Below are 56973 nucleotides of genomic sequence, written 5' to 3'. Positions count from 1 at the left end.
TGTGTTGCTTTCAATATTAATATACTAACCTCTTTGCTTTACCCCATGGGCCTTTTCAGGGTGGTCTCCTCCTCTATGGTGTCTATCTGGCTGGACTGACCAGCAATGTCAGCCATCCTCCCGTCAACCAGTCTCCCGCCATCATCACAGCCGTCACCCTGGTCATCTTCTCCTCCGCCGTGGCCATTCCTGTGTCCATCTTCCTGCAGGCTTGGCCCAACTTGGTGTACAGCACGGTAGCGGGAGCCATCTTCATCTGTACACTCGCTACCAACTGCATGCTGTTTGTGCCTCAGGTTGGGAAACAGACACGACAAGGCACACAGACAAAATTCATAAAGAGTACAATATTTATTATTTTATTAAATATAAAACGTTAGTAGCTTGTAGATGTGGACAAACTGCATGGGATTTTCATTCGTTGGGCAAACACTTCAAACATGTAATTCCTTGTGATTGTGTTTGTTTGCATCTTCGGGTGAGAAAACATCTGTGAAGTTTCAGTCATGCAATAGTAGGATACAATGTCTGGATCTGTGAGGATTAATCAGACAGGTAGTGAGACATGCAACAGACTGAATGGCAGAATGACAGCTGTGTATGACTTCCTTTGTTTAAAAAAAAAAAAAAGGCACTTCATTTCTATGAGTGATTGTGATGCTTGCGCTTGAAGTTTCCGTTAGGTTTTCCATGTCTATCAGCACAGTGTGACTCACACAGAGGGCGTCTATGAGTCAAGACTACGTAGGCTGTTGCAAACAGGTTTATGACTCTTTTAAGAGTCTGGCCGCGGGTTTATGTTATAACGCAGGGATGTATCTCCGGCGGAACAGGAGGGAAATATTTGAACAATGAGCAATGCACTACAGCACACCTGGTTAGATTCCGATGTCAAACGGTGCTGATAACATTAAGTCCAGGATTATAATGTAAAGCAGAACCACCGCTCAGAGTTACTGTGACACATTGATTAACTCATTCGTCTGAATTATCCCCCCAGCTGACCCAGTGGCGGCAGTTTGAACATGATCAGAACAACCCCAGTCAGATGGCCAAGTACTTCAGCAGCCCAAGTAAGAGCCAGCCGTCTGTCTACAGCCAGGATGAGATCTGCTACCTGCTGGGGGAGAACAGCTCCATGAAAAAACTCCTTAATGAGGTACTACCTGCATTTTTCGCAATTCTTTTTTCATATTTCACAATTTTGTTTAACTAGGTATAAAACTAGAATAATATCATGGTGTTTTGCGTTATATTTGACTTTTTATGATGTGTTGATTAATTGGCTGTCCTGGGTACTTTTAATGTGGTGCAGATTACTTCTGCCAACCAAGCAAACCAAAACTACTTGCTGCAGTTTTCATGCTAAAATATACAAATATCCGAGCAGACAGAGAAACACAAGTTCAATATAAGATGATGGGAACTATGCATACATAAAAGCACAATATAGAGTAGAAACAGGAGGCTCAGTTGGTAAAGTGGGTCATCTTCCAATCCAAAGTTTATTGTGTCAGAGTGTCCTTGGGCAAGACACTGAATGCTGCCAACGGTGGTTGTTTACCTTATCTGACAGCTGTTTCCGTGTGTGCGTGCACGCATGAGTAAATGTGATTGACAGTGTAAACTCAGGCTGCTGAAGCAGGAAAATCTTAGTGAAACCAATCTAGCATTTACATACTAAAAACATGCTCAACAATATCTTCCCAGCTTCCTCTCAATTTCTTTTAACGCGAATTAAAAAGACTATAATATATGCAAATTCCTCTTTCAGGTAAATCCTTCATGTGGCATTTCTGTTAAAAAAATATTCATTCTGTTGTTTTCCACTACTTTTTCAGAAAAACGCAGTAATCGATAGTCTGCAGGAGCAGGTGAACAACGCCAAGGAGAAACTATTACGACTCATGTCAGCGAGCCACCCCCCTGACGCCCAGGACATGGATTCCTCCACCACTAACTTTAACTCCTCATTGACGCAGACCACAGAGCTCCAGTCTGAAAGACCCTCTTCTTCTTCTGTCTCTCTGAGAGACCCAGTCTTCAGACTTTCACCCGCTCAACTTTCACCTTACCTGCCTTCTACTCCTGCTTCTATACCTGCTGCTGCACTGTCTCCCGAGCCGGCTCCTGACTTTTCGGCCTCGGTTTCCTCCCCTCTGCTCAATGTTCTCCAAGTGAGTGAAACCCAGACAGGTGCATCCACCACCGGTTCTCCCGACAGAGACACGACAGAGCCCACGTCCCCTCCTTTTCCTGGGTTAGCGCGGACAGCAGAGGAGACCGTTCAGTTTGTCACTTCTCTACAGTCCTGTGAAAAGGTGGAAGTATTCAGCGCTCACGCTGGCCTAACATTTCAACTTGAACCAACCGCCCCACCCTCTGGCTTTATTAGCAGCCAACAGCTGCAGGAGATCCTCCAGGGGCTGAGTGTGGATGCAGTCACAGAGACCGCCCTTCGATCTCCCGGTCAGGCGTCCAGAGCATCTTCTCAGCTGAAGCCCTCCACGCTCTCTCCTCTCACCCTGCGGACGCCCTGTTCCCCCCCTGCCCCCGATCTCTTCCTTTACCCCAGCATCTCGCCCTACGCAATGAGGAAGCGCCGGCCGCCCTTTCACTCCCCCAGAAGGGGTTTGGCACCTCCATGCTTCTATGCAGGGTCAGACATTTCCAGGTGTGGACAGACAAGAAACACCTGCGAACATCAAATTCCCGGAAAGCACCCGGAGGGTCCCGCTTCAGTTGATACGCTTCACAGCAGCGACCTTCATGCGGTAACGGCGGAGGAGGATTCGGAAAACAAGTTGGAAACAAGCGGAAAATGTCAAGGATGCATTTCAAGGTCTCACAAATGTTCAGTCTTACAATGTGCAGAACAACACCGCATGGCCTCGCCAGATGTGGAAGTGAGCGGTGACAATGGCCGGCAGCGTAAACACATGAGGGACTCCTGTGGGTACTGGGACTCGGACTCGAGCAGCTCAACAGATTATTGCTACTACCACCGCCCGTACTGTGACTCATGTCTGCAGCGAGGCTCGCTCATGTGCTCCGACAGCTCCTCAGACTCCTCCGACAGCGACTACGACGACTACACCGGCCTCTACCGCCCCTCACGCCCTGTGGTATTCAAAGAAGACCTCAAACCCACCTTTGTATGAACTCACAATTAAAGCACTTTACCTAATTATCCGTTTCAACCTCTTGTATTTATGTTTGGAGAAACGTTGTACAAGATTGACTTTGCTGGTGAAGCAGACACAAAAACCCTTGTACTGTATATGAAGCTAATGTACTTCTTGAATGAGAGATAATTTGTAGCTTTCAACAGGAATGAGAGCCATATTGTTGAATTTTGTATTCTGAGGCAGAGACGTTTTTTTTTCTTATTTGGGAAAGAACTTTTTCTCTCAAAAGCAAATAGTGTTGTTTTTTCCCCCCCTTTTCAATTGTATTAATGTAATTATTTTTACATTTCTATTTTTGGATGACGGACTTTGTCATTCAAAACCCAGTCAAACTAAATTAATTTAGAAAAAAAACAAACATTTAAAACCTGAGAATCAAAATACATTTTCACATGTTGATAGAAAGTCCTCTGTGTTATATATTGTGCAAATGCTGTATTTATTTTCATATTTATTTGTTCATGATTTGTTTTACAGAATTTTTTTTTTTTTTTTTTTTTTTTTCATGTGTTCCATTTTAATAACATTCCTTTGAATGTTAATTTCTTAGAATGTTCAATTATGAGCTGAACTACAGTGACAACAACACAGGTCCACGTTTTTTTCATCATGTTGAGTCCATTCGGTTCAGCAAACTGGCACTACTGCAACCATGCAATGTAACTGCTTGTGTAAGAGTGTATCACTTCTCCCCATTTAAGTGTAGTGCAATAAATCTGGAGTCTGGAGGCCTGTTCAACTTGCTCACCAAGCTGACAAGCTGCTTTCTTTAACGGGGAGCAGATCTGTTACTGGTCACTTTAGTCATGTTTACTGAAGGAACTCTACCCGTCCGTCTGACAGCATCAAAAAGTGAAAAAAATAAAATAAAATTTGTGGTCTTTGTTCACAGGATTGACAGCTCTGCAGCTCTAAAACTTAGCTTACCTTTAAGTGCTGTTTCTTTCTGTCACTCTAAGTACATCTTTAATTAAGTTAAGAATTGCTAACCACCATGTTGAAGATTATCTTCTCACAGACGTCTCGCTAACTAGTGTCACAGCACCAACAATATAATGTAAATGTGTGCACATTCAGAGGTTAATTGAATGAGATTCAAAAGTTACCGGTTATTTCCACAAGTTGCAATAACTCCTAATATAACTGCATTAGATTTTCAAAAACTAACTTCTAATTGAGTTACTTGTCAGTGTTGCTACTCCACAACATGAAGTGTTTATCTGTGCAGAAGAAACTTCGCATCACTCGTTCAGGAGGTTTTTTTTTTTTTACTTCCTCTCACCGCCACAGCAAGAGCAATCAAATGGCAAGTGTGTAAATCATGGGCTTTATGCAGCCCTGGATTAACCCTGCTAATAGGCCACGTACGAAAAATGAGCCTTTGTTAAGCCACATTCTCACATTTCATGCAATCATTGTTAATGAATCAGTATTTCTATGCTGCATTAATTCTCTGCCCCAGAGTACATGTAGTCAAACCATCATTAAAGCTTTCATTTAAACATAAGACCCATTTGTAAGACCGTTATAATGAAATATACAGAAGCCACTGTAAAGCACTTTAATGTTTTAGCTATTAATTGTTCTTATCATGAAAGCACAAATCATTTCGGTCAGGATATTGTCCCCCAAAATAACTGTCTTAACCTCGTTGTAAAGCCTGAAGGTTAAGCTGCTGTAAACTCTGCTCAGTTGATGATCTCCCCCTGATTCTGTGTGCATCAAGTCTAATTCTGTATTTCATTCATGACTGTTTAACAAATGATAATATATCAACACTGAACAAAACATCAGCCATCCTCTACAAAGTGACTTTAAATGTGACCAAAAGGTTCATAAGACTGAGTCATGATATTGTTTCAACACCAACAAACGCTCCATCCATACTCATGTTTTTACATCCTTTTTATATACTTACCATTCTTTGACTGTAACTCTTGTACACTATCTCCTCTCCTCTCTCTCTCTCTCTCTCTCTCTCTCTCTCTCTCTCTCGCTCTCTCTCGCTCTGTATGTCTTCCTTTAATGGGAAAATGTGTGTTTGCCGGGGGAGGTGTTGCTCGGACGGCAAAACAGTGTCTTGTATTACTTTCGCTCAGCTGCCTGCATTTGAGATGCCGGTGCTCTTTATTCTGCATATGAACCATTGAAGAACAGCCTGGGAGGAATTCCCTTTGATACAGAGGATGAGAAAGTATAAATAAACCACACAAAAGATAAGCTACTGGCTCACCTATCACTGTGAAAGAGGAAAGACGTTCCAGCCAAGTTCAAATACAAGACCACCATTTGGTTGAAGCCGAGCAAAGGCAAACTGAGGATTAAAGAAATCACATAACATCCTCGGTAATGCATTCTATATACATGAAGAATATAATGTTTCGAGAGCTCCCAGAAGCTAATATGACATCACTCAACCCACATTTGTGCATCGACCTTACAAATACTATTTTCTATTTATGGAAGAAAAAAGTCTTATCATAGTTCTAATGAAGGCTTTACAACATTTATTTTATCAATGTGTTACCTTTATGTGATGACAATGATATTTGTAATTTATTTGCAGATTTTAAGGGGGCGGTTCTCTTTGTCGTGTGAACAATTCCAATTGTAAAATGGGACTTATCCCGACTGGTAATTTTGTGAGTTCTGAAATGCATACACCCATGTTTACATTGGTTCCAATGCCATTGCCTACTACTACTACTACTACCACTACTAATAATAATAATCTTTAACGTCTTTAACGTTAATGGGTCTATCTGCAATGTGGAGCTGCTGCTGTGATGACCAAATTTGCCCATGTGGGATTATCTTATCTAAGTCCAATAGGGCTGCATGGTGGTGTCGTTTAGTGAGTTCACCCCACAGAGAGAAGGTCCATGTTCAAATACTAGCTCGGTCTTTCTGTGTGGAGTTTGCATGTTCTCCCTGTGCGTGTGTGGATTTCCTTCGGGTACTCTCGTTTCCTCCCACAGTCAAAAAACATGCATGTGATGTTAATTGGCAACGCTAAATTGTCCCTACATGTGAATGTGAGTCTGTGTGGTTGTCTGTCTCTGTGTGTTTTCCCTGTGATGGACTGGAGACCTGTCCAGGGTGTCACTCTGCCCTCGCCCATATGAAGCTGAGATTCGAGTCCCCTCCCTGACCCTGCACAGATAGCGGTATAGAAGATGGATGGATAATAATAATAATAATAATAATAATAATAATAATAATAATAATAATAATAATAATAATAATAATTTGTACATAATGTAATGAGTTGAAGTGAATCAACGTGGGACATGTTGGAATTCTTGTGCTATGACATTAATGAAATGGATGTGTTGGAGCGCCGAGGTGAAATATAAAGTGCCGAAGAGCGATAGAGGATGGGCTTCTGTGACTAACATAGCAACAGTGCTGCAGGACCACCGGTGCTCTGTGACAGCTGGGTCCATTTGAACTGACAGGGCGACTTCGGCGTCTGATTGGGCCACAGAGCCATCAATCAATGAAGCAGACCCGCCCACTGTCCGAGTCGCGGCACGGGGAAAAGGGCTTTGAAGTCAAGAGGGCGGTGCCGAGCGAATTATGCCATGTGGTGCTCCGGGGCAGTGCTCTTATTGGACGGCAAGCACACGGTTAACGCCCATTTTTGAAGGATACCTCCTCTGATAGGCTAAATCCGCCACCCGAGATTCACGGGCTGCGCGTTCACAGCGGTGCAATTCTCCATTGCGAGTTGCGTCGATTGCGTGAACCTCCTTCCCGCAGAACGGAGCGGTTCCTGTAGCAGTGCAGGAAAAAGGCGTAGCTAACCTGCGCAGCGACAAAGACTGCGAGCCTGAAACCTATTGGGAAGGAATAAAAAAGAAATTCAGTATCGTCGCACTCTCGAACTCCAAGACCATCATTTTGCGAGGTCTCGGTAAAGATACCGAGCTGTGATTTTGAGTCGGCGTATCGTCAGCGTGTCGCGTGTGGCAGTTGGCAGATTTTCCGTTGGACGGTCTGTAGGCTCGGGTACAGCGAGGGAGCCGCCATGGCAGTCGGATCATTGAGCCTCCACATCGGGATATGAAGAGCAACTGCATGTGTCCCGAACCGTCAAGAAAACGCCGCAGTTATCTCTGATCCGCACCGGATCACCAACTTGAACGCGCTTCTTCTTCTTTCTTTTTTTTTTTGTCTTCTCTTCTTCTTCGTGGGATTGATTCCGCACCCAGAAAGAAATCTCTGTTCGTTCGAAGCAGAGGGGGGCACAGGGAGAGGCCGAATTCATGACTATTTTAGTCGGAGACGTGTCTTCAAGGGCCCGCTGAGAGAACAACCGGGGACATAAAGGAAGAAACGATGCTCTGACTGACCCTCGGTGGGAAAGAAAGGGTAGTTTTTTTATTATAAGGTGCAACAGCAGGACTGTGGGCTGAAAGGGGACCTATTTTCTGACTTCTCCCTGTGAATTATCGTGATCTTGAAATCCGCTGTCATCCCTTTTGGATGAGAAGGTTCGGCGGATCGATCAGCCCCGCCGTTTAAGCAAGTCACAGTCTCCCCGAGCCGAGTGAAACCAGGAGGGATTTGGATCATGTCGGGTCGGCCCAGGACCACATCCTTCGCGGAGAGCTGCAAGCCAGTGCCGCAGCCCTCCGCGTTCGGCAGCATGAAAGTCAGCAGTAAGTACAGTCCCGGTAATTCAAGAGCAGCCGGTCCGCATGCACCGGGGCCTCGCTCGATGTGTCAAGCTTATATTAGCACGATTAGCCTAGCCCTGTCATGGATCATGGTTGGACGGTGAGGTGCTGCTCGGTGTGACTCGGCTGCTGCACGCCAATGCGCTCTGACGCGCCGCCCCGGGGCCGGGCAGGCGTCCTGTTGGGGCTGGAGCAGGCCGCGCCGCGTCGGGCCGGGCCGGGCCGGGGCCACAGGAACATAGGGTTGGCACCGGCCCAGGTTTAGACGCCAAGCCGTCGCCATTTACCGCAGAAACCGCCTGTTTATTGTCCAGCAGACCTCGTAGCGGTATCGCTACAACAGCACCAATCATGTGCGTAATGGAGTTAAAGCGATAGGGCCGGTTTATTACGCAACTGTCAAAGCGGAAGGTGCGCCCATAGTCGACTCTGGAGAGGCTGGCTCACAGGTCTTATTTCTAAAGGGCCGTGTCGGAATTAGACGTCGCGACGGGCTGGAGGCAGTGTGACACGGAGTAGCCTCTTCATGAAGCCACCGTGGCACCGTGCCGGGGACTGGCTCTGGACGGGCTGCAGAGAGGAAGCCATGCGGACTGACGAGGCCTTTCTGCTGCCTGACTCCTGGGGGCTGGCAGTATGGGTCAATGTGCACGTCGCTTTCCTCCAGTTTCTGCACTAAATTAAATCCGCTGCGAATTTCAAAGCACGTTGGCCCTGTGCCAGAGATCCCAGACCCTTCTGCTCTAAATATTTCATGTTGCAAATGGAGCTTTTATCAGAAAACAGCAAGAGCTTAGGTTTACCTCACCTTCACTCTGCACCATTGCATGACCCACTTTTCTGTTTGAAATAAATTTTTGACTGCGGTGTCCTCAGTGTCGATGAATATTTTGTCCTGGATTGAGACATGTCCAGTACCCATTTCGACCCCGACCATTTCTTGCACTAGGTCAGATGTGTTTTAAATTAATCAAATGTGTCTGTTGAGGAATGTTGATGGTGCTTCAGCTGAGATGTGATCATGATGCATTTTAGTGGGGAGAGGCCTCAGGCTCTCATCTGGGCCTTGGCACTGGAAACCACTTAGAGGACTACCACACACACACACACACACACACACGAGCAGGAAGATGCACTCCCTTCCCAAACCTTGTACTTGTCTTGCCCCAGATAAAAGCATGGGTGTTGTATTCCTTTTTAAAATGGAAAAAAAGATAAAATGGCCTTTTGGTTGGCATAATCACTTTACTCCTAAGTTTGCTAAATGTAGGCGCTTGTGGACTCTTTCGCCTACTTATATTTTGGGCGTAAGCCACCGATTGTGCTGAAATTACGAGGCTGATCTATTCCACCCAGCATTACATGTTAAATTATTCACATTTTGACAGTATTTGCCTTTCTGAGTAAGGTGGCGACACCTCTTCCAGTCTTATCCAAACATGGCCGTCAACTTTTCCTTTCACATGTCCTCAGCTTGAGTAGTATTGCAACATAAAAGAAAAATATACCAACCACCAGCATGTGATTACCAGCTCACATTCTGCATTTGGCTCAATATAAAAAAAAATGTAACGTATCATTTATTAGCAGAGTCTTTGCATACATTAGTCATTGTCGGTTGTATCACAATTGTACTTTGATCTGAATTCATACCACATCATGTCACCTTGCTGGAATCAAACTTAACTTGTTTTTGCCTTCTTTACCAGTGTGTCATCTACGTTACTCTGACCTCCGTTATCCCTGTGCACACGTACACTCTTGGGCACGGTTTCGCTCACGTGTGTGAATGACTTGACTGATGATCCCAAGCAGCTGTAGTGTGTGTGTGTGTGTGTGTGTGTGTGTGTGTGTGTGTGATCCTGTAGAGAATACTCCTACCCCTCCTACACAGGCAGACGGAAACACACATGCATATACATACATGCTGAGACGCACACGCCCACATGAGTACTCCTTAGTTTTTAGTTTTTGGGGGGTGAGGCAGCTGGCCAAGAACAATAAGCGGCTTGTTTAGCATTTCAAAGCTGCAGCTCTCTTTTCCCTTTTTTCTCCTTTTCATATTCTGTCTCTTTCTCACATTGTGCAAGTGATGATGGGAACAAAATGGACTAATTAAACTCTTTTGATTCCAAATGAAACAGCAGGGCCTACAGACGAGACGAGCGGAGTTCTGAGGGAAAGAGGAATATGAAGACGATCAATGTCTGTCTGGTGACTGGGTGCAGTCATTATGGAGGCTGAGAGGCACCATGCTGGTATCTAAAATCTATACACCCACATTGGTCAAATAACTCAATCCAACTTTGCTCGGTCTGAGTAAGTGGTGACAGTCCTGTGACTGGATTTTCCTGTAATGTAGTGAATTGGCACACCAGCAGTGGAGCAATTGCAAGATCACTTCTACCTGAGCACATTGGGCCTCTAGGCCTTTGACTGAATATGCGGTCATCACTTCGACGATGTGAGGAATGAGATTCCCCAAACTGTCTTTGTAAAATCTGGGTGTGAAAGAGGTGGGGGGAAAAGGAAAAAAAAAAAAGAAGCAAAGCTTGCTTCTCTCTCATCAACACGTCTATGGGGGTCCTTGATCAAGATCCAGATCTTTCCAGAGGAGCTGCTCAGTCATTATCAAGTCAGGCATGGGCTTAATTGAACCGTTTTCAGATGTGAATTTGTTTCCTTTTGTGAATACTCTTTTTGCCGCAAGGAATCCTCTCATAATCTATTAAACTACAGAAGAATGTACCTCAATTGTTTGTCGTTTCAAGAGCAGTCATTGTATCAGAAGCAATATAAGTCTCCATTGAACAGTTGAACATATGCCAATTTAGCATTTTAAACACTAATAACATTATCAACTGTTGATTGGCTCAAGTCATCTTAGCAATCCTATTTGGGAGTGTGAATGCAAGCGCATGAAATAAAATAGCTCTGACAGAAGCTTCCTATCAGGTGTTTGTTTCTATTCTTCAGTGACTTCCCAGGATGGTTTGTTTCCAATGAACCAAGTATCATTATGACACTTAAAATCAAAATTGTTTTCCAAATCAAATGGTTGCCATTAACAGCTTCTGCAGACATTCTTGATGAACCTTCATGAGCAGCTTACCCCTGTTGCGAATGGCAGGCCACATTGGACTTGGAGCACTGGTGTCGTTACATCTGGGTGGGATTCTGGCTTAGAAGCATTCAATCAAAAGGCAGTAGACGCTACCCTCGCACCATTGGCTCCTCAGAGAAGCACATACACCAAATGTTTTACCCTATGGTTCCTCTCCGACTGAAACATATTACTGATGCAACAGCACATCAGCTGGGTCAACCTAACCTCTCATGACGGTCTAAACCAAGCTCACGGGTTCTTCCTAGTAGATGAACAATTAAATGTTTGTTGAAGTTTACTAAACAAGTATTTTAATATTTCAAGAAGTCACAATTTTAAAGTTTTACACACTTTAAACTTCATTGGCTATTTTGTTATGATTCTGATTGAAGGTAAAACATCTTTCAACAGCTAATGCTGCTTATTTGGGTGTTAATCATAAACACATTAGACACACCCCTGTGTTAGTTACCTTTTGTTCTGGTGTTCTTGGGAGGGGGGCTGAGAGACAGAAGCTTTATTTGGCAGTAAGACCTGGAGCTTGTACAAAGTCAAATATCATGCTTTAGAAACACACATATGTATATTTATTGTTGTAGATCATTTGTGAACTAAGCTACAATATACATAGTTCCCAACAAATAGTCTGACATCCATTTGAGAGTCGGATCTCTTAACCTTAATGTCTCATCATGGTAGAATATTTCGTCTCTCATATGTTAATGCTTACTATGCCAATGGTAAACTTTATTTCAGCACATTACCCTCTAATATATTTTATGTATGTGTTGAGGGCCTCATTATCATGCATACAAAGGACATTTTCACCACCATTGGGTTGAAATGTGGTTGGTTCTCCTGACTCATACTTGAAATGTAATATATTAGTGAATTGTTCATCTATAGAAAAAAAACATATTTGTTCAGTTTGGTGCCATTGACTAATCAGCCAATAATGTTCTTCTATTATCGCTCTACACTGGAGTTGTTGTGTCCCCTCTGTGTTTGCATGTTGGCCATATTCAGTCCTGGCTTGAGCCAGTCTGGTGACCTGAATTGACTATTGACGCCTCTGGCTAAAAGTTACAGCTGTCACACCAGTGTCACTTTGCAGCAGTAATACAGCTTGTGTGCAAGAAATAATGGTCTGTGTTAACATTGGTTGTATTCTGGTGGCAAGCTGGTTGACAAAGTAATCATAGTAGCATGTGTGTCCATGTGGAATGGGCAACATTCTTGCCATTCTTTGTAATTGTTCTGATTCGTATTTGTTTTGTTGGAAAATTAAGGCGTATGTTCTATATTTTGAGGGACATTCATTGACTTTCACTTCAGGAAGTGGTTCTCATGAGAGTATAAAGATACTTCCAGCTGTAAAATAAGTAAGTCTTGCTTTCACATGTTGGTCGTGATTTTCATTTCCTTCCCTTATATGAAGAAGAATAAATAGTGTGAAGATTGAGAGTTCCTGCAAAGGATTGTGGATTTTTACAGATCAGTGTGTCAAAGATCAGGCCTCACATTGTTCTTCTAGTAAGATGCAAAATGCAAAAACATGCTGTTTTAAAATGCAGTGATTGCTTTGTCATTCCTTAGTCTTATCAGTGTGAGCTCTCACTGTGTGCTGTGAGTGTGTGTGTGCGTGTGTGTGTGTGTGTGTGTGTGTGTGTGTGTGTAGTCTACGTGTCTGTGACTATGAACAGACTTTTCTCACGGTTTGAGGAAGTGCAGAGGCGTCATAGAAATGGCCCTGCTGGAATATGTAGGCCGTCATATTCCTCTTTTCTCTCACATACGCACAGCCTTGGAAAGTCTATTTCTGAATCTCTCTTCAGTTTCTCCTTCCAGACTTGGTCCTATAAAACCAGACTTCTCACCTATACTCTCTTTTCTATCCTCAACTTTTTCATTGCGATCACTCATGGTAGCAAACCTGAACAAAAATGTGAAATGTATGCATATGGATCCTGGCTGGGGACCGTCTTTGTGTGAGATGATGAGTCTATGCAGGAGCTATTCACCTTGGAATCAATAATGCTGCCTGGAAAACAAGCTCATACTGCCAGCGAGTTTAAAAATGGCTAATGCCATCAATGCTCCACACCCAAAGTGGTGGTTTCCGAAGTTAAATTATTGATTTTATGGTTTTGAAATAATTCAAGCCCTGCAAGGTCAATCAGAAATTTGTTTAGTATTTGCATGCAGACGACTCATCAATAGATAAATTGCCAGATGTCACCATGACATGGTCACATCCACCGGTTGTCAGTGAAATCCTGTGGCTCGCCATCGTCTATGGTGAGGTGGTGCGCACTGCATGCTACACGAACGGATGCTAAGTGACACCACAACCTACAACAGATTAGTTTTTTCAGCATTATTTCGTTCACACTAGGCGAGTGATAAATGTGCACACTGCTGACCGCCTCAGAAATGTACCGATTATCGTTTTATTCAGGGTTGGGAGTGTGGGAGAGAGCGCTATTTTGGGAAATTAGTATAGTAGGAAATCTGCCACTGCACGGCTTGTCTGGTATCTTAGGGGTTAACTTCACAAGCTTACAAAGATTGAAGCCATTGTGGCATGTGACACACTCTTGCCTGGTCGCCCTTTTAACTGCCAGCTAATGTAGACTTTACTCGTTGACGTGACTATTGATAGGAGAAGGGAGAGGTGGATGGAAAGAACCCATTTCGCTCACATCTTAAACACGCCTTTTGCTTTGACGCGAACGAGTTGACACATCTGAGAGAAATGTCATTTTATCGGCCCTGGTCATCGAGGGCCAGTTTGGACCTTTTGCTGGCCAAAGTCAGCACACATGGTCAATCAGCTAGAGCCAGATAGTTAAGGATCAAATTTTAAGTTCCAATATAAACCAAGTTTGTAGAGAGAGAAACTGCCTTCGAAGAAACCTTGTGAGAAACCAGGGTGGTGGTCAGCTACTCTGAAGGGTGGCAGATAAGCGGTGATAGAACACGAGGAAAAGAACACGATCTACAGGAAAAGAACACGATTTAAAACAAGAAACAGTAGAGTGCAAGCTGATAGTGGTGTGAACCAAAAAATCTGAAGTATTTAGCTCCACAGCCACAGCTCTCTAGAGGAAACTTCAGACAGAGGACAAAAGGGAAAGACAAACAGACAAAGAGTTAATTATACAACTGTGGCATATAGAGCATGTCCATGGGAAGTGTGTAGAGGCCTTTAAGCAATCTGAACCTGTAGAGAATGCTTCAAGGGGACATTAGCCATTATGCTATGTAAGTACTGCTCAGTATGAAATTAGCGCCTGAAGAAAAAGTCCTGATTTTTTGAAGCTTTTCCTCTCATTTTACTTTTGGAACGTCTCCATGCTACTCTAACATCTTGGAAAAATAAAACGGCCTCTGTTCTAATGACCTACATCTTCCATAAAGACAAAAAAAAAAAATTATGCAATTTTGGCAAAATACTCAGTGTTATGCTAAAGAGAAGCTCTCCTCTCCTTCGTTATCCTTAAACGTTTGTCGGTGGGTAGAGGCATCCACCCTTTGCCTAAACTTGGTCTGGATTTCTGTGAAACTCTTCCTACTTTGTCTGTCAGACAGAACAAGCTAATTAAAGATCGAGGTTAAGACTCTGGGAAGAGGAGAAAAAAAAAGGAATGGTCTTCATTTTCTAGCTGAATGAATGAAACTATAATCAAAAGCGGATTGCAGACATAAAATGTTCTGTCATGCTCCACCTGCTAATTTCTTCTCCATACCTGTAAACACGGCTCCTGAATATCGCTGCGTTGTCTGAAACACCTTCATGCGTAACATCCCATTTCTCTCTCTTTCTTTTTAGGAGATAAAGATGGCAGCAAGGTAACGACAGTCGTGGCCACCCCGGGCCAAGGGCCCGACCGGCCACAGGAAGTGAGCTACACGGACACTAAGGTCATCGGCAATGGCTCCTTTGGCGTCGTCTACCAAGCTAAACTCTGCGACTCTGGAGAACTGGTGGCCATCAAGAAGGTCCTGCAAGACAAGAGGTTTAAGGTAAAACTCACTCCTTGACTCAATGTATCATTTTAGATTATTCAACAATAAACGGCAAACAAAAGCAAAGAGAGGGGCGCCATGTGGAAATGACGATGCCTCCAAACATGCCCCGGTACTCTTTGTGGGACTGTGAATGAAGTGATCCTTCACACGAACAGGGAGATCACAGAAGCTGCGGGGAAAAAAAAAAAGAGAAAACAAAAGGGAAACTTCTTAGTGGTTTGCATCCAACACATTTTTACTTCAATGAGTGGATTTTCTTGCAGAAAGTGTGTCTGTGTGTCAGTAGTGGGAGGGCCCTTTTTCACAGAAACAAACTCGGGACATCTGTCAGGTTGAGTCTGTTTGGCACCTTGGAAGTGTCTTTCTGAGTACAGCGCTGCAGGATTCCTTCCTGGAGGCTTTGAATAGATTTGACTGACGGCTCGTTGCTTTTTCGTTTGGACGACAATGTCTCTGCTCCCTCGGTCGGGCCCCTCAGTGAGTGTGTTTTGGCGGACTTGGATATCATGAGGACATGGCGTATATGTGGGTCATTGAGATTTTGTTTTAAAAAGACGGTCGCATGATCAACACCAGTAGACTAGTTACTGCATGTTGATTATGTTAATTTCTTCTGACCCAATTTCTTGTTGTGCCCATGTTAGGAAGTCATTACGCCGTTACCTGACTAATACACCTTTAAAAGAACAGCATTTCCATTCTTTCTCCCACCAAATCATCAAAATATCCGGCTTTCAGATGAAAGTTCAGTATCTTAACATATTTAGTTAATCTCACAAGATCCAGCAATAAAATATTTATAAATCAAACAAAAGTTAAACCCGGAAAAAGTGTGTTTATTTATGCATTCAAAATTCTGGCCTTTTTTATGCATGAAACCTTCCATCAGTGGGGCATGGCTGTGGTGGTGGTGTTATTGCTCAAGTTGCTTCAGTCTGTAATGTTGCTATGGACAATATTTCAGGTAGGAATCAGATCGTGTCCATTGGCTGGTCAGTCAACACATTAATATCAAGGCCTGTAAAAATGTTCTGAGTTGTTTTGGCAGTGTGAGTGAGTGGAAAGTCCTGCTAAAAAAAGGAAATCAACATCTCTGCGGTACAGTGTATTGCTGTGTTGACACCAGATAAAAGAGACGCCACATCAGTAGATGACATTACACCTCAAATTATCTCTGCATGGACACTTGACACTGGGGCTGAATTATCTTCATCCTCCTTGCGCGTTGGACCACAGAGCCGTTATCCAGTTTTGCTTCCCAGCCCAGAAGTATCTTGGCACAAGGTGTCTCACACTTGTTATCTGTGTGTAATCTGGATTAGATCTACTCCTTGTGAAGTTCCCTGAAGTTTTTAATTTGAATTTTCCCAACAATCTGCAGTTATCTGCTTGTGCACCAATACCTTCCACACTTTGCCCTGCTGGCCTACTTTCTATGAGTCTGCTTTGATCGAGCACCTCGTGACCAGCCAAGTCTTTCTGCAGAGAGTTTCAGGAGTTTATTCTTATGGTAGATATTATTGATAAGTGAATTCTGGCAAATCAGTGATTTTTCCCATGATTGCAATACTGTGAAATGAACCTGATCGATAGATTCCCGGTATTTGTACTGGTAAATAGTGATTTACTTACTTTTTTCATGGAAAATACTAATATTCCAAGATACTGTTTGTTCCTGTTTTATAAGCTGGGAGTTAGTTTTTTTTAAATGTTACATGTAAACACTTTAATTTACATGTAATGAGTCTATAGTGTACATAATGATCATTTCTTGGAGGAACTGGCAAATGAAGTGAACTTTATATAGATATTGTAACTTACTGAGATGCACCAAGATTTTAATTAAGTTGCATTTATTAACAATGCAAGGCTAGAATATTAGCAGCAGATTCTCTTTTTAATAGGTTAGTATAACTCTGAATAGTAATAAGGGATCCACAAGGGGAAAACGTCGAGCTCCAAAACCTGTCTTTCTGTACTTTCTGTAATTCGGTATTAGTTCGACCCAAACTGCTTCATTCGTTCAACAAACTCAATGTTACCCTAAACTAAATCTGTCACAAGGTTCAGATGATATAGATACATTAGACATGGTTATTCCCCCCCCTTTTCTTTTTTTGCTCATTATTTTATGTCAACTTGAATAGTCTCAGGAGAGTCTGAACATTTTAGCACAAGAGGTTCCTCACTGTTATCTCCCAGCCTCCCGACCTGCAGCTGCGTTTCCCATGAGAGTCATCGAGGTTCACTCTGATCTGTTTGCCTGAAGCTTTTTCAACAAACTGGTTCAGTGAAATACTTCAACGGATCAGCGCCAGAATATTATCCTTTTGGTGGGCCCAAAACACTCTTTCAGCATGTGTTAGTCCTCTGCTTTCAGAAACTGGACACGATAAAGGATGTCACTTGGTGGCGTGGCGATCGGCCACCTGCCATAACATTCAAGGTGCTTGTTCAGGACACACACACACACACACACACACACACACACACACACACACACACACACACACACACACACACACACACAGTTTATGGTTCGCATGAGGGAGCAGGTTGTTACAGGGCTCAGTGGTCAGGCCTAAACTCACACGCTTTCCATTTGTTGTTTAGTTCCCTGTTTTAAAGCAGTGTCTCCGCAACTTTGTGCCTCCAGTCTGTTGTTTCCTTCCAGTCGCTCAGCCAGTACTCCTGGTTGTTAGGAAAAATGAGGCAAATGAGCGCTAAGACTCTTCACGTGATTCTCAAGCACGCGCCATTAAGTGTGCGTACCCCGTTAAACACAACCACGCACCAAAACACCTGCATTCTATTTTCTCCTCATTCCCTCTCCTCTTCAAAAGCCTTTTTTTTTTCCCCTCCATGCTTGAGGGTTTTTTTGTTTCCCCCCCCCTGTCTGATTTGGGGCTCACTTTTTAAGCCATCTTTAGCCGGCTGAACTGTGTTTGTCAAACATGTGTGAAAGCTTTATTTTCCTCACTGCCACACAAGCTTGAGTCAAACGGGGTAATCACGTGAATGGGCTCTCTGTTCGGGTGCAGCTTGATGCATGTCTGAGGCAATCCTGGTGGCTTTACAGATTGCTTGTGGTGCATTATGGGATAGATCTCCCTCCCTTCCTATCTGAGGGATCACATATCAAGCCATTGGAAAATGGATGCTTGCTTTAGTATCATCATTCACTCTCGTCTACAGAGAGCAAGAGAGCATGTCTGATAGAAGCAGGACTTTCACATATCTATTGAAAAACAAAGCTTTCAATCTTTATCATTGTTGACAAACTATTATAGGGTTCATGTTTATTTTCAGCTTCATGATCTTGGATATAGAATTCAATCAATCACTGAAGTTGCTCAAACCCAAAAGAGGTGTTTCGAGACAAACCATAGCCTTCAGCTGTCATTTGCGTATGAAGTAGAAATCAGGCTTCATGGTATTTAAAAGTACTTGTATCGGTACTCGGTATCAGCAAGCAGCTAAAGGTTAGTACTCATGCTTGAGCTCGTCTTTTGAAAAAGTATCAGTGCATCTACTAACAATATAATGTGAAAATGGTGAAAACTAGCTAAAAAGGTGTAGTATATTGACCATCGACCGCACTTTGAGTTTTCTACCAGTTGATTGGACAAGATTGTAACACTTTTGGTTAATCGATGGTTTTTGGTGTGTAATGCAACTGGATTTGCACACCTATGTTGGAGCGGAGGGAGTTTTTTTGGTCATTTTTTTCTTTACAACCTTTGTTGGGTGGGTTGATGACTGTCAATGGGCAGCCAGCCGTTGGTCTCTAAAGACTTCATGCCAGGGATCTGGCTCAGAACATAAAGGTGTCTTCAATTCACTTCTCACATTACAAAGTTGTGGTTCAACCTTGTGGCTTTTAATCTCAAATGCATGTGGTCAATCCTTCACGGAGAGACTCCATTCAGTGTTGAAAGAGCGAATAAAGTACAAAAGTTTAATGATTTAATGTTTATAATTTAATAATTTGAATAGCCAAGATTTAATATTTTTAGTACGGTCCTTTTGATAAACTTGTAGACGTTCTGTTTGTAGCTTTGAAATAATGATTATTGGCTGATGATGAGCAAATTAGTATGAGGCAGACAACTGAAAAGTAACAGGAAGAATATTGTGAAGGGGACTGAAGCCGACCTGCAGATACTTGAGGGAACCTCGTGTTCTTGGAGACTCATTTTTTTCATCAGACGGTCTCTTTGCCAGCTGAAATTGCTGGTGCAGACAGGTTTAGACACATTTTTTTTTTGTAATTTGAAATGTTGGTTACATGCAGATCATTTTCCTGTCAGGGGAATGATTTAACACAAAAACGCTCCTAAGTGAAGAAAGACTCGTGTTATGAAAATGACGGAAACGTCTGTTATTCATCGTTTTCCTTTGGACTTTTTGGAAGACTTTTTCTTCTATTGTTCTATGACAATAAGTAGGTGAGCCTCAGCAATGGCCAAGTCACGACTTGATTAAAAATGGCAAACTACGACTGTAAAAATGAGTAAGTGGCGGATTCTTGGCAAGTTAAAACACAGGCCTCTCCACCAATTTGTCTTGCTCAAGCGTTAAAAGCCACTCGCTTACATACCGTGTCATTTATAAGCTTCTATCTACAGTGAACCAGCTTGTGTCTCTGTGTCTGCGGTCTTAATCTGCTTGTAAACTGCCTGTGGTTTTGTCTAGCCGTATGTGACAACGGTGTGAAAGTCTCAGGTGGAGCAAACTGAGAATCCTGCAAACCTTTTTTTTTTTTCTTCTCCTGTCTTCTTTGCCTTCTGTCTGGCTGCTCTGCTGACATGCTGGTGGATGACAGGTCAGCAGGATGGACTGCAGTATAGCTGGAGCTGGGCTGGGCTTTTACTCAACAGCCTGTCTGCTCCTCCTCCATATGGTACCATCTCTCGTATAACCACACACACACACACACACACACACACACACACACACACACACACACACACACACACACACACACACACACACACACACACACACACACACACACACACACACACACGCACACACACTATCGCAAACCACTCGAGTGCAGGAGGATGAGGGCGTTGGCTGCAGCGCATGATGGTTCGACGGCTCGTCTCCAACCCACACACAATGATGTCACTATATGATGTGTGTGTGTGTGTGTTTGTGGCGATCCCCGAGGAAGAAAGAGCAGGGGGACGACTGTGGGAACCTTTTACATCTGCGTTTAGTGAATTAGGCCGGTGCGAGTGGGGGTGTTGTTCTTCGCAGAGCTCCCAAGATACTCCACTGAAGACTTGTGTAGTGGGCCCATATCTCTCTGCTAAAAAGAAATTGAGTGACAGGGATGTAAATCCCCAAGAAGTGAATCACAGCAGCATCTCTCCCTCCACCAGCCAACCCTGACCTGACCCACATAACACAGGATCTCATTAGTCACCCATTTGGACATTCAGCAGGCATGACACCGTTTCTCTCTTTTATATCATAAGGCTAAAGAGGTGCAACACATTTATATCGCTGGTTCATCAGAATTCACTTTTGAACCATGTTATGGCTGTTTCACTTCCTTCAACCCGTCACATTTGAATTAATTTTGCTGTTCATTATTAACTGGCTCATTACTTGCTGTGCAATGCAACAAGCAGCTTTTGTTGGCTGAAGAAAATTGTGATTTCTATTTATGTAGAGAACTTTTTTGCAGTCAGGCCCATTGCTAATGACCATTTCTGTATCAAGTATTCACGCCTCAGTTTCAGGGTAATATGATAATAAATTATAGAAAATACTTGTCACATTCCTCCACATTTTCAAATTTTCCATCAAAATGTCCAAAGTGTTCCTTCTTTATTACAAAATCTTTTTAAATATTCCACATATTTGCATGTCAGCTATCATCAACTAATTTGTCCAGGTTTTATACACATAATTTGAAATTAGATTTTTTTGAGATTCAAGAGTTCATGAGATCATTGTTTTGTTATGTGGCCGATCAAAAAAGTGTGTCTCTGTATTTTTGCCGAACTGTACAGCATGAATTGTTTAAGTTTGGTGGTTAATAGTTTGATCCCAAGTTAAATAAAGCAGTATAGAAGATGGAAAGTTTTTAGTTTAGTCATCATTCTGAAATCTGACTAGATCAGTACTCCGTCAAATACAACAAAAAGGATCATAAACTACTTTTACTGTCTCTATTCACATCATCATTTTGCTTTGGATTGTAATTATTATATCATTGTGAGAAGTCATCAAACCACTTCAAGTAAAACTTATTATTTTATCTTGTGATATTCTGCTTGGATAGGTAGCAGAGAGTCGATTTATAAAAAGTGATTTTACAGAATTTGACTAAAATGTAACATGATTGAATAAAGTGGAAATGTAGAATGTTGCTGTGCCCGCCTCTGCACTCAAAATGCACCATTATTAAAACCAAGGTCGGATTTTTATGTAATGACTCCATCGCTTTGCCACAGATGGATTTGTACTCTTGTTTGTTATCATCATCCTAAAAACTGTCCGTTCTTTTTATACTTGCTTCTCTAAAAGAGCTGAGAAGCACAGTAGATAATGATAAAGTAGAAGTTCTTCATACTCAACCTTTTTCTACATGGACGCTCCACATATGAATCTAGATGATTGTGTTTTGCTGACATTTTGTTGTGGCAGCCCTGTTGTAAAAGACCTGTTGCTCATTGCACTGCCTGCACTCATAAACTCCTTAGTCAGACACTTAAACTCGCATACCGTTTTCTTTCTGAGATTGCTTGCTGTTGTGCATTTATTTAAGACACAGTTGTCTTGTTTTTTGGACTAAAAAGCAGATTTTTATTTATTTTTTTGTCCGTCCTTATTTGCTACTTTCCCCTTTAGTTTTCTGACACGCCACTGCTTGTGACATTAGTGTCCTCTGTGTTATGACCAACTCATCATTTCTGAAGGCTGCCTTTCAGTGCACTCCTGGTCCGTTGGAAACCTGCCAAGGTCTTATCTCAAACGTCACCTTATGAAACGCGTGTAAACCCCATATCATGTCGATATAACATGTCTTTTCTTGTTTTGTCTTTTGTGTAGAACCGTGAGCTGCAGATCATGAGGAAGTTGGACCACTGCAACATAGTCCGCCTGCGTTACTTCTTCTACTCCAGCGGAGACAAGGTCAGTCTGCCGAGAGCGTCTCCTACTTTTTATTTGTCTGCAGGAACTGTCCGAGCTTGAACTTTTATTGCAGTTAAGGTTTTATGAAAATCGGCCTTTTAGGAGAATATTCATTCACTAACAAAGTGCTAATTAGGCACTCAAAGCTAAGATTAGAAGAGAAGGTTATATTAAAAGTGTTTATTTAAGGGGCAACATGATAGCCAAGCAGTTCGTGTCCCCCACATGGTCCACTCGTGCTTTGAATGACAAGCCTCTGGCTCAATTCCCACCCGAGAGACCTCGTGCTGCCTGCGACGCTTCTGCTCTCTTTACCACAGTTCTTGCATCTCTTCAATTCCTCAATGAAATAAAGACACAAAAAGAAAATCCTTGGAATGCCATCAGAGCTGAAACAACCATCAAAGAGACGTAGTGGAACTGAACCATGATTATTTTAAGGATCAGCAAAGAAAAACATGAATATTTAAATTTATGTTCAGCCAATTAATATACGTTATCACGCTTTCAAAGGGGCCTCACCACTGTGACTCAAGTGTAACTGAATCAATCATGTCGTCTTCAGTGTTGTGTGAGTGTGTGATTTGAGTCTGCCCTTAATGTGAAATGTGTCAAATGTTAATATATCAGCGGCTCCGACCCGTTTATCAGGTCAGCTTCAATGAAAATGATAATCCTACAATATCCTCCAGTGTCATACCTCTCCCAACCATTTGCACTTTCACAAGTTATGTTCACTCCATCTTAAAATTGTCAATTCGATCCTGGATCAGGCTTCAAGAAGTTTGCAATTTTTTAAAATGGACTTGACTTACTGTATATGGGCACAAATTCACTGCTTCGGCTCTCTTAAAGCGCTCAACACAGTTACTCACATTCACCCATTCATGCGCACACCAATTATCATGGCTGCTATACAAGGTGCTCAACAGCCATAGGGAGCATTTTGGGGTTCACTTTCTTGCCCAAGGACACTTCAATACATGGACACGTTGAGATTGGAGGAAGACCCAATCACAAGCTGAGTTGCAACCATGATGTTTCGCAGACCAGGACGGGTCGGGGCTAAAATAAAGGGAGGACATATTTTGTGCGGTGCAGCCAGGTTTGGACTTTTTTGTAGTTCCAGAAAAAGATCCAAACTGCAAAAAAAAAAACTATGAGATGAGTTTCATCCACTACTGTGGCTGTTCTATGCAATGACTTGGCCACAGATCACATTTAGAAGGATGTTAAAAGCATTAAAGGCAATGGCACCCTTTCAATCTATTTTTGTCACCTTCTAAAGACTCCCCACAGGTGGTTCAGCAACTATATATGAAGGCAGATAATTTAATACAAAAGTCCATTCTTTTACCTTTTAAAAGAGCAATCCAGTTTACTTTACATCTACAAGTCTTTTTACTAACATTTGTAATACGACTGGTCTAATGATTGTGGTCACTGGTCCACACCTTTTGGATTTGGTGGGAATTTTCTAGCTGTGAGAGTAAAGAAATGATAAGAAAATAGTAAATTCAGCCAAATTACAGTGCAACACTTTATGCCACACCGCCTCTTAGCATTTGGATCTTTACAGAAGAATGAGTGTGTTATGATCTTGGCACACAAATTTTAGTTTAGTCTGTGTGTTTCAATGACTGAGCTCCCGAGCTTCAGACAGACTCGTAAAATAGGTCAGTTTCCTCACAGTCATAAACAATCTTTTGGTGTCTTTGAAAGTCATTTTTCTCGCTATTTTAGCTTCATGTCTGCGTTGCCTTTTGAACCATATGTATCTGTCCCACTGCATCATCTATCATCACGAGCTCGCCCCGTGTCCCGTCTGACCCGAGTTAATTCAGTAGTAGATACAGTAAACCTTGACAGCGGTGGGGACGTTCCTGCCTCTGTCTCACCGTCTGTCGCTGTCAAACATGGGAGCTTTCCTGGAGTCTACACGGCTGGGCGATGTCATTCAACGTGCTGATAAACGGGCAAAGGTCTGTGTGTCAAATATAGACACACATGGACTTGGCACACATGCTGCTGGGACTCTACCCATGACACTGCAGCTAGAAATGCCTCCCTTCTGCATGCTGACTGAAGCCAAAGGAAAGCTGTTGAGGACTGTAGGGGAGGAGTTAATGTGAGAATGGGTGTTAGGAGAGAGCACCGAGAGGTAGCTAGAAGGCATCTATTCGCCAGGCTGGAGGGTGTCGGTTAATTATAGTTTCAGAATAGCCCTCCCCTTCACACTCTTAGCTCCGCCCTGCTCCCGCTCCTCTCCTCGTGCCATGTGCCCACTGACCTCTGGGAATCGCTGCTGATTCTGGGTATGGTGACACTCTGGCGGAGGTGCGTGTTGTAGGAAGGACCCTGCACCCTTTCAACGTGACTTTTTGCAATAACAAGCTTTTTGTTATTTTGATGTTTGTGTCCCGAGCGCTTTGTACCTTTGGTCCTTTTTTAGCCTCCCACCCCCACCCCCACCTCCCCCATGTTGTGTTTCCTTTCATGTATCCATTTCCTCTGCCCCTTTCCCCCACTCACTGCATCACTCTGCTAATTATGGGGACTGGCACCATGTTGTTGGTATGGCGATTTCCCACCCATAGAGCCTAGAAGCTCGTGAAGCAGGCAATTGTTAATGTCAGAGGTTAGTGGTTGATAAATGACCAACCTGTAAACCCGTGAAAAGACACAAACGGGACGGAATGGGCCGGTTCAAGCCTGTAGGGGTTCTCGTCCTTAAGTGCAGGTTCACACTGCCGTGGAACAGGCGTGGAGTATTGCTACTGTAGCCGTCAGCGTATCCACAGGTAGCCTTATGTAAGAGCTGGAGTGTGGCGTCCCTGACGCACGCCGCATGCTCTCGCTTTTACCCTTTAACCACTTGTATAATACCATGTTTAAACAGAAGGCCGCTGGTTCAAACAGCGTAGGCAGCTAAGCAAATAGGCACCTGACTTTTACCACTTCAAACTATGAAGTTGCGGTGGGAGTACACGTAAGACATTCAGCTGACACGTTTGCCCTCCGCAGCCGAACAAACCCACCGTACGGCCAGATTCTTTGCTGCAGGTATTTCTGTTGTAAAAATTATTATTATTTTTTTAAACGAAGGATTTCTTGTAGAAACAAACATTACAGAGTCAGGGGAAGGTAAGCTTTATTTACATGATGACATTTTCATTATGTTTCAGCTGCTCATTTACATGATGTTTGCATTCACAATCACTGACAACGGAAACGTGTACGCTCTGATTTCTTCTTACACAGTGCAGATTTTAAAGAAATGCATTTACTGAGAGTAACAACCGAGTCGGGCTGGCACTCTCTGCTTGTTGCACTTTCTATGAAGAGCACTCGAGGATGAGTGGGATGTATGCACGATAGCAGAGAGAGGAGGAGAAAAGTCGCTGGAGCTCATTTTGCCCTCGGGCCTCCTCGCAGGTTAATCTGGTGGTGAGCCACCCAGTGTCGCTTTCTACTCACTGGAGCCCTTGAACAGCTTTTGCAGTTGATGCGTTCATACTGCAAATTCATGTGAAAACAACATGCGGATGTTGGATCTACAGACTGCGGGTGAACAGCATCGCCTCCAGCTGAAGACTCAGGTCTCTTCCACAGGATTTACAACGAAACATCGAGAGAAGGGAAAAGTGGGCGTTAATGACCGTGCCTGACATAGTGTATCATGTGACTATCATGTGACCCTGCACACATGAAAACACTTATTCTTAGATGCTTTTCGCTGCTGTGTGGGCACCTCATTATTCTGTGTCGGTTCACTCATCATATGTCCCTCACGAGTTTTCTGTCCTTTTTTTTTTTTTTCACGTTTTCAACGTTATATTTTGCCCTGCACTGATCCCATCAAGTCCTCCATAAGGTATACCGCAGAGATACTTGCTGATAGATAGACGAGCCGGAGTTGTTCAGGTGCAGCTTTTTACTCACCAGATTAGAGGCTGAATTATTTAGTTGGAGCCAATCAGAGCTCCGCCTGGCTAACCATCTGGGAACAAGCCAAGGAAGTGGCTTTGTAGTGAGGCAGGAAGTGAGTCATCACTGTTACCGGGCTAAATATAGCTTTGGTGGTGCTAACAGGCGGCAGAACAGGCTCTCGTGCCGTCACAAACACTATCGACGCTGGTTTTGCTGCTGAGGGAGCAATGACTGCACACAGAAGCGTGACACACACACAGCGCTGATGAGTGAAAGTGATGCCAGGAGCAGATGAGTTTGTAAAATGACGCGCTCCACGGCCAAGAGTTGTTCTGGAAATCCTGCTCAACATCACCGGCATCAGCAGGCGTGTGCATGCCATGGTGCTTCCATTCTGCCCAGTTTTTCAATATTCTGTGACAAGAGAGGAGTCGGAGCAGAGCAGGACGCCGTGCTGACTGAAGTCTGGAGCTTCTTACACTCGGGAGGCAAAACAATACTGACACTCAATCACAAACTACATAAAATGGAGTAAAAAAAAAACAGAAGTCAGCATTCAATTAGTTAAATTTTGGGACATAAGATGTTGTGTTTGGTAAATAGAATTGGTATGAGCCGATAACATGCTATAGTATGTGTCCACCCTGTAAGAGTTCTGTTATTCTGCGACCCAGGGGAATGAAATATGTTTATGTTTCAGTTAAGAGCCGATCAAAGCAGATGGTATAACTTTGTTCACGATCTGATCAGAGTCCATGTAAATGGCATTTCAGATTGTGTCCTACTGTGCGGTTCTGTAGCGTTTTGTCACTACAAAACAACGACGGCGAAGCAAACCAGCTCGCTGCAAGAGGCAACGTTGCTCTTCAATACTTCATAATAATCTGACGGTTTGACGGACGTGACGTTTGTAACACTGACTTTGTTGAACTAAGTCCATGAGAAGCTACAGTCCGCAGCTTGCAAATTTTTTTTCAATAAGTGCAGCCATGCTGATAAAGCTGGATATGAAACCATTTGTGCACGTTACAAACCGCTAACACCACAGTGAAAAGCATCGTGAGATTCACCCGCTGACTGAATCGGATGATATTCTTGGTTCCTATTAACCTACTTAACTGGTAACTTCATTTAGACAAAGAAAAAAACTATTGATAAATCTACTGTTTGACGTGTTCTTTTATTTCTTTGGTACAAATCAGAAGTTATTATATGAATCTAATAATACCCTCCACCAATCGTGCATTGAGCCTTTAAGTGATAGGTGATTTATTGGTCCCGTCAGTCAGTCCTTAACCAGGCCAGATTGTTTTAACAGAGAGCTTTGCTGTTCCCTCCCACTCGCCATCAGGGACGAGCAGGCTAGCTGCTTATGCATGAATGGGTTTGTGAGTAATCTCCTTTGTGAATTTGTAAGGTGCTTTGTTTCTATTTATATTCCTTAACAGTCACATTTCAGTATGAGCCATCTGTTTTGTTTTTTTTTCTTCTTTGAACCCGTATGGTGTATTGGTCTTTAACAATGGCTTCACAAGAAAGAGTAGCGATGACTTAGTTTGGGCCAAGTCTGCCCAGACACGAAGGAAAAAGGAAGTGATTTGGGCGGAGAGCCCTCGGATACAGCATCCTTTCAGGATCAGCAGCGTGCTCCAGAGTAGATTGTGCTCAAATCAGCCCTCGCCCTCCCTGCACAGGCCTCGTCCAACCAGGAAACGAGGAAATGATATCACTGTCTGCGACTCGTGTTGGAGCTCGGGCCGCGATGACGCATGGCCGTGTTCTTCCTGACCTCCGGGGAGATACAATGGATTCCCAGTTAGATTGTGGGGGCGAAAAAACACCAGCTCCATCAGCTCGGAAATAGCTTCTTTATTCGTCAGGAAAAAGATTCTCGAGATGTTGGACACTGAAAATGACCATTTCATAAGCTGATGCATGTGATTCTAGTTTGTTGACATTAGGTTTCCTAGAAATTGCACTTAATATAAGTTAACGTCCAAATGTGCGTCTGTATGTTTATGTCCCCTTGTTTGACCTTTTTGTTTTTGCTTCTATCCAACAGAAAGACGAGGTGTATCTGAATTTGGTTCTGGACTACGTTCCTGAGACGGTCTACAGAGTGGCCAGACACTACAGCCGAGCCAAACAGACTCTGCCCATGGTTTATGTCAAGGTATGTTTGTGTGCCAAACCATCACCGTCAGATGTTGTACCTTAACTTAATGCCAGTAGGTGCGACTGTTTTGTTGTTTTTGGACTGACGCTCCATAGTTAGTTTAGTTTAGTGAAAGCCACAGAACAAAACATAATCTTGAAAATAAGTCCATTGGACAAAATTACAACCACATTAACTCAAGCATTTTGATATTAATATACATTGATTGACGGCAGCCGGTAATTACAGTCGGCCTGATGTGATATAATTCACCTGGGGACATTACGATCCTGCCCAGTCTGAAAAGATGTCACTTCCCTTCACAACACTGGACCCACAAAACATTTACTTCCTTCTGTTGAAGGTAAAAGCTTCAGGAGGTTAAGACAGACGGATCTTGAGTGAAGAGCGAGATCATGCAGGCGCACAAATGTTTTAATCTGACCTCTGTAGGTTTTAGTAGTTTGAAGAAGCAGTGTTGTCTGAACATCTTTTCATGCCTGATGGGGATGAGTGGCTGCTGCTCTGCACATTATTCATTCTGTAATTGAAACCTGTGTTTTTCTGGGGGTTTTTTTTCCCCTAGTTATACATGTACCAGCTGTTCAGGAGCCTGGCTTACATCCATTCGTTTGGTATCTGCCATCGGGACATCAAACCTCAGAATCTTCTACTGGATCCGGAGACGGCTGTACTGAAGCTCTGCGACTTTGGCAGGTGAGAGACTGAGTCTCAATTTTTCTCTCCTTTCACAGGAGTTGACTGACATATTGGTAAAATTGGATTGGTTTTTTACAGGGGTAGTTTGTCAACAGTCCACTAATGTGGCGACTTGTGGGAACAGCTTTTTAAAAAAAAAATTATTTCACTCTCAGTCGATCACTAGAAACATCATGGATACTGAAAACAAGCTACTCTAGATTTTGAAATAACCAGACATAATCGCTCAATCGGCTATATGTGATATTTGAAGGTCTCTGTTTACTTTTATTTCTGGGATGTATTCTCTATTCTAATGTGGCTTTATATTTATCATGACCAGATACAGAGTGTACTGATCATATAATCCGCATCTGTCAAGAGAAGAAATATTGTCCAATTATTCCTGTTAAACATACAGTATCAAGGCGTTATGTAGTGCTGTTTTTGGCCACTGAGCTGTTTGTCGTTGCCATAACGTTCATAAATGTCAAAGTTCCCATTGGAGTTATTGTCTGAATCTGTTCCTGCTGAAGAGAAGTAAAGTGACTCACAACACCACCTAGTGGGACAAAGTGACATCACAGTACCAGTTTGACTGCGATTACGTGCTAAAGCTTTTAATCTCCTGCTCATTCTCTATATTTTATCAGTAGACTAATTTGCTTCAGATTGTTTAGAAAAATAAAAAATGTAAATGTTACGAAATGCACCTTCAATGACTTTGGTCTTTGGCCTGGATGCACTCATTTAAGAGTTATTGTGCTTTCCCAATAATGAAAAGAAAGCTACTTGCTACAGAAATAAACTAGACAAACTGTCGAGGTCAGTCATAGATTGAAACAAAACTTGTATATCCCTACCTTATTAGTCCTTTTTGTCAATCAGATTTTATCTGTAAAAACGTAAGTGGGTGGTAGTGTTGTACTTCTCAGAAACTCACTTCATCTGGACCTGGACCACAGTAACAATGACATACTTTTTTTTTGTGTGCAGTGCGAAGCAGCTGGTCCGCGGAGAGCCTAACGTGTCCTACATCTGCTCCCGCTACTATCGAGCCCCCGAGCTCATCTTTGGTGCCACGGACTACACTTCAAGCATAGGTGGGCTGACTTCACTCTCAGAGCGTTTAAGTAGTATGTCAGAGTATGCTAATCGTGATTAATTCAAGCGTTTTTGTCCACATTTGCATGGATAAGACAAGAAGACTTTGGTCATCGCGCCTGCTCCTCTTTCATTAACCCGCCTCTTCCTTCAGATGTGTGGTCAGCTGGCTGTGTATTGGCCGAGCTGTTGCTAGGACAACCCATCTTCCCTGGTGACAGTGGAGTGGATCAGTTGGTTGAAATAATCAAGGTAAGGACGGCCCACTCAGCGCCAAGCATTCATGCACAAGAGCAACAGGCCTTTTCTCAGCGAAGAGCAGTTCAACCCTCTTTCTCACCAGCCCCGTTGCCTTCTTGCAGGTTCTCGGCACTCCCACCCGAGAGCAGATTCGCGAGATGAACCCGAACTACACAGAGTTCAAATTCCCCCAGATTAAGGCACACCCTTGGACTAAGGTGAGTCAACAGGTACAGGAGCCCTTTTACTTCTCTAAGATTCAATGTTGCAGCATCTTGCCATCTATGTGTTGCCGACATTCCGCCGCTTCACCGCCATCCAGCTTCGTCACCTTCATCCAGCAGAGCTGCGTGTGGAGCTCGTTAGACTCTGTCTGTTAATGCAGAGAGGAGACTCGGTCAAAACTGTTTGTCTCCTCGGTAATCTCCTGCTTTCAGGTGCATGTTTATCAGATTCATTTGAGATTATCTGAGATTAAATTGAATTCAGTTTTATTTACATAGCTCCAATCAAAATATGCCATGAGCAAGCACGGGTAGTAGTGGAAAGCAAAAACTGTTAAGATCCAGACGCTGCGGCAGCAGCTTTCTGCTGTCGTGGATGGGGTTAGGCGATATGACAGATGACAACAAAACAACAAACAAGTTGATATCAGACAGGAAGCAATTCCACAAGCTGTAGATTTGAGGAGTGCAGGTGGCACAGATCTCAGCCGGTAGTTTGTTCACTCATATAACACTGCTGGTAATCTTAAGCATTGGCTGGCTGCTGCTTTCATAGATATAATTTAGTATTGAAATATTGCGCTTGCTATATGCATGTTGACTGTCACACCAGCAACCGATAGTTTAGAAAATTGTCCGTATAAATAAGCACAGTAAAGTCACACTCTTCCAAATGAAAAAAGCAAACATTTTAAAGTGCTTCACTTTCTAATAAGTAGAGCAAACTCAGCTCATTCCACTGGAAAATCTTTTTGTAGTAATCATAGCATAGACTATAAAGGGGGGGGGGGGGGGGGGTGTCAGACTGTTGCAATTAAAGCCGTCTGGTGGCCTACAATACAAGAGCCAAATTTGACCAGATTACTCAAACCTGCTGCTTTATTTAGCCAGTAATTATTGTGAACGCCACTTCAGATACTGGCGTGTCCACTGCACTCCAAGCTCTCGTCACTGTGCTTGTCGGGGATGTGTAGTAGAAAACAGGTGGCGAAACGTGAAGGGACATCTTATCTTAGCTCATGTCAGCCTTTTCATAAGAAGCAGCGCTTCCATTGGGACACAGATTCATCCAATCAGCAGGCAGCAGCAGGCTCTTATGCCCTCTTCTGGGGCGCCTTGCTGTGGCCAACCGCTGGAACTGCATTTAGAAGTGTCCACTCATTCATTCATGCACTCTCATTAAAAGAAAACACAAATAAACTTTTTGGAGAATAAACAATCATCGAAGCTCAGGGTTTCATCTACAACTCCTCAGGAGGCCATGCGCTTTTGTGTTTGTGTGCAAGCATGTGTGTGTAATTGTGTTAACAGCACTCAAATGTCTTCTTTCTTTTATACCAGCACACCGGGAGAGACTCTCTACCATCACGGCTAACTTTGTCTATGATTGGCGTTCAGGTGTTCCGGCCACGTACGCCTCCGGAGGCCATTGCTTTGTGTTCCCGCCTGCTGGAGTACACGCCAACAGCGCGCCTCACCCCTCTGGAGGCCTGTGCACACTCCTTCTTTGACGAGCTGCGTGACCCCAATGTCAAACTGCCCAATGGGAGAGAGAAGCCCTCCCTCTTTAACTTCACCACACAGGGTATGCAAGTGGAGGGAAATGATAAAAAAACAAAACAAATAAACAAACATTCTCCCGTGAGTCATTTAGCACCTCGAACATAATTTGAAGAACATTTAAATGGTGTCTGCAGGCTTTGATTCAGCAGTGCTGAGTCAAACCTTCTGCAACGGAGGCCACCAAATACACAGCTAATGTCATCGAGAAGCATCTGCAGTGAAATGAGGATCAGTAGATCCAGGAAAAGATAACCTGGCCCCCATAGAGGGTCTTTCTCAGCGGTGTGGAGATGCAGGAAGAGATGGAGGGATTTCATCAAGCTTTTATCCACAGAAGACCTGTGGTCCATTGCCCGAGACGCTGGGAACAATCTGTCTAATAAACCCTTTCAAAAACTGTGGAAGTGTGCTACGATGAAATATGCTGTTTTGTAGGTAAACGGTCACCAAACACTGCTTCTGTTTACTGGATAAATACAAATAAAATTATTGACACCTCTTTTTTTCAGCATTTCTTTCATAAAGTGCTTAAACGCTTTTTGCATAGTACTGTACGCAGTCTGCATGATATCCATTTTGATAGAATATTACTGTTTTTTTTTTTTATAGAGAGCACTTAACCCCCCCACAAAAAAAAAACAGCAACCACACTTCCACTCAATACCATACAATACCAGATTAAAATGAAATAAGTCAAATAAAAAAAAGTGCAGAATAGTAGATTAAAAGCACAAGATTTAAGATTGAAATTATGATTAAAACCAATTAAAATATATTTAAATTCAACCAACTCCAATAATATTCAGTGATTAGATTTGCACAATTGTACATAATTGCCCTGATTTCCCCACATTTTCCCTACTCAGTCACCCGACGTGTTGGAGCAGTGTAGTATCTAAAACGTGTGAATCCCTCCAGAGTCCCTTTTGGCCAAAACCTGACATCAAGAGTCTCCCGGATCAAAAAACACACAAAAAAAAACCCAGATCCTACCCAGCTGGCTTTTAACCGACATGACCTTTCAACACGTTATGTTCTCTTATCTTACAGAGTTATCTAGTAATCCCTCTTTGGCCTCCATACTCATCCCTGCTCACGCCCGCAGTCAAGCTGCCGCCTCGACCCCAACCAATGCCTCTGCCACCACAGGTTAGTTTGCACCGTGTTTCTTCCCTCACACTCTTGTTTTATGTGGCCACACGCTTGACCGGTAGCTCTTCGCCCCATTTGCTCTGGTTTATGTTACTGTTGTCTGTGAACATGGAAAATGATGTTCCTCACTCAACATGACACTTAATTCTGAGTGACAGGGATTTATGCTTGAATATACCAAATCAATCCCAGCTCTTTGGTAAATCCTGAACCAATACATACATTATAGTCTATCTCTATGTGTTTTGTTTTTTTTTGCATTTCAGGGTGCTAATTCTAGCAGTTGTGTTGTGATCTATTTGCTTTCTCAGCTGATGCCACGTCTTCCTGGAAAGCCCACCCTCAAGCCTATTTTGTTCATCAGTCCTTCTTTATTTCTAATTAGAAAGAGTTTTTTGTTTGTAATTGTGGAGCCATCGCGTGGGTCCATATAAAGCTAAGAGAAATGTCTGCAGGATAGTTGAGTTCATGTTACATTAACACTGCGAGGCAGATTGTAGTTGCCGCTGTGTGAAGTTTGCACAAGCACTGTGGGTACATGTATTGTTGATAACTTGTATTTATCTTCAAAAGGAAGATAACACAAACAATCCTTACTCAAACTGCAGTTTGAAATGTTCTTAAAGTGAGATAGCTACAATAAGAAATGATGATTTTATTACCGTTTCCAGTTGTGCAGTTCTTAAAATATTACTTTTTATATTGTTTGTAAAGTCCTCTCCCTGTATTAAACATAAGAGAAAGAAGCATTGCCTGGCATTTAAGTCTGTCCTCATTAAAACTCTGTTTTCCTTGCTGAGGTAAGGAATTCAGCATTAATCACCTTTTCAAAGACATATTTAGTTTGTGCATCACATTTGTTACTTACAACTAGAGGATAAAGTCCCTTTTTGAAGATTATCTGCTGTAAAGCAATATATATATTTATATAAAGCCATTGCTATCATCCACACACACCAAACACCAGCCATAATCCAAGAGGCATGGCAGCATGAGAGCAAAGGACCAGGAAATCTATATGGTTATAGTGTCTTAAATTCATTTCTGAGGTGGTTCGGCTGATCGGATCACAACCCTTCCTGAGGATTTTCTTCCGTGTGGTGAAGTTCTGTGTGACTGCCTCGTGCTCACTGTCATCACACTTCAATGCACTTCATCCACCTTTCACCAAACTGAGCGTCCCCTTCCTCTTTGTTCCCAGACGGCAGCAGCACAGAGCGAGGTCCCAGCACCACCACCGCCTCTGCCTCGGCCTCCAACTCCACCTCCTGAGCCCACGGACCTCCCGCCCCGCCCCGTCTCCGCCCCGGCCCACAGCCTCTCCATTGCCCTGGCCAGGGGGTGAGCTCCGCCCTGCTCGCCTCCCTGACAGCAGCGGAGTGACGCTGATGCAGTCTGGGTTCAACAGCTAACCGACAGCTCCACACCTCCACCACAAACCAAACGTCCCCGACGCCGCCTCTCCTCCCCCTCCGCTGCCCCACCCATCCGGCCTCCTCCTCACGGCTGTTTGAACTCTCCTCCATCCTCCGTCAAAGACATCTCTCCGTGCACTTTTAACGGGGAAGTGAAGCCCAGGGCCTGAGGTGCTGCCGACTGTACTATTGATAAAAGTACACTGTACATGTATACACAATGCTAGCCTGCTAATGTTTGTAAGAGGACAATCTGTAGAAAAGTCCTAAGCTGTTCCTCCTTGGCCCTCCCCCGCCTCTCCCTTTGTTCTCCCCCTCACATTCTTCCATTTCTCTGCATCCTCCATCCTTTGACCTCTGACCTCAGTGACCCCCCCCCCCCCGTCTCCTTCGGTTCCTTCTGTAGTGCATGGCCTGAGTATGGTAGGATCACCTGGGGGTCACCACGCCCTCCCACCTTTCACCTCCACTTCTGCAGACAAGGCATGAGGCTCATGCACGCGCACACACACACACACACACACACACACACACACACACACACAGACACGCACACACACGGATGCATGATGATCCTGATGTATGTGGGAAGAAGCAGTCCACTCGGGGGTGTCATATTTGGACAGTTTCTTTCTTTGCCTGGGGTTGTTTTTAAATGGTTGGCGAGCTGTTTTACTCAGCCTTGTTTTAAATATTTGTTTTGTACTCCTGGGTCAGACGTTGTTGGATTGCCATGTGCGATGGATGTGACATGTATCTGGTCCTGTGTGCTTGTATAATATATACATACCATACGAAACAAACACACACACGCATACACAGTTTATATATTAGTTTTCCTTATGTATAAAAAGTATATATAGATATATGTATATTAACTACAATGGTTCAGAAATCATTTATGGTGAGCTCATATCTGGCAGTGCAGTGGCAATATTTGCTGCTGCCTAAAGACAACAGATTTAGAGAAGGTGGTGTTTTGTTTGTCTTGTTTTTTTCTTTTTTGCTGGAGTGTGGTCAGATTCCAGCAGCCACTTCCTCGTTCTCCTGTCTTGTCCGTATTAAGGACGTGGATGGATCTAGGGCATTGCTCTATCCCCTGTCTTTGTACCAACCTTGTCTGTAACAGCATTTCTGTGACAGTGCCGTGTCTCGACAAACACGTTTTTCCTCCCCCTCTCTCTCTCTCGCTCTTTCTCTCTTTCTGTGAAGAATTGTAGGTGATTTGTTTTCACACTTTTTTTTCTCCCCTCCTCCCTGGACTCCCTGAGAAGTCCCAGCGGTGGTCTCCGGCGCACCATTGACTGTCCCGTGTGCCGTGACCACTGATTCAAGTGTTAGCCTAGCTCCCTCTCTCCTCTGCCTGCAGCACATAGAGCCACTCGGTACAGTCTGTCGAATCGTCTTATTTACAGAGAGTACTCACTACAAAAAGAAAAGAAGAAAAAAAAAAAAACTGAATTTGTATATACAGTATAAATGCTCCTCACCAAAATTATGACTTGTATGACTTGTATGTTGTTTTTTATGTTGTTATGTTGATTATATTTTCCATGTTGTGTTCAAGGTATGTATATATGCAGACCCATGTACTGTTTATGAGCAAAAACAAAGATGACAAAGGGTGGGTGAAAAAGATCTTAAAAAAAAAAAAAAAAAAAAAAAAAGAAACTAAGTCAGGGCAAAACTGATGTTTGTTTATGGATATTGTAGATTATGATGATCAGCTTTATCCAGCCATATGTCCAATCTTACCTGTACAGTACAGTAGATGACAGCTGTATTATTGTAACAAGAACTAGTCATGTATAGTGTAACTATAGTTTGGAGTGCCTTTGCTTTCATACACCTTCGCCTTGTTTCCACCCCCCCACTCCCCACCCCAAAATCATCAGCCCCCCCCCCCCCACCCCCACCCAAACACACACATACACATGTATTGACTCTCCCTTTGGTGCTGTTGAATGTCCTGCTATTCTGCAACATGCTCACACACGCTCACTTTTCCACTTGTGCACCGTTCCCCACTTCAATGTGATTTACAAATGTTTTCTCATCATAAGGATGAGATCCTCCTCAGCTGCAAATACAGTAGTGTTTATTTTAATAGATGTCTTTCACCCGATATATATATATATATATATATATATATATATATATATATATATATATATATATATATATGCATGGACTCCGGGGTATGAAGAAGTGAGTGGGTGGAGTTTCAAAAAGGCCTCACATACTGTCTATATACAATACAGTGAATATTTGTGTATCCCTCACAGTGTTGGTTCTGTTACCGAAGCCAAACTCTGATGTTCGTTGTGATGAGCCATCCTCTTGAGGCAATAACGCTCTTTCCTCTCTCTGCGAATCCTGTTCTTTCTCTGTCTTCTCGCTTGTCTCTCCTCCGCCGTCCGCATAACGTCGGGAGGGAGGAATTCAGTAGCACCTAACGGGGTCGAGTCATGTAGCCTTTCTCCTCCTGCTTGCTGTAATTTTGCATTCATGAACGTGTTGCTATACCCTCCACCAGAAGGTTTGACCACTTCACCCTACTCCTGACTCCAGTTCAATAAAAACACAATGGCTCCGAAAAAGATAAAAAGGCAAGTATATATACTAGTAATTTATTTCTATGCTTACTAGTATATATAATTGTGAAAAATGCCAACTGGGGTTGAAGAAAAGAAAAATCTTATAAAAAAAAACAAACAAACTATAAAACATCATGTATAACAGTACTATGACTTGAATGCCTCTGTTTGTGACTGAAATTTTTATTTCATTTGTTTTTCTTTCTTTTGTTTGTTTTTTGTTTGTTTCTTTTTGTTCTTTTTCTTTAGTTCTGTGAAGGTATGCTAAATGTGCGCCTTTGTAAATATCCCCTTCTGCGTGCTCCGAGGAATAGTTCCCTGGTACTGTAATTTGCATTAAATAAAGAGTAGGATAGCCTGGAAATGATCACGAAATGTGTCCGTTTGCTCGTCTTTTGGTGCGTTTGCTCCTTAAACCAGTGATTTAGCCATATCCAGAGTCCTTGCAGCTGCTCAGTACTTCAGATGCAGCACACTTTGCATACTTTGAGGGAAGCTGGAAGCCTCTGAAGGAGCCCACACTTTGAAAACCTTTTTACATTTTCAACATCCAACCACTAACCATAATAAACTTGGTTATTGATATCTTTTTCCAAGAAACATTCTATATCCTTTGCCTTTTTTTTTTTTGTCTCAGGTCGTCCATGTTATAAGAATGGCCACAGCATGGCGCTGTTGCTCTCATTTAGCTTTATGTGTCACTCCACTAATCTAAAAGCACCTTTAGTCAGTTTCCTTACAAAAAGACAAAACTTAGTTGTTTTATTTTAAAACAGCATCAGAACACACAATGGAAAAAATAATCTGGCATAAAAAGACGTCATAGTCTGACCTTCCAGTTTATTTCTATCTTCTTCAAAAACGTCTTCTCAGATGACAAACACAAATGACAGTTCCAACTTTGCTCAGACGAACGCGGCCTAATTCTTGGGTTGCCATTTGTTCAGTACAATTGAAATGAACCTTAACGTGCAGTAATTTATTTGATTGTGGCCTATTTGTGTGGATGTCAAACGCGCTGAGGCGCTTCGATTGAAGTCAGGCTTAAGTTTGAATGCAGCTCACACCAATTACCTCTAAACAGATCAAACACAGTGAACAGCAGGCTTCAGAAGAGCTTAATCATTGCAAATGATCATTACTGATCATTGGAGTGGAGAAATCCTTTGAGAGGGAGATCAATACCACTGCATTATCCACATGCAGTGCATTCAATAATCCAACATGGCTTTCTTTTATAGTGTTTGTTGGTAAAAATCTAGATTAATCTACAAAATTTCCTTTATTTAATAAAGGAAAATGAGCAGTGTGAACACTGCCTGGGACCAGCAGTTTGACCTTTTGTGGAGGCAGTGGGGGGGCGGGGACATGATGATCTACAGTGGAAATCTTTAAGGTGAAAATGGCAAAAGAAGAGATGAAGAAAAATCATTAATTTGAGGGCTTGATCTATGGTCAGTTTACCACTGTTTGTAGTCTACACTCTGCATCAGGGTTGTCAAGGCCATGGACAAAAAAAAAAGGCCAATTCAAGGTGAAATTGCACTCTGTGGCCCCTGAACCTGAATATATTTGACACGCCTGAGTTACATTGACAGCCATAGTAGGATGACGATATGCTTTAGTTGATGAAATATTACAAAAATACCTTATATTTGAGTATCAACCCTGTGAGCTTAAGAAGTTTCTAAAACGCAAGAACACTGAAAATGAAAAACAAATGTTTGTTTTCTATTTCGTTCTGTGAAAACTACAAGGGGCGCACAGGAAGAGAACACAGCTGCTTTCCTTTTACTGTCCACGGAGGGTGGACGGCTCTAGTCGTCTTTACTGACCACCTCCATGATGAGAGGTGAAATGGCGTCAGGCTGCATGTCCTGGATCTGCAGGATCTGTTTGCTGTAGTCCTCAGTCATCGTCCTCATCTCTGTGAAGCAGGCGATCACTTTGGGGTACAGTAAGCTGAAATAACACCGGAAACAAAGAGACATATCTGTCAGCTTTCGTCTCCATGGATCGAAGGAGATTGAAGTTTTCACTCACTGCTTTTCTGGATCCGTTCTCTTGCAGTCAATCCAGGCTTTCAGGGTGAGCGCCAGGTTCTCCTGAATCCGGTCGACCACGCTGTGTTGAAGCACCCCAGAGCGATCTGGAAAGTCACTTCACTTCAATTCAAATGGAAACTATTTAAGGTTTGCAGATTTGTTGGCGTAATTCATTTCATAAACATGTCCTTGACTGTGACTTGGATAGAACATCGGCTTTTACCGGGAGAAAACAACGACATGGCTTGGATGAGCACATACTCCTCCTCGTGCAGGTCCAGTCGCCGCAGTGTTCGGTGTAATTTAAGCAGAGGCTCCAGAAGGAGTGGCTGGAAACCCGCTAAAACACAACGCAAACCGGGTCAGTGACTTGACAGGATTGTAAAAACTAGATATTGGAGGATCAGTCAAGCAGCAATGAGGAGGTCGCTGCAGAAATTTTACATACTCTTTCTTACTCCATTGTACTGTTTTCTACAAATTGTTTATACAAACAAAATAAACTGACAGAGATATTTCTGAACACAAACTAGAAATGTCGTCTACCCACATCTCTGGATTGTGTATTTACACGGGATTGCACCACTTGCCTTAATTTCTTTTCTCATTTCCCAAAGTAAATTCATGGGACATGGTAGTGATTTGCTTCAAGGGCCATTATGTTAAGATGACTATCATGGCTTCAGTTTTTAGGGCCATGAAATAATCGGTTTTATTCCTGAGAGGGTGTGTGAACGCGATCTGATACGTTTTCAGCCGGAGACTGCGGGCTGTCTGCAAACCAAAAGGTTGGAGAAGACGGTGATTATGTGAACGGTGATGACCGCGATTAATCTTTGAACGCACGAGGCCAGTTCGACAACATTGTGATGTCTTCCTGCAGGAGTCACGTTACAGCTCTGATAAGAGGTGAACGACAGCGCAGAACATCTCAAAGTATGTGGATTGCGTCTATCAGCAAATCTTCTCTGAATTTTTATTTTGTTTTGTTGCTGTTGACTCTTGCTTTCAGATCCGCGTACCGCCGACATGACGGCTGTCCCGATGTCAACCCCCTTAGACATTTGTCGGGTCGTCTTGGACGTGATTGTTTTTGCCAGAGCGATTAAAACGTCCACTTTCCCTCTTGCTGTTTGGAGATTACTGGCCTGAAGCATGAGTCAACAGCTTGAACGTGCAGCGAGATGAAGTGAAAACTACCGAGGTGATATGGCTTCACTTTAGACGCTTCATGACGTCACCAGGTCATGTTTTATTTTTAATAGATCCAATTTGAATTAGATTATCAGCATGCTGGCAGTGCTGCATCTGAAAATCACAGCGTCTTCACACGTCTTCCATGGTTTTGTTTATTGCACTTTTGCATGACATGAATTCCTCAGACAGGTCATCCCGGTGCGCGTCTGCCTTTTTAAAGATGAACATCAGATCTCCCTTTCAGGAAGTTTTCCAAAAAGCAGAAGATATGATTCCACCTCTGTGCTTAACAATAAGAGTCCGTGGGTCGCTGTGATGGACTGCAAATTAAGTATATTATCTATTCATATTGACAAGCCATCTTGTCTTATTCGCCCATTCAGCTTGTTCATATCAAAAAGTTTTCATTAATCCACTGTCAACTGACAATCCAACCTCAAACCCGAACAGACATAGTGAATATATAGGATATATTTGTGTTTCCGGTGGAACAGCATTAAAAACCCTGCCTGTTCTCTGCCTCTACTAGATGTATTACAGTAATAGGCTTTTATGGACCTTCACTTGCCCTTGAGTGACAACCAACATAAGAAAAGTCACTAAATTGTATATTTCCAAAGAGATGTACAGTAGCAGAGTCCGGAGGGCTGCAACTTTCTTGACCAAAAGAACAATTGTCTTTGCCACAAAAATGATTTTACCTGGCGCTGCAGTTAACCTTAACTATAGTTAATCTTGCATTTATATAATTAAAGTATAACAATTAAAAAAACAGACATTCAGTCATCCAGGCTGTCGTGTTTGTGTGATTTTTCTCACCTCGTACTGCGTCACCAAGGCAATATGTCATATTTCCACATATCCAGTTGTTTGCTCTTGTGTTGAAAACCATGTTAAAGCGGATCTGCATGATTTCAAACGTGGCTCCCTTGAGCAGTGAGATTTGGTCCCCCATGTTTAGAGACCTGGAAAAGAGCAACCTGATATGAGACACGCCAGATTCTTGCAAGGCAAAAAGAACAAATTAAAACAAAAAAAACAAACAATTGACACACAAGTCACACATTTACCGGAAAGCCCGAAAGCTTTTAGAGAACCTAATGATGTCCTGGATCATGTATGTCGTGAGGTCAAAGGGCTCAATACTGGATTTGATTATCTCGTGCATGTTTCTGTCTATAGACTGCAAAAACAGAAGCGAGATGAGGTTAAGACAGCGGACATGATGAACCCGTCCTCGTGCAGGCGGTCAATCACACACCTTGAAGCCTCTGAGGCAGGAAAACGTTGGATCAAATGTGCTGCGGTGGCCGCACAGCAGCTCCTGTATCATCTCCTCCTGCCGAGATGAAAGCTGTGATGCTGCACTTTGCATCCTCTTCTCCTGGACACGGATCCTCCGCTCCAATATCTGTTCCTCTGACATGACCACTGTACCGGCGCACAAAATAAAGTTTACTGACTGTCCCAGAAAGAAAAGGACGGAAAGTGAAGTCTCAAAACAAATAATAGACAAAATTATTAAAACATTTCAACATACACATATAATAATTACATCGACAAAACTATCAGCGCATCAGAATTCCTTTCATATTCCTTTCTGGCCAGTTTGATTTGAAAACATATGCAAAACAACACGTCCCTGTCGGATCTGGATGTGACTTACTCTCTCCACGCATGCCGATGGCCTGGCATTTATGAAAGCGGCACGCTTGACACGACCGGCGGCTGTTTTTTGTTATGGTGCAATTATTTAGGAGTGGACAGCGGAGCTGAGTGGACCTCTTGACGACACGTCTGAAGAAGAAGAACAACAAAAATAACAGATAATAAAATAATAAAATAACTAACTTATATGATGAGAAGTGATTAATTAAATTTTTGAATACGACTGCATTGCATTTAAAGCTGCACTAACTTGATACTAATATAACTGTGAAACATGAGAACAGAAACTTGATCTGGGTTTAGACTGTGGACTTCCTGGAGAAAAAACAAACAAACAAGACACCACAGAGGGTCAGTATGGGACACCGCGCATCATCCATACTCCTCCTTCACACAGGCAAGCCTCAGGGGTGTGTACTAAGACCCCTTCATTTGTCCCTTCAGAGAGACCACCAGAGTAGGACTGACATCAAAGAGCGATGAAACAGACCACAGAGACAAAGGAGGCGTTCAGACAATAACGTGGACATCAACAACAGAGACAAAGGAAATGTTGCTTCTGCAGACTCTAAAGAAAAAGCAGAATCGATGGGGATCCCACCAAAGTTGCTCGATGAATTTTTCAACAATGTCCTCTAATCTCACACTCCCTTGAAGACTCGCATCCCATAAACTCTCTATTGAGTGGTTCTGCAAACATGTTACAGCTCAAATTCAATTTTCATTAAAGCTTGTAGCAGGATCAAGTTCTACAAACACAAGTGAGATTTATATAAAAAAGGACTGCTTTAGAGAAAACATCAATACGGCTGCTTTTTACCAGATTAAAAGATTCTCTCAAATCAAAGTTTTGTTGTGAAGAATCATTCAGAGAAACTCATCTAAGACGCTCACTGGTTTGTGGACGTGCAGCAGTAATCAATGCACAGTCTGAGTTTAATCATTATTCCGGCCATCTGAAAAGCAGCACTGAACACACACAACGTTGATAAGAAATTAAAAAGAAATTAAAAACACATTTCAAAACATTTTCAATGTTTTCTAGATTATATTTTGTGTGCGACTGACCTGAAGAAGCTCTTGCAGCCTTCGCACGTCAAAGCGTTGAAGTGGTAACCCCGGGCCAGATCCCCGCACACGCCACAGACTTTAGGCTCCTCTTCGTCTGTTACCTTTTCCCCCTCCTCATCCTCGCCATCATCCTCTTCGTCTTGCAATGTGATCCACGGAAAGAGGAACTCCTCCACAGCGTCTTCGTTGTTCATGTTCACCTGGGGAGGTTTCAGTTCGTCCTGAAGGTGCTCTACCTTCAGACTTGAATATTTTGCCCGTTTAAGTTTTCTGTACCAATATTTGTTAATGTCAAACAGCAGACCATCTGTTTATGATTTCTCTTTCATATAGAATATAAAACATAAGATAAGTCAGTATTTAGTGTGACCACCTTTTGCACCCAAAACAGCATTGAGGTAAATCTGAAAGTCTCTTCATGTAATCCCAAACTGACTCCATGATGATAGGATGAACAATCAGTGGGGCTATAAAATTATACATTATATTTTTTCTGTATATAAAAACATTCAAAACACCTACTTTCAGCACACCTCTCTTTCTCAGTTAAAGGTTGAGTTTCCACCCACCAGAAGGTGAAGATCAATAGACTTTCCCTCAGGGGCTGATTCCAGATGTCCAAACGGCTGCTGAGCACATGAACCCAGGTGAGCCGGACCAACAGGTGAGAGCAGATGAGAAGAGGTCAAAACAGATGACGAGCGGTGAAAAGAGCAAGGTGTCGCAGCAGCTGGTGTGCTGGATTCTGTTCTCTATCAGCGAGGAGGCTGCATGTGTCCTCACCTGCAGCTCTGTGAAATGGGAAAGGAAACAGTCCAGCTCCTCCCACAGTGACAACACAGACACAAGCCTTTGTTGGCACAGTGGAAAAGAACAAGACAGATCATAACTCTGCGGAACAATGACTCTGGCGTGGCGCCGGGTGTCATGAGGGGTCAGTACAGTGCAAATGAGGTGTTTTAAAAGTCGTCCTGCGAGTTGATCAGTGAGATATACTGTATGTCAACTCTATTATTCCTTAATGGAGGTTTTCCATTGAGTTTAATTTGCCTTTTCTTTCTCAAAAGCAGATTTAAACTCTCCGTCCTGCTAATCTCTTCAATAATCTCTAGTCGAGTGTTCTGAGAAGAAGGGTCCCTCTGGTCAGCGATGGGTGAAATGAAGAATTAGGGGCGAGGTGCTTGTCATTTCCTATAATCCTCTGAGGTGGCTCACCCAAACACAATGATGGATTGACTCCCTGGGAATCTTTTCTATAATTTTCTGCTGTTCAACAATATTTCTATGTTTGAATGGCTCTCAAAAAATCGATGACGACCGCAATATATTACGACACAAATAATTTTAAAAATACTTTTTTGTATCCGGACTACATAATTTGCTTTCTTTGCAATTCGTGTTCTGAAAGTTTAGAAGTTTAGCCCACAGGGGCTGCGTGGGAATGTTTTATATTTCTTACGTGTCCTGACTACATTTATCCGACAATAATTTTGCAAAGAAAAAGCAAGTTTTTGCAAAAATAATAAAAGGTTTTAATCATCATTTAATTGTTTGTCAGGATTTATTATCAGGCAACAAAATGATTAAATCCTGCGAGGAAAAGGAATCCCTCTGATGACTTTTTATTCTTCCTGCTGCTTTGGTCCCATGAAACTCTCTTCTGCCACCCATGGAGAGGTCTGGTCTTCTTTTAACAGCCGTCGCTTTAAATTTCAGTCATGTCACTTTCCTTTTCCATTTTTTTGAAGGACAAAATTCATGGCTCAATGCAGAGCATTCTTTGACGAAGCATTTTAAAACAAAAATGCACAACGACTAGTGTTCTTGTGCTGTATATTTAAAAAACCAAAAAAAAAAGCTATGGCGACTTCATCAGCAAAATATTGTATTTTAAGGTTTCAGAAATGAAAACAAACTCATGTTTGATACCTATGAATATGTCTGATTTTCATTTATAAAAAGAAATATAATTTGAGAGGAAAAACCAACTTTAAAAAAATAAATTAATCGTGCATTTTTCTGTAATTAATTGCGATTAATTGCATTTTTTTTCTTCTTAAGACTGAAGCTTGTAATGTATATTTATTCATTGAAAACAATGGAATTAATGTAAACTCAACACACAGAAACCATATAAATTCAAAGACTATTTTAGTCATTTCCTTTTAGCTTTGAGTGAATGTTGTTTCTCTCCAAGTGTAACAAATAAACAAACAAATAAACAAACAGGGCACAAACACACGCTGTTGTTACTTTAGATGTAACATAGTAATATAACCATCGAGATTCGTTTGATAATTGAAGTGACTTTGGTAAAACTTTACATAAGTTTGATCTTATTTTCCTTGTTAAAATAGTTTTTGTTCACTCCCTTGCTACACTTTGACTTCTACGCTGGAGTTGCCAATTCTTCATAAAGACCAAAATGAGTGTTATAAGTGAGAAATACAGTCTTTGCACATGCTTTCGTGTGTTGCAGCGGATAAAACTTATCAGGAATGCAGAATTCTTCTAATTTCTTTATAACCCTTCTGAAGTGTGGCTTCACTCTCAAAACCCCCTGCTGAGTGATGAAGTGGAAATTGACCATGTTCCTTCTGGGTTTATTTGGTGTTATTCTGCCCTCTAGTGATGAAATCGAGAATACCACTTCACGCAGAAGGAGATTTTTATTTATTTAATTTATTATTTTATACAAGCAAGAACACATCATACTGTTTGAATAAATGCCCTGTTCGTTAATGTCCAGGTAATCTTGGACAAAATTAGACTCACTTTATGAGGAGAGGATTTATTGAAATGTCAAAGATTTCTGCAAATGTGTAGAATCTCCTCAGGAAGTGACGGGAAGTTTATGCGCTGTTATATTTCAAGTTGTCCTTTTATCAAATGCTTATAATTCTGCTGCCATAAAGAATCAAACTTAACAATCAGCCCCAAAATTGAAAGTCTTGACAACTTTTAAGAATGATTAATGAGCAGGAACAAGACTTTTATCCGAGGCCTATATTCACTCTGCGTTCGTGTGACGCTGCTCGGCTTCTTTCTCCTGCCCTGCCGGGTTCAACATCTCCTCCAGGAGTTGTCGCGAGGCTCTGTCAGAGGGCCGGTCAGGCTCTGGGGCCTGCAGAGTACCGGGCTGCATCTGGGACGGCTGTGCAGTCTGCTGGATGACGCTGCGAGTTGCCTGCAAGTGTGGCCGCTGCTTCTGGTGCACTGGAGAAGAAGTGACAGCAGAAGGGTTAGACCAGAGAGGGAAACACCACCTTCTTTTTTCTTCTCATGTCTCACTGTTGCAAGTGGCTCAGAATGCTTTGGTAAGAATTTTGTGTGTTTTGATGAAAGTGCTAAATATTTAACTTAAAAATGTTTTTAAATAAAGTACTCTCTATTAATAGTGTTCAAAGAATCACACCTCTTTTCTTGACGTTTATCTTCTCCATCTCAGGGATGAGAAAACTGTACATCAACTCGGACACGATCTCCTCCGACTGAAGATCGCTGCGGCTGACGATGACACACAAAACTATGTCGAGGGAAGGTCCTGAGGTTTGAATCGCTCAATACGACGCATCAGCAGACGCTGCGTTACCTTTCCTCCATGGCGTAAGCGATATCATTGACTTCCCTCATCTTCCTGTGGATCTCCTCCCTGGCCTGCTGGCCGGCTTCTTCGTCGATGGTTGCTAGGATGACGTCCTCCAAATACAGGTCCACAGTTTGCTGGTGTACCTGCACCACCTGTGTGGGGACGTTACACACAAGGTGACAACCTGCACGGCTGCATTATGCTGCACCTCAATCCGTCATCTTATTTCCCCTCTCAAAACAGAAGAGTTACGTATGGACGCACTTGTCTGAAGACCTCATCTTCTTCTCGGCGTCGGCGCTCCTCCACCTGTCTCCGTCCACTTTCCTCAGCCTCACGTAAGCGGCGGTCTCTCTCAGCCAGCATCACGATGGCATGAACCCTTCGCTCCTCCTGGAGACGGATCAGTTCCTTGGACATGGTGTCGAACAGCTGCTCGAGCTCTGTGCCCACAACTCCAGCTTGAGACGCATGCGCTTGAGCGATCTGCAGGACAGACAGAGCAGCGGGAGGGATCGTTTGAAATATGTATAAATTTTTTTTTAAAAAAGCCAGTGTGGTCTGTGTGTTTCACCTTGAGACTTTGTTCGTCACTCTGTCTTTTCAGTGTCAGCACAAGCTCTTTTTCAGCCTCCAGGAGCTTCTGCTCATCGGCCTGCAGGCCGTGGACAGTCCTCTGCTCCTCGATGAGGTCCATGTGGTTTTCTTTACCTTTAAACATCTATCGTAACGACGAACAGAGAGACAGAGAAAAGTGAAAAGAGAAGTCTTTACAGTAACATAACAGTGATGCAGGTAACCAGAGATGTCCACACCTCAAACTGAGAACTTCTTCCTCTGAGCAGCTTCTGCAAGTGAATGACGGCGAGCTCTGTGTCCTCGTCCCCCTGCAGAGAACAGCTGTTACTGAATACACCTTCAATACGGTATACGTGACCACAAGCGAGAGCAATGAGCTGACCTCGGGTGGCCGCTCCACACTGGGAGTGGCCGGACGAGGAACTGGCTTCTCCTTTTTGACCAGAAGCTTCAACTGTCTCTCTGGTTGTCTCTTGTTCGGCTCCTCGATCCAGTCCTGCGGACGCATGTTGATCAGAAAACTTCATGCAAAACATTGGTTATATGTTCGTCTCTCCTATTTCACCTGGTATTTCCTCATGAGGTCCAGAGAACCGGGCACGGGAGGCTGGCTGACTTTGGGTTTAGGCCTGTTTGGTGTTTCGGAGGCATTTAATCCTGCTTCCACCTCCTGCAGCCCTGTTGTTCACATCGAGCTCAAACATGAACTTAACAGTGAAGTGATGCTGTTTGTGTGTCTTAGAAAGAAATTAAATCTAGATGCTGACCTTCATATGTGTCTAAGTGGCTTCCAAACGTTTTGATCTTTTGGTTGTTGAATCCATCCCTGCGGATCTTAGGAACATAGGCCGGACAATCTCTGATAAGTCCATGTGGTACAAACCTCCTGTCCACATTTTTCCTCTTGGCTTCCAGCTTTCTCAATGCTTTAGGGGGGGAAAAAATAAATAAACCAGGGATGAATAAAAAGAGATAAACTCAAACTGCACATGTATGATCCGAATATTCTGCCAGAAGAAGGATGTGATCGTCTTACACCTCATGTAGTCACTGTGGGCTTTCTGTTGCCTCGCCTCCATTTCCTTTTGGAGCGTCAAAAACGTCTGCATCGCTCTGGACTCTGAGAAGTCGCTTTGAGCCTCAGCTCTCTCCCTCAGCAGCTCCTTCAGCACAGCAAGACGAGCATCCTGCAAACTGCCAAGCAAATTAGTAGAAAATTAAAAAATGTGTGCGCTGTACAAACATTGGTGTATTCATCATAATACATATAACAGCCTTGGTTTAGTTAGAAGTTTAGTTTTGGGATGTAGGACAGGACTCTTTGCTCTTTGCAAATGTTTAAAAATGGTTCATCATTTCATCCAGTATTCCTGCTCAGTGGAGGGGTTCTTTGGATTGCTTTACTAAAGAGGTTCACCTTAAATCATTTTATTCACACATGAAACTCTAACATGTTCACCAGTTCAAGCTCAGCCTGACGCTCATACGATGTGATCAAAGTGTGTCTCCACTCACGTCTGGATTTCCCCATTCCTGTACGTCCACTCCTTGGCCTCCATCTCCTCGATCATACGCCATCTCTTTTTCACCTGGCTCGGGTCGTTCAGTGGGGGAAGGCTGGCCTCCCAAACACGTTTGGCCCGAAGCCTCTCTATCAGTTCTACCTCTGCTAGACCGGCGGGAAGACCATGACCTGGAAACAGTCGTTATGATGATCAAATATACATAAACGTACGGGTGGACATCTTTATTTAACCAGGAATAAGACTGGAGACGTATCGCTTTAACAATATACACCCCAGTTTGAAACAGGGGACGATTTGAAGGTTTGTTGTACCCCAAGTCAAAGCTGCCAGTTGCAGGAGTTCTGAGGGACTGGTCCCAGGCTGCACCACATACTCAGGGCTGTAAGGATCCGTCTGTGTCTCACTCTCCCTGTAGTCTGTTTGTACCCCCACTGTGACATGGCTCGGCTGCTCCTCAGCATGTCCTGCACCAGTTATGAAGGGTTCTCTAAAGGGATTAAAGAAGATATTATTGCTTCCCCCCCCCAAAAAAACATAAAGGGGCTCCAAAGGAATTGTTTGGGATTTTGAAGAATCAGTAGCTCTTACTTTGGCAATGCAAAAAACCCATCTGGAAGAAACTGACGTCCCAGGGGATTCAGCGGGCTACGACAAAAGATGGATAATTAACATCAAAGATGGTCTCAAAACCAAAATTGAAATTAAAAATCATGTCTGAGGCAGCGAAGGTTTGCTTGCCAAACAGCAGTAGTCAAGTAATACAACACAGCATTATAGCATTAGACTGAACACTGGTAAATCAAACCGTTTGTAATATTTCCAGTAGTCTGATCCGGTCACTCGGCACTCGTTCTCTTTCTGCCACGACTGAGCATTTGGAAAAACCCTGTCAAGAGAACAAGGACACTCACAAACTGGCAAATAAGCTGAACACAGGATCACATTTTAAACTAGAATACAGTTTATTCTTGTAATACAAAAGAAGTTGCTGCTGGTGCATGCTGTGTTACCCAGCCAGCTGCTGCAGGGCCTCTTGGCGCTGTTCCTGATGGACTCTGCAGTGATGATCCCTGTAGGCCGGTACCGGACCTGCAGGGTCCAGTTTAATGGTGTAGCGTGGGCTGTCACTAAACATCGACGCAAACTCGGGCACTCTCCTCTGATCCACACAAAGACAGTGTATATTGGAAAGTGCATTTCACATTTGACATTAAAAGGTAAATACAAAGTGGAAAACATAGACCCATATTCTGTTCACAGCAATTGCCCGCTTCACTTTACATTTCCATATTTTAAAGTTTACAAATAAGTTAGTTTTCACCATCTAATTTCATCTTGTGTCTGAGACACAACTTACGACCCTGTTGTTGGAGCCATAGGCTTTGACAGTGGCCCTGGCATGGTCTTTCTGAGATGACAGAGTGCACACGGGGTCTGTGGAGGAAAACACTTCAGTCAATGGCGCCGCGTGTTCAAACATCTTGGCATCACTTCGACTCACTCACCATATAAGTAGTCGTACACGCGCTCCTGCCTCACGACCTTACCGGCACCGCGTTTCTTGGTGATGCTGACGGTGCTCATTTTTTACTGTTTCTTGATGGAGTCGACGTGACACTGTAACCATGGAGACGGTCAACTGATCGAGCGGAAGAGGGAAGCGCAGCGTGGTGGTGCGTTCAGGGACGCAGGATAAAAGATTAACACTTTACCGTTCGGAAACTGGCCGATACTATGAAAACAAAAACTATTTATGCTGATTATACAGTGGTTATAAAGTTATTATTCTGGGTTACAAAAAAAATGTTTCAGCAGAATATGAACGTACTGTTGTTTCCTTTTTTTGATAGCTTGCAATTAAACATGTTAAACTAATTAAATATTTACTGTAATGTAGGTAATTAAACAATATCACTGCTCATGTGTGATGAATACTCAATTTCTATGGAGTAGCACATTTCTGTGTCCATTTTCTTTGTTCGACTTTTGTGGATACAAAATATGTCAACTATTTTTATACTGTCGTATGCTATTGATGCCGCCAGGGGTCACTGTCGGTTCGTTTTTAATTCTTCTTTATCTTTCACAATAACGAATACTTTAATGATTGATTGTCTCCTCTGTCTCATCTGCGTTTTTTGTTTGTGTGTTTTTACTGTAAATCACTTTGTTCTTTAAAGTGCTATAAAAACTAGAGGTTTGCATTTCAGGAAGAAAATGCATATGTGAAGTAGTCGGTAGAAGCTGTCATGGAAATGAAAGGCCCACTGGGTTCTATCTGCTGACTCATGCATCATCCAACTGCGATCACTTTTAAAGTGCCATAAAGATTTCCAGATGACCAGATTCCCAAGTCATCTGACTAGAAACCTGCAATCTACAACCTCTTTGAAACGTCCACAAAATTACAAGAAAATAAAGAAATCCTTGGCCTTCGTTGAATTACTGACCTGATTGTCAAAAGACCCCTTACAATCAACAGGAAACTGATGCTATCATGCACACGACAGATTTTCTTCCCAATTCCATACCAAGTACAAACGATGTCCGATCAGACAATAATACTCTAAGTAACCACTACCTGAAACAATTAAAATAAATTGTATAGTAATCTGTGATGTTATGTTGCTTTGGAAAAGAACAAATATTCTTACACCTTCGTCCTTCAGGTGAATGACAGGAGGAGAAGACTCACAATGAAAGTATCAGACTGATGGACCTTTGTGTATTATGTTAGACCTGAACTGTATTTAAAAGTTGCACATTTAACCTGTGACGTTTTAGCGTGACACCTGAAGGCTTTGTAAATAATTGTGAATCGTTATACAAAGAGGCTTGAGGCATGACCTACATTTCAGGGAGAACATGGGTACATAACTTTGCTGACTGTTAAATTTCTAGATAGATTTTTTAAAAAAACTACATACAGTCATCGCTGTTTTCACATCTGAAAAATCTCCAATTCCATTTTTTATTTTTATTTTTTTTAAACAAAATAAAATCTGCAGGTTTGACCCAGAGGACTGAGAGATGATGGTGGTTCATAACATACCAGAAGAAATATATTCTTATCAGCGTCACCACTTTTGTTCGATTAAACCTTTTGACACTGCTGGAGTGATGAAAACCAAAAATATAAGTTAAGTTCGTTTACTGAAGATAAATGCACAAATCAGTTTCTCCAGATCAGATGCTAAACAGATAGTGGCCCGAGGAAGGAGCCATGTGGTACTATGCATGTACTTTTGTTTTACTCACTGACATAACCTGTGCTTTGGATACTATTGAAACAACATCAGTTAAATTAGAATTCATCATAAGTTGTTTGTGTGAAGGAATATTTCTTTGTCTTCACTGTTCCAGCTCAGTCAGCTGAATAGTTTACACCATACTGTGACGCCACAGACAACAGGGGGAGAGATGAATTTCCATTCATATGTGCTGCTTTATTAACTTTGAACCGGCTCTTCTCACTGTTCAACAACTTACCATTCTATAACTCAATGATTTCATACTTTCACCATCAAATATGATGGTGACCTAACCTTGTCTGTACATTTTTGTCTTCACATAATTCATTTTAATGTAACTTTATTGGTCATTTCTAATAATCACACTCACAATATGTTGGTAGTAACATTTTCTTGAGTCGTAGTGAGACAGCCCTAATTTCTATGCTGTAATCCCGGGGAAAAACAAATGCCAATAATATCTACATGATCTTATTTTACCTCGTATATTACCGGTATATCCTTTTTGCAACCTCAAGGAATGCAGACTCTGTTGCTTTCAGCTGTCTTCACTCATTGTTTCCATTTTGTAACCCAGTATTCATTTTAATGTGGGGAGCAGCAGGATTTGATAAATACAGCATGTGCAAGACAGATCCGAAATAGCAGATGTTAAAAAGGGCCTGACACTGTGATGGGGCCTCATTTGGCCCTTTTCAACGACACGTGGTCAGAACATGCAGCAATAATGAACTGTATTCAAGCTGCAGGCCAAAGTGATGAGCATTCCAGTAACAGAGATGTAAAAGTCAATAAATTCAAAGTGGTGGCGCAGTCATCAGCGTGCATGTACTGGAGACGGAGTCACCTTTCCTCAACTACACAAGGACTTCGCAACATGCCTCCACCCTACAATGGAATTATTCTATAATCATCTTTATAACTGTCTATAAATTAAACAACAGATAAGCACACTGATAATCCGAACTGCATCTCTGCAAAAGGCTGGTGAATGACAGCTGGTGAACTTTGTCTGCCCTGACAACTGCCGGGCCGTGAGCCAACAGAGGAGCAGAAAATGGGTCAGGAGAGATTATGCTCCACGTACTGATGGAAACAATAAATATTAGTTCCCCTTTGCTTGTCGTTTAGATGGTCAGATGGAGATGAATTTGGCCAAAGCCTCTTAGGGCCACTTAGAATGATTATTATAATCAGATTAGAGCGTATTTATTTGTAAATCAAGTCCCTCGCAATGATTTATTGAGCGGATGAAAACTCAGTATCATGACACCCATTGTACTGGCTGCTGTCTGATCGGGTGAAAGCAGTACTGTAAGGAATGTTTAGAGGACCATGAAATAAGTTAACACAATAACAGAGGAACTGCAAAGCATTATAAAACAGCCACATCACTTCAAATACATTTTATTGATCCGTTTAAATAACTGTCTCCCCCATGGTGCACATTAGGTTACATCTGTAGTGTCAGTTGCGGTGATTCTCCGTGGTGACCTCTGCAGAAGGAGGCGGCTTAATAGACCATGTCCATGTAGTTCATGTAGATAAGACACACATATGACCGGATTCTAAATTTAGTTTCTTTTAGGTTTTTAGAAGACAATTCATTTTAAAGAGATTTGATTTTAAAACAAACATGTTACTCTTTACATTTAACACTTTAAAAAAAAGAAGCTTTTTTCTTAAGAGGTCGTTTATATTCAGTGCATCTGTTGCATCTTTAGTTGAATAGAATCTAGTCATAGAAAAGCATTTGATGTTTTTAAATAGTATTTTTCATGTAAAAACCAAGCTCAGGGCTGCATATTGATACATCAATATATTAGTAGGTCGGTCTACTCAGTCAGAAAGCGTCTGTTCAAATTTTGGATCTGAGTTTTTCTTTATTTAAATGTTTTGAAACCTCCTTTTTTTATCTTCTCAAAATGAGATCTCATGGCAATGAGTAATCACAGGCTCAGGCCGTTCGGGAGTTTGCATGTCTTGCCTATCTGTGAGCAGCAGCTGGGTTAGGTCAAGAGCCTGGCCTGTCCTGAACATGTACAGATGACTATCCAGCTCATATTAACGATCAGTTCTTTGACCAAACACTGTAGAAATTTTAATATTTTCAGAATTGTGGCCACAACTTTAATCAAACTGCAGGTCACATCAAAACGAAAAAATAATCAATCCTGATCCTGGATGTCCACTGCCTAGTATATTTTAGAAGTCTACGAGCTTCGACAGATCTGAATTTTATTGCCCTTGCTTTCACACGGCATTCCACCCAGAAATCTGACTGTTTTGTAAGTATGACATCATCAGTGGCAGTTTCTGTAAAAACCAGTCGGGGAACCTTAAGGTTCTGGTGTTTGGTCTGCACTGTGCTATTTTTTCTCTTTTTCTTTTCTTAAATGTAATAATCTTTCTTCCTTTTTTTTTTTTACGAGCCCGGTCTCTTTTCATGTTTGTCGTATTATTAAAATTGTATGTGTAACATACGTAACGCTCTAACTCCAGACCGCAGGGCGTTTGTGTGCTTCTAGGAGACCGCGTCCATCTGTTGAGTCGTCCATCTTCTTCCTCAGCTTCATTCAAGTCATGTCGGGTCGCCGGGGCTGGAAACTAACAGGTTACCGCTGTGACAGCGCCAACTCAGAGGGAAAAATCACACAACCGTTCCTACTACACAACCACCACCGGACAATGTTTCCGTCCTTTATACCTTGTCATCCAATCTCAGCTGCCGACACTGAGGCAACACTGAGAGATCGCACACACACACACACACACACACACACACACACACACACACACACACACACACACACACACACACACACACACACACACACACACACACACACACACACACACACACACACACACACACACACACACACACACTTTTTGCATGCGTAAGGGAATTTTACAGTCACCGATCAAACATTTAGCACATCTATTTGGAGAGTGGGAGGAAATTTGTCTCCCTGAAGAAACTTACAAACAAATAGGCCACTGTCCAAAATCCTGTTTCTAATAATCACTGTGATCATAATAAATAAATTAGCATTTAAATCAGTTGTTCTGACTGTGAGAAAGAGAGAGAGAAATACGAAAACATAATCATGCATACTGGTTCATGGGCATCAAACCCAACACACAACCTTCATGTTACAGCAGGTGCAGGGTATTGCAGCAAGGCAAATTGAAAACGTACAAACTCCATACAGAAAGGTTAATCAATGTCATCATAATTATTACCAAAATACATCGATTATCCTTAAAAAGCAATTGTCCTGACAATAAATACTTCAATCAAAAAACACCTGTCATATGCTTTTCAAGCTGTTTAGATTGTTACACAAGATACTTCTTCTACTCATACTTAAAAAGAAAAAGACCGGACAAATAGAATACTACTTAACATGGTGATGTAATTTATGATTTGAACCCTTTAACCTCATCTCGATATATTTATCCTGGATGGGAAATTAACTGATTTCTATCTGTACTGATGTGTCACGGTCAATGCTCATGTTGTGTCACTTCCTGTAAACAATCTTTCACCCTGATCAGATTTCTGTCAGGTCTTCAATTCAATTCAATTCAATTCAATTCAATTCAATTCAATTCAATTCAATTCAATTCAATTCAATTCAATTCAATTCAATTCAATTCAATTCAATTCTTTTCTTTGGAATGGGAAACCACATATAGAGTAGCATACAGGCTCAGTGCTAAACACATACACAACAACCAGTTAAAGAAAAAAAAAAAAAAGAAAAAGGACACCCAAACGAAGTATGCAGACACTGTGGCCTCAGGTGTTGAACATTTTCAAAAGCCAAAAAGCTTTAATCTTCTGCTTTGCTCGTCTCCACTTTTAAGGCTCAGGTTTTCAAAAAGGTTTTTGAAACCTGGCTGCAGGCATTTCGTCTCATTCAGCCACAAAGAAACATCAGTGAGGTCTTTGGTGAGTTCATCTTGAAGCGGCTGAGTGAGGTCGAGGTTACAGCTCTGTGCAGGCCAGTCAAGTTCATCTACATCAGACAGGAGAGAAAATTTTTTTAAAAAATTCTTCACAGAACCTACTTGTCTTCACAGGACCAGTGTCAAACTGAACAAGGAAATACCCAAACTTTTGCAGCGAAGTTGGAACCCATGGTGCACAGAATGACGTTACGAAGGGAGAAACTGGCCTCTGAAATGTGGTAATTATGGCAACAGAAGGTTTTTGGTTCCATTTTTGCAGCAAAGTTGACAGAATCTGATTATACACTGAACATCTCACTTGTCTTCAGCATTCTTCACAGTGAGACCATCCCCAGTTGGAGCTCTGGGATGTGGGGCCGTTTTCGTATGGTGTCTGCATGCTGTTGCTGTGCATGGGTGAGTTTTCCTCCAGATACCAGATAAATAAGTCACATTTTCCTTGTGGGGAATTCCGAGCGTCTGCAAGAGCCATATAGGATGTAAAAACCCCTTCAGCATATTACTGATCTGTCCTGGGACACCTCCAAGTCAGGACTCTGTAGAATATCTTCAAAGTCAGGCATCAAATTATCGTATTCTTGTTGCACCTGGACTCTAAATCCTCCGGTTAAGAAGAAAACTTGTGGTCTTAGGTAACGTTGTGGACTCACAAACCTAAATATCTGTAAAAAAAAAACCAACTGTTGCTCAACAGCTGGAGACCTCCGAGGTGTGTTATGTCACCCCGAAGTCAGCTCTGAGTCAGTTTGCTGGCGAGCAGCCCAAAGTACATTTATATTTTGGCCATATCAAAGGCTGTGTGGACACACGCTGAAGACCTGTAAGAAGTC

At 42.5% G+C, this 56973-nt stretch overlaps 4 protein-coding genes across 9 annotated transcripts in view; 2 read left to right on the top strand and 2 right to left on the bottom strand.

Moving 5' to 3' along the window:
* gpr156 (G protein-coupled receptor 156) overlaps positions 1 to 3937 on the top strand; it is a 15363-nt gene extending 11426 nt beyond the window's left edge. The window contains exons 8-10 of the mRNA XM_080478002.1: positions 60 to 296; positions 1001 to 1159; positions 1842 to 3937. Of these exons, the coding sequence (XP_080334128.1) occupies positions 60 to 296; positions 1001 to 1159; positions 1842 to 3161 (1716 nt within the window). The 3' untranslated portion in view covers positions 3162 to 3937. The remainder of the gene's footprint in view (positions 1 to 59; positions 297 to 1000; positions 1160 to 1841) is intronic.
* A 3038-nt stretch (positions 3938 to 6975) lies between these two features.
* Positions 6976 to 36071, top strand: gsk3ba (glycogen synthase kinase 3 beta-a). 2 transcript variants are annotated; one of them, XM_080478454.1, is made up of 11 exons: positions 6976 to 7852; positions 14809 to 15002; positions 22077 to 22160; positions 28153 to 28263; positions 28832 to 28962; positions 29941 to 30047; positions 30203 to 30300; positions 30411 to 30506; positions 31911 to 32097; positions 33126 to 33224; positions 34429 to 36071. In XM_080478454.1, the coding sequence occupies exons 1-11, from the start codon at positions 7765 to 7767 to the stop codon at positions 34497 to 34499; spliced, it is 1266 nt and encodes a 421-aa protein (XP_080334580.1). In that variant the 5' UTR covers positions 6976 to 7764; the 3' UTR covers positions 34500 to 36071. The 2 variants fall into 2 exon arrangements, with proteins under 2 accessions (XP_080334580.1, XP_080334579.1); XM_080478453.1 differs by having other exon boundaries at positions 30411 to 30518.
* A 1901-nt stretch (positions 36072 to 37972) lies between these two features.
* nr1i2 (nuclear receptor subfamily 1, group I, member 2) lies at positions 37973 to 44020 on the bottom strand. Of its 5 annotated transcripts, none has more exons than XM_080478455.1 (9): positions 43790 to 43995; positions 43218 to 43463; positions 42148 to 42278; positions 41743 to 41912; positions 41552 to 41664; positions 41301 to 41446; positions 39508 to 39624; positions 39283 to 39388; positions 37973 to 39201 (listed from the first exon to the last, which is right to left on the bottom strand). In XM_080478455.1, exons 2-9 carry the CDS (start codon positions 43412 to 43414, stop codon positions 39057 to 39059), a joined length of 1125 nt encoding a protein of 374 aa, XP_080334581.1. In that variant the 5' UTR covers positions 43415 to 43463; positions 43790 to 43995; the 3' UTR covers positions 37973 to 39056. The 5 variants fall into 5 exon arrangements, with proteins under 5 accessions (XP_080334581.1, XP_080334583.1, XP_080334584.1 ...); XM_080478457.1 differs by having other exon boundaries at positions 37974 to 39201; positions 43218 to 43420; positions 43743 to 44020; XM_080478458.1 differs by having other exon boundaries at positions 37974 to 39201; positions 43218 to 43420; positions 43754 to 44001.
* A 2210-nt stretch (positions 44021 to 46230) lies between these two features.
* On the bottom strand, positions 46231 to 50498 carry cfap91 (cilia and flagella associated protein 91; the record flags this gene model as incomplete). Its single annotated transcript, XM_080478177.1, has 17 exons — positions 46231 to 46436; positions 46636 to 46727; positions 46813 to 46961; positions 47074 to 47295; positions 47384 to 47530; positions 47625 to 47696; positions 47771 to 47884; positions 47954 to 48066; positions 48156 to 48314; positions 48425 to 48582; positions 48904 to 49081; positions 49226 to 49378; positions 49540 to 49559; positions 49720 to 49800; positions 49925 to 50073; positions 50272 to 50348; positions 50420 to 50498. 17 exons carry the CDS (start codon positions 50496 to 50498, stop codon positions 46231 to 46233), a joined length of 2169 nt encoding a protein of 722 aa, XP_080334303.1.
* Positions 50499 to 56973: the final 6475 nt, after the last annotated feature.

This window comes from Lipophrys pholis (genome assembly GCF_963383615.2).
Source record: "Lipophrys pholis genome assembly, chromosome: 13".
Classification (NCBI taxonomy): domain Eukaryota; kingdom Metazoa; phylum Chordata; class Actinopteri; order Blenniiformes; family Blenniidae; genus Lipophrys; species Lipophrys pholis.
The sequence above is the reverse complement of the archived record's forward strand: the minus strand, read 5'-3'. Positions and strand labels throughout refer to the sequence as shown.

Coding starts and splice junctions, on each gene's coding strand:
- gsk3ba (XM_080478453.1), top strand. CDS start 7,765: ATGTCGGGTCGGCCCAGGACCACATCCTTCGCGGAGAGCTGCAAGCCA. Junction 7,853..14,808: donor CGGCAGCATGAAAGTCAGCA/GTAAGTACAGTC, acceptor CTTTCTTTTTAG/GAGATAAAGATGGCAGCAAG. Junction 30,301..30,410: donor AGTTGGTTGAAATAATCAAG/GTAAGGACGGCC, acceptor GCCTTCTTGCAG/GTTCTCGGCACTCCCACCCG.
- nr1i2 (XM_080478457.1), bottom strand. CDS start 43,414: ATGAACAACGAAGACGCTGTGGAGGAGTTCCTCTTTCCGTGGATCACA. Junction 41,447..41,551: donor AAAAGCTTTCGGGCTTTCCG/GTAAATGTGTGA, acceptor GCTCTTTTCCAG/GTCTCTAAACATGGGGGACC. Junction 39,202..39,282: donor AGAACGGATCCAGAAAAGCA/GTGAGTGAAAAC, acceptor GTGTTATTTCAG/CTTACTGTACCCCAAAGTGA.